Raw genomic sequence first — 72089 nt, 5'->3', positions numbered from 1 at the left:
AGGGACGTGTTGGTGTTTCAGGACCGAAGGTTCCACTGCTCCTCTTCATCCTCTTCATCAGGGTCAAATTTATAAGCACACTCGATTGTACATTTAACTCTGCGTTCTAATTTTCTCTCCATAATATCTATGTAGGGATTTCCTGGTATTATTGGTATGCAAGGATTTGTTGGACCATATGGACAAAAGGTGTTTGATTTTGAATTCATGATTACCCGATTATCAGAGTATCTAGGTTACTCCTGATTATCAGAGTATCTAGGTTACTCTTGATTACCAGAGTATCTAGGTTACTCTTGATTACCAGAGTATCTAGGTTACTCTTGATTATCAGAGTATCTAGGTTACTCTTGATTACCCGAGTATTTAGGTTACTCTTGATTACCAGAGTATCTAGGTTACTCTTGATTATCAGAGTATCTAGGGTTTCACTACAGCCTCTAATGCTGCCTTGAATGTTTCACTACTGCTATTGAAAATATTTTGTTTTATTTGAAGGGAAAACAAGGTGTTCTGGGACCCACTGGCCCAGCAGGGAAAAAAGGTGCACAGGTAATCAAAGTATAGCAGTGAACAGGTATTTGTGCAGTATTGCATTGTAGTATTGGTATTATAGTATTGCATTGTAGGATTGTATTGGTATAGTACTGTATTGTAGTATTGTATCATAGTATTGTATCAGTGTAGTATTGTATTATTGTATTGCTGTAGTATTATATTATAGTGTTGTTGTAGTATTTTATTGTAGTATTGTATTGGTGTAGTATTGCAGTATTGTATTGCTGTAGTATTGTAGTGTTATACAGTGGTACCTCGAGATACGAGTTTAATCCGTTCCAGACCCGTGCTCGTATCTCGAACTGCTCGGTTCTCGAAGCAATTTAACAATGTAAAGTATTGTAATTGGTTCCGGTCCTTAAAAAAGTCACAAATCTAGCGTAAATGTGGAAAAAAAGACATGTTCTTTATTAATAAAGGCACACGCAACATGTATAATTAAACAATAAAATAAATGTAGGAGAAATTGTTTTTACAGTACTACAAAAAACGTTTGTAGTATTGAAATACTGTAGCCTACTGTATACACCGTACGTACTGTTACTCGTTGCAAAGCACTCGTGCGAATGGCTTTGATGACCGGGTACAGGAGTCGACCTTACCAACACCTCAAGAATAAAAAAAACGCTACTGGCTGCTAGAACGCGCTAAATGACGTCATCTCCGCACATACAGGTATGTTTGTGTTTTTGAACCTAAGGTTGTGGGGGAGGGAGAGAAAGAAAAGCGTTTGAGTGTGTCTTTGAGCTGATTAATGATTTCTTTTTTTCCATATAGTACTGTACTGCCACCTAGTGGTTCATGCTCGTATCTCGAGCGTGCACTCGGGTGTCGAACAGAAATTTTGCTCGTCTCGGTGCTCGTATCTTGGATTGCTCGTATATAGAGCAGCTTGTATCTCGAGGTACCACTGTATTGTAGTATTGTATTGGTGTAGTATTGGCGTAGTATTGTATTGGTGTGTGTGGGTGTTCATCTTGTCTTAGGGTGATGCGGGTCTCCCAGGACCTCCAGGCCAGCAGGGGGATCCTGGTCTTCATGTAAGTCACAGGGCAAACTCAGTATGTTTCTATATCAGCATGTTTCTATATCTGTATGTTTCTATATCTGAATGTTTCTATATCTGAATTTTTCTATATCAACATGTTCCTAGATCTTCTACAGTGATAGAACGTATTTTTTTGTTTTTCACAGGGTCTTTCTGGAAGGAAGGTGGGGCTTCCAGTCATAGGTCTCTCTATAGCATTTCTCTTCTACCTTTTGTCAGATAATCTGCTGAGTCAATAGTTTACTGACTACATGACTTGTCAAAACCAGACAAAACAACAACAAGAAGAAAAAGAACAACAAAAAGAAAATAAAACAATAGTAACTAATAATTATACAATACTACTACTACTGCTACTACTTCTATTACTGCAGTCTACAAGTGTCTGTGTGTTCCACATGTATCTGGCATCACACAGACACTGTCACAAAGCATCTTTCTCAGAGATCAGTGTGTAGATCACTGTTAAGCAGAGGCGGACGAAGTACTCAATTTCATTACTTGAGTCAAAGTACAGATACCACTGGTCAAATGCTACTCCGATACAAGTGAAAGTTGCATGTTCAAAATCTTACTTAAGTGAAAGTACTGAAGTACTTGCTTTTAAAAATACTTAAGTATTAAAGTACACCTTCCGTCACATTTGTAAAAAAGTTATAGTTTAAAAGTATTATACATCCTACCAAATCCTCTTTGGGCATAATATTCATACAGTCTTTGATAATAATCCATAAGGCATATTCCAATGATGTACATCATTCAGGTAGCGGTAGCAGAAAAGTTTAACCTACACTTTAGTTTAAGGAACAAAAACATTTTCTAAAACCACAATACACTGATTAGCCTAGCCTAACCTGTTTAAGCAAATTATGTTACCATATTAAAAGTCAATAATAAAATGACGGTTTTCTCTCTTTGCTAGTTAGGTATTCAGTCATCCAATACAACATTATGCTACAGTCAATATAAACAAAGACAAAGTAAAATTAGCAGTGTGGCATCTTGGTAGTCTAACCTTGCTACAACCTTTTGCAGTATGGCTAAAGCCCACCAACTCCATGCCACCCAACATGCTAACAAACTCTTTTCAAACTAGAAATCACAGCCACATTAGAATTATTGACATTAATTCTACACTGACATTAGAATGGAAACATTATTTGACAAGATTCGATTAACCCACACGGTTTCCCTTATTGATGTTTCCGTAGTTTGAATTACTTGCCAATATAATGTTAACATTATTTATAGTGATCCTAGCAGACCTAGCAGTGGAGTGAGCAGGCAAAGTCATTTCACTAGCCTTACTGCAAAGCTCCTCTGACTACATAGTCACTTAACAAAACATTTAGGCTGCATACCGTAATATACTTCCTCAGGTGGGACGGTGAATTTTGGTATGCAGTGATAGTTTGTTTTTGGCAAACAAAGCATGCATTTAAAACGATAGGAATGATTCATCCATTCAGAAATCTGGAACATTTTGTCGAGATACGGCCATGGGTGCAAAAGAGCATGCCAGGGTTGCCAGCTCTCCCGCATTGAGCGTGAGACACACGCATTTGACCGTTTTCACATGCTCTCACGCCACAGTTCCGATATCTCACGCCGAAAAAAAATCTAGTTTATTTACCTCTGATCTATATCCAGGCCCGTTGACAGTCTTGCTGGGGCCCGGGACAAGAAAGATTCATGTACCCCCCCCCCCCAGCGCGAGGGTTCGCGCGAAAATGACGTAATCGCAGTGGCTCCGCCCGTGCGCGAGGGCCTCGCGCGCTGTCGGTTCGCGAGGTCGTGCACCTCTCGAATTTTGTAACTTCGCTTCAGCGCAATGAACAAAGTCATGTTTGTAGGGTTCATATACCTTTATAAGGTGGAATTAAAGCACGTGTACGTCACTTTAAAGGTCCATTTCAATATTTTCCAGCACGTTAAACTTAATTAAGTTAAATATTTATACATATACTCGAAATGATTCGAAATAATTCGCTTTTTATCCCAATATTTAATGGTTGTTTATTTTCAAAACGCCCAATCTTAACGTCTTCACGAGAACTGTTCAGTCAGACAGCTATTTGTTGTGAAACGAAGTAGTTACAATTTCAAGCATTTTCAAGTACTTTAGCCTAAATTTCAGCATTATTCAAACCTGGAACACAATGCAACTTTAAAATTCGTCAGGTAAATGTTTTTCCTTTCTTTTCTGCGCTCCAGATTTCTGTATTTACTTTAACTATCCACCACTGTATTTCCCGCTGTTGGGCGGATACCGGCCGGCTACAGTCAGTGCTGGATCAAACCATTTTCCAGTGGGAGGCGGGGGTGTATGCACTTAATGGAAAATATGCATATAGGTAAAAAACATATATATTTGAGCCATTGAGCTTATTATGAGTACATAATTTTACATTAATGAAAGATTTCAAGATTATTTAAAAATTATAGACTTTAAATAAAAAATAAATTGCTGGGCTCTTTGATGGGCCCCCCTGGCCCTAGGGCCCGGGACAACAGACCCGGTTGTCCCCCCCTGTCGACGGGGCTGTCTATATCTATCAACCACCGGCGATCGCGATATAATACTTAATTTGTGTCCATTTTTCACCGCCCCGGTAACGTTCGCCACCCCCTGATCAACAATTTACACTCGCCACCAAGTCCAGGTTCAAATCTCCCTCCAAGCGATCTTGAAAAGTTGGCAACCCTGGCATGCTCCATCACCGCTGTCTCCGCTCATGTTGCTGTTATTTAGGAAAAGAACGACTAGCGACACCGAACTTGATTTTACACCTCACAGACACATCCTTGATTGCTGAAAGGCTGTCACCTGTGAAAATACTATCGGGGGAGGGGAGGAGAGTTGTGTGTGGAAGTAACGAGTAACGAGAGCTGGACAGAAATGTAGTGGAGTGATAAGTACTGTATTTGTTATTCAACTGTAGTGAAGTGAAAGTCATAAGTATTAAAAAAAATCAACTTAAGTAAAGTACAAATACTCAAGAACTGTACTTAAGTACAGTACTTAAGTAAATGTACTTCGTTACTGCCCACCTCTGCTGTTAAGGTTAGGGGTTAGGGTTAGGGTGTTGGAGACATTTACAGATTGAGAATACAAAGTTGTGATGCAAAAGGGTAGAGGTCACAAGGCTGAAAATCAAACACAGATCAGACAGAATCATTCCTACAGGATGAAGGCATTGATGCTGGACTGGCCTGCCCGTTCCCCAGACCTGAATTCATTCTGGGACATCTTGTCTCGTACCATCCACCAGCGCCACAATGCACCACTGAGTGTCCTGGAGTTCACTGATCCACTGTTTCATCAGGAACATGCCCAGGTGTTCCTCATTAGGCGTTGTAGGAAGGTCATAGTTATATGGAGTCCACATACTACTGAGTCTCATTTTACTTGAGGAATTTCCAATGAAGTTGAATCAGCCTGTAATTTGATATTCGACTTTGATTTTGAGTATGATTCCAAATTCAGACCTGCATGGGATAATTTTGATTTACATTGATCATTTTTATGTTGTTTTGTTCTTAATGCATTCTACTATGTAATGTATGAAGATTTTCAACTGAAATATTTAATTAATTGAGATCTAAGATGTGTTATTTTAGTGCTCCCTTTATTTTTGCATGTCTTTGGGTTTGTGGTGCAGTTGTGTAACTGTAAAGATCACCCTTACATACGCAGAGCAAGGTTAGGGCAGGATGATTATCACTCTTGCATTCAGACGTAAATGTATTTTATTCAATTGTATTATTTATTCAATTTTATTATTTATTAATTCATATGTTAAACATCCCCATTCATATATGTTCAACCCTCAGAAAGGTTTTGACCCAGATCCTGGAATACTGATTGGTTCTCCCAATTTCATCACAATAAATAGGGGATGAAGGGAGTCCAGGGGCGTCCAGGGTCCAAGGGTGTCCAGGGACCAAGTGGTGCTCAGGTACACAGGCCATGTTCAATTAATAATATATTATTATGGGGTAATAATGTTTCAATTGTAATCTGTTTTACTGTGAAGGTTTGTTTAGTTCAGACCCATTGGACTAATCCAGCCTTATCATGTCATTTGCTCTCAAGGGGAAGCCTGGTTTTCCTGGCTTAAAGAAACCAGAGCTGTACATTTCACCACTGACCCATACAGGAAGTTCACAAAATGTTGGTACAAACTCGAGCAAATTCTGTCTGTTTAGCTGATGCTTTGGGGGAAGAAAAAAGCTATAACTTAGGAAAGTACTGTGAAGGCTTGTAAGGTCATACTTTTTTACCTTCAGATAACCAAATTAAAATCTCGGAGGACTCACAGAACTCACAACTCTGCCAATGATGACCAGCTTCTCAGCCCTCAGGGCACCAGACACAGCCCAGCCACCAGCTGCCGAGAGCTCAGTCTTGTGCACCCTCACCTCCAAGATGGTCAGTGGCACTCACTGGTTTTAGCATCTGGTTTTAGGTATCTGGAGAACTGTGCAGTGGAATTGAATGTAACACCTACTTTACAAACACATGCCTTGCAGTTACTCTAGACATTTTATGAAATATTTCTACCTGTTACAGGTTCACCTTCATACCTGTTACAGACACACCTTCATACCTGTTACAGGTACACCTTCATACTGTCAGGGCTGGCTCGGCTGCCGCTCATCCTACCACCACGAGGGGCACCTAAGTCAGTCCTAGACTCAATGGGCGTAATCAGCAGTGATCCGTTTCAGCCGTTGCTATGGCTTCTTAAGGAAGCTTGTGGAAACGGATCACTGCTGAATCGTTTTGGCTCGCCTTCACGTTGTCAGCCCTTTCTCTGCTCTCTCTTGTTGCGTTCCGTATGAAAGGTGTCTCGCCACCTTATGCTTTCTCTCCCTCTCTCTTGTCTCTATTACTTTTCTATGACTTATTCGAGTATCTATCCTGCGCCACTCTCTGGCCTCTCTGAAGTTTTCCCCCAGCTATTTCTCTTCCTATCCGTTTCACGTATATTTTGGGAAGGGTTTTTTGTTTGTTGTGGGAATTGCCTGCAGCCAGTTACTTCCCCTGGCATCCTTAGTTTTGTTTTCACGCGTTGAGTTTCTTCTGTGTTATTTCTGTTTCTTTTGTTATTTTTTCTCCTGAGTATTGCCTTTTTCGTGTCGAGCATTACACGTAATTTTCTGTTTATCCTCCTTTGTTTTGCGGTCGAGTTTATTTTGAATGCGTTGAGGTTCTTCCGTGCCTTTTGTGTTTCATTTTGTTGCTCTGTGTGTGTGTGTGTGTGTGTGTGTGTGTGGATGCACGCTCACATTTTTTACTACTTGCATTTGTCCGCACTTGGGACTATTACTCTCTTGGTTTTAACGGTGGTGTGTACTAGTTGGTACACCCATCGTTACACATACCTGTTACAGGTACACCTTCATACCTGTTACAGACACACCTTCATACCTGTTACAGACACACCTTCATACATGTTACAGACACACCTTCATATCTGTTAGAGGTACACCTTAATATCTGTTAGAGGTACACCTTTATACCTGTTACAGGTACACCTTCCTACCTGTTACAGGTACACCTATTCCATTTTTTTCTCAGACACCAGCAGCAATACAACAACAGCTATCTCTTTATTTCTCTCTCTCTCTCTCATATATATATATATATATATATATATATATATATATATATATATATATATATATATATATATATATATAAGTGGTGGGACTTTAACGTGTTAATTTCGATTAATTAATTACAGGAAAATTAACGAACTAAAAAAATTTACGCATTTTAACGCATGAGACACTTTTGCACCGTGGAATGTTTCTCAGTGCACGCAGGGGCGCAGATGGCACTGGGGACGGGGGGGGGGGGGGACATGTCCCCTCCAGATTTATATTGACCCCATCCGAAATCGAGCATCTACAATATATATATGTATTGTACAGCTTGGTCCCCCTCACTTCAGAATTTCCATCTGCGCCCCTGAGTGCACGAGTTCCAGACATACAGATTATATGGACGCACAATAAGATCATGATGGAGATGACTGAAGAAGCTACGCTGGTGGATGGGAAATTTAAATATAAGAAACAAGAAGCTCTGCAAATTGCGTCAGTTGTTGCAAGTTACGAACTGCCGTCCAGAAAGAAAATGTGGAAGAAAATCCAGCAGCTGTATGATGAGGAAAGGGAAGTAAAACATGTTACTGTGAAGAGCGCCACAAATGAGGCTCTGATCACTGGACCTCTGTTAGCAACAATGATGAATGAAAGATCCAGTCATTTGCTTTGAGCATGCAGAAGACCACTTCTAGGCACTATGGAGATGCCTGTGGCAGAGGCCTGGGAAATTAAAGAAAGTCTACCATCTAAAATGATATTAATAAAACATCTGATTTACTTCAGTTCTTCTTATTCTTCCAATATCCTGAGCAAAACTCATTTTTGGTCAGAATTTCCAGTGTTCTGAAAACTGCTCTGTTTTCTGCACTCATCTATTGGTCTGTGTAGTAGACTTGTGGAAAAATAAACAAGATGTTGAGGTTTATGATTATGTTCATTCCTCAAACTTAAATGAATATTTCTCATGTAAAATATTGAAATGCGATTAATTTCGATTAATTAATTACAAAGCGTAATTTAAACTTGGTTTGAACTGCAGCAGATCATCTTGGCCATGTCTACATGCCTAAATGCATTGAGTTGCTACCATGTGATTGGCTGATTCGACATTTGCATTAATGAGCAGTTGGACAGGTGTACCTAATAAAGTGGCCATATTAATAGTATTATTAAAAATAATTGAAGTAATAATTATACACATGAAGTAACACATTAACAATAATTAACTAATGTTAAGTAAACATGTAATAGTTGCGGCTCCTGTTTTGGCTCTTTGTTGCTCGCACCTTTTTAGAGCTTTAGTATTTTAGGGTGCAACCATCAAAGGGCCAAAACAGGAGTTTTGTTACATGTTTACTTAACGTTAGTTCATTATTGTTAATGTGTTACTTCGTATTGTTTAGGGCTGTCCACGACCAAGGATTTTTTTGGTCGACCAATGGTCGTCATTTACTCCGACTAATCGACCAATCGACCCCCTCCCCCCCAAAAAAAAAAAAATCCCATTTTGACCGGGATACACATTTGTGAAGTTTTATCTTTAATGCCGGGCTGCCGCATCTATGCGTATTTACCGCTAACGCCAGGAGTAACCTTGTGTGACTAACAATGTTTCCTGGTTCATCTAAACACTAGGTCTATAGCCTACACAAAAATTGGTTATCTGCTCAGTTCTTCTCCCAGTCGAAGAGTTCGCGGCATTGTCGTGTACAAGAGCGACCCTTTTTTCCGGGGGGATTCTAAACTCTGCCATTACTTCGCTGAGTCGCTCTCCTATGTTAGCAGCTGTGTGGCTCACTCCCAACTCTAGCTCCCAGCACGAATGAATGCATTCGGCAGTTATCAGAAATAAAATGCGCTGTGACCGTCATGTAACTTTCCATCTGGTTAGTCCATATATCCGTTGTGAAGCTGAGTGCTTTACAGTTTTCGATCTTGCCCTGAAGTGTTTGTTTTGTATTGCTGTATTTGCTCTTAACCGTGTGCATCACTGTTTTACGTCTATCCAGGCTATATCCGGGCTCGAGGCATTCAATTAGATTTTTAAATCCCTCACCACTGCCGATAATCACAGGTCGCATGTCCAGCGCTGTCCTTGTCAAACAAATCACCAACGGTAAATTCGTGTCACGTCTTCCTTTGTCACGCCGTTGAAATTAAAAGTCCCAGAAGTCCTTTGACGAGACGCAGCTTTTTTCCCTTCAACCAATCGACCAATGGAATTTGGTCGACTACTAATTTTTTTGGTCGACCAACGATTAATCGATTATTTGCCGTCAGCCCTAGTATTGTTCATGTTAACTAATGCATTACTTCACATTATTTAGTCAACACTTAATGTAAAGTGTTATATGGCCGGTATTATACCTGTTTCCTGTTCTGTGACTTCAGGAAAACATCTGCATATCTCTCAGCTTGGTGGGTTGTGTCCTTCATGATCACTTTTTTGTAGAATAAATTGTTCAGATTTGGGAAGGTGGTTCCCATAATTCTGTGCACAACTCTACAGGCCAGGCATGGTGTACCACACTGTGGTCTTAACTCTCAGAGTTAGTTAGAGCAGCGTTTCTCAACCGGGGTGCCATCTGTCTTCATCGGAGGTGCCGTCAAAATATTCTGATGTGAAATAAAAAACTATAGTTTTAAAAATTGAAGTTATTATACGCTTTAAAAATCATTAAAATGTATTTCATATGACCAGATCTCTCAAGTTTGGTGGGCGTGAGCTTTTTTTCCGGCGGGGGGGATTGGAATCTGTCGCGATGGTTAGTGTAGCGGCTGTGTGTGTGTGTGTGTGTGTGTGTGTGTGTGTGGTTGGGGAGCGGGCTGGCTAAAGTCTACCAAGAAACAGCGCGATCTATATTCTGATTGGTTCAACCTGTTATAATATACAACCGATGGATTGGCTGAATATGCTGCGGTGTGCGGCGATTAAATTATTTAAAAAATAAATTAATAATAATAATCAAGAGTGAGAAATTCCATGTGTGGCGTGAGAGCGTGTGAAATCGCTAAATATGCGTGAGTATCACGCTCAAAGCGTGCATATGACCTGTATATGACCAAGGTCAGCACATGATTACGCAGGTTTCCCACTGACTGTAAGTCACATTTATCTGCTCTCTGTCTGTTATGTTGGCCGGGAGATGGTTGCAGAGAGTATGTTTTCAGGGTTGCCAACGCTCACGCATTGAGCATGAGACACACGCATTTGACCGTTTTCACACGCTCTCACGGCACACTTCCGATATCTCACATCCGAAAAAAAAATCTTGTTTATTTATCTGATCCACATCTATGATTCAATGAGTTACTAGTTCGCTTTGGCGCCAACCACCCGCGATCGATAGATTAAGATATAATACTTAATTTGTGTCCATTTTACGTTCACACCCCCCCCCCCCCCCCCCCCCGTCAACAACTTACGTCTCCACCCCCCCACCCCCCAAAGCCTGTGTTTTTAACGCATTGTAAACTGGGGTGCCTTAAAATTTTGCATGCATATAAAGGGTGCCACAACTGAAAAAAGGTTGAGAAACACTGAGTTAGAGAGGGGGGTTTGAGTTAGAGAGAGGAGTTTGGCTTAAGCTTTCTGAAGAAGAACAGCCTCTGATGATCTTTCTTCATCAGGTGGGAGGTGTTAAGGGTCCATGTCAGGTCCTTTATGATGTGGAGTCCCAGGAATATGATGTCACTAACCATCTCTTACCTCTTCACCATTTATTTGGAGGAGAGGGGTTGTTTTCTTGGTTCTCCTAAAACCCACAACAGTCTCCTTTGTTTTACATTTGAAACAAAGTGAAAATTAGAGAGGGCAAGCAGGCGTACAGGGAGAAGCTGGATAATAAGCTTGACCAGACCAATATGTTGGACGTGTGGGCTGGAATGAGAAAATTCACAGGCTTCAAGGTGAAAGAGGAACATACTGAAGGAAGTTTGAGCAGAACCAATGAGCTAAACACTTTTTTCAACAAGTTTAGCACAGGTCTGCCAAACACATCCTGTCTTGTATCCACACACACAGATCACACAGCTGTCTCCCTCTGACACCTCCACCCAAGTGTTAACAATCAAAGATCAGTAGGCTACACCCCAGACTCCATCATGGATCTCTACACATCACAATCAACATCCACCAGAGCAACACCATTAACATCATCTGTGGTGTACTACTCTAACCCTAACCTTAACCCTGGGAACTACTCTAGTGCCCCTAGAGATTGCTGCTGAGAGAAGAATGCTACAACTGATAAACCTAATGGACAGTACAACACACCCTTTACATAATCTGCTGGACAGAGAGGGGAGTGTTTTTAGTAAGAGAGAGTAAGAGAGTTGTAATAAAGATCATTACAGGAACTCATTGAATTATCTATCTATCTATCTATCTATCTATATATCTATCTATCTATCTATCTATCTAGTCAGATATTACTAAGTATGGATTTTGTGATGACTTTCTCTGCTTCACTCTCACAGGGTTCTACTACGTGGATCCCAACCAAGGTTGCTTCTTTGATGCTCTGAGTGTGTTCTGTAACTTCACAGCTGGGGGTCTAACCTGTGTGTCACCTGTGCAGTCACAGGTAAGATAAACCTCACCTTGGTTCTTGGTACATGAACATATTAGTAATCCAGAGGGGTACTCTTCCTAAATGCTGTCTTACCATGACACCCTAATAATGTGTGAAAATTATAATTTACTTAATACTTATATAGAACCCAATATTGTGATAAACTGAGACATAATACAATTATGTACTTAAATAGTAAAAAATGTAATAAAACCCAATAAATTGCTTAATAATTGTGATGATGCAAGAGACGAAGCATGCCGAGTTGAGAGCAAATTAAACTTAAATGTTATATTGAACAAATAGTGCTTTTTGTTCAGACAGCAGACACCCAGAATACTAAACACGGGGTCGAAACAAGAACTGACAAAGACAACAAACACCTAACGAAACACTTAACAAACAATTGCGTGAGGGAGATGGAGGTGTCTGAGATGAAGATGTTGAGATTCTCATTTGGAGTGACGAGGAAGGATAGGATCAGAAATGAGTTTATTAGAGGATCAGCACATGTAGCATGTTTTGGAGATAGTTAGAGAAGTGAGATTGAGATGGTTTGGACATGTACAGAGGAGGGAGGAAAGGTATATTGGTAGGAGGTCTTGAGGATGGAACTTCCAGGCAAGAGGAGGAGAGGTAGACCTAAGAGGAGGTTTATGGATGCAGTGGTAGAAGATATGAGAGTGGCTGGTGTGTCAGTGGAGGACACCCAGGACAGGGCCAGATGGAGGAGTTTGGTCCGCTGTGGCGACCCTTAAACGGGAATTGCCGAAAGAAGAAGAAGAATATGTAACGTGTGAGGGAGGAGAGTTGAGGACATCTGGTGGCCAGAGGGGGAACTTCACTAGACAGGTGACATGCTGGCTAGATACTTGACTATGCAACTAATTATCATTTAAAAAATTTTAGTATGTCACATTTATTTGCAAAATAAGTCCTGTTTCTATAACACCAAAACATCAATGTGCAAGAACTTGTAATACTGTTATACTTCTATACTGTATACCTATACTGTTATACTGCTATGCTGTATACTTATACTGTTATACTGCTATACTGTATACTTATACTGCTATACTGTATACTTATACTGTTATACTGCTAGCCTACATATAAATGAAATATGTGCCTCTAATGTGTGCAGGAGTATTCACAAAGCTCAAATCAAATAAAATGTACTCAGCATTTTAACTGATAGAGGATTCTAACTCTAACCCTAACTCTAACGATGTGAAAAGCTGCTCATGTGTTTAATTTTGTTAGATTGTAGGAAAATGGTCTGTGGTGAGTGAAACTTCGATGAAATGGTTTAGTGAACTTCAGAGTGGCTTCAAGGTAAGAGAATTAAAGCTACTACCTAACTCTAAACCCAAACCCTACCCTAACCCCTAACTCTAAACCCAAACCCTACCCTAACCCCTAACTCTAACTCCTAACTCTAACTCCTAACCCTTTACCCAGTCCATCCTACATTTATATCTTTAACATTTGGCAGATGTGTCTATCCAGAGAAACTTACATATTTGTTAGTTTGTAATATCTACTAAATGTTGTTTTTCATTTCTCCAGTTTGAATACACAGATCTTGATGTTGTTCAACTGCGATTTCTGCGGTTACACAGCAGCTCTGCCTTGCAAAGTCTCAGCATTGCCTGTCCTGCCAACTTCAGCAGTTTAACCAGTATATCCAGTTTAACCAGTATATCCAGCGGGGGTCTGCACTTTCTGGGAGATTCAGCTAATGAGATTAGCTGGGCCAGTGTTGATGCATTGAGGCATGGCTGTGAGGTAAGATGTGAACAGAGTGTTGATCCATGAATGTGTCTCTTCACTGCTCACATGTCTGTTCCCTCGGGACACTGGGTTGTCTCTAGCAACACAAATTGGATCATTGTAACTACATTTGCATTAACAGAAAGTCTCATTCCTTAGAATTGTTTTTTTTGCTTCTGCCAATTACATTGTCCTGCAATGCATCATTAAAAATGTTAAACATTTCAACTTTACATGACCTGTTTATGCCACTACTGGCTTGGAATGCAAGATAGAAAGATATGTCTAAAATACATGTGTTCCAGTGCACAAACCTTTCAGTGTGAAAGGGATAACCCTAGAGATAAGCCTTACCCTAAAACTAGTGATAACCCTAACACTAGTGATAATGCTAATGCTCAGGTTATTTCCCAATTTTATAGATTTTTTACACACATTTTACACAGAGTTGACAGTACAAGCAGTGTGTGGTTCTAACAGTTATCTGACAAAGCTTAAAATGTAAAATGATAATAATAATAATGTGTAATCATGATAATAATAATTTGTAATGGTTATTATAATAATTTGTAATGTGATAATAATAATGTTTAATGATGATAATAATTTGTAATGGTGATAATAATAATTTTAATAATGATAATAACAATGTGTAATGATGATAATAATAATTTGTAATGATAATGATAATTTGTAATTATGATAATAATAATGTGGTGTTACTACATCCTCTGCTTCTCACCCATTGAGCAGGTGCAGGTGAGAGTGAAGGTGACCACGCGGGACATGGATCTGCTGCCCATTAGAGATTTACGTATAGCGGGAGGGGAAGATGAACTGGAGGTCAGAGCTGTACTGGGACCTGTGTGCTTTTTCTAACACTGCCCAGAGCCCCTAATGGGAGCATCACTTCAGGGAAAATCTAAACAGTGTGGCCCTCATTGCCTCCTAGGAACAGAGTAGCTTCTCCTGACGAATAATTATTGTCTTATTGATTAATTATTTTGGGGGGTATTCCACAAAGCAGGATTTCTCAGATTAACAGAAAAAGTGGAAAGTTGAAGATTTTCCCTTATGAATGTGAATCAACAGTTGTATAGCCTTGAATTAACCCTAACCCTAGGCTAATGTAAGTGAATAAACAGAAATTCTGCTTCGTGAATTACACCTATGTTCTTTATGTATGTTGTTGTAAAGTTTATAGCAGTACACAAAGCATGCATTTACGTGGTCAGCATGTTGGTGGGTGTCTTTAGATATATTTAGATTTGGCATTTGTGTATTAATTCAATACAATATTATTATTATTATCAGTTTGTGGTTTAATATTAAACTAAGTTTTTGTTTATCAATGTCTTGTTATTTGAAAGGCATGGTAAATCACAGCTCATAGTGTGAACAAAGTAAAAGGGTCTATCAGAAAAAGCATTAGAAAAATACCCCAGATATTAAATCAGGGTATCTGCACATTTTAAAATCTCAAATTCAATGACTTTTAAGACCTTTTTAGTACCTCTCACAAGAAAAAATAATACCAGGGTTACCAACTTTTCAAGATCGCTTGGAATGAGATTTGAACCCGGAGGGGGTGGCGAGTGTAAATTGTTGACAGGGGGGGTGACGGCCGTTAAGTTGTCGGGGGTGGGGGTGTACAACCTCGCGCGTCATTGTCGGCACGCGGAACCTCGCACCGGTCGCAACGCATCATGTATAAACCAAGCTTGACGAGGCTCAGGGATTACGGCACATGCAGCGCCGTGCGCAGTGCCCTAGTGCCTGTACATTTAAATTGTAATGGTCCAATGAAGGTAATTTAAAAACCAGGACATTTCCTCACTTTAAAAAAACCCGGGACAGGACGTGAAATACGTCCCGGGAAATACGGACGTTTGGTCGCCCTACACAGTAGACAAATCATTTTTGGCACTTACAGTTAAACTACAGTTAGCAGCGAAGGACTCGATATGCATATTACTATTACGAGTGCTATCATATCGCTTGTGTTTTTCAGATTCCATATGAGAATCCAGCGCTTTACAGCCCATTGTACCAAGTTTTAATGTTTTTCGGCAAGTTCACATCACGCCTCATACGAATCACTGGAAGGTTTCAGCCAGCCACAATATTTTTCATCCTCCAGCCACTTCACTGAATGGACATTTACCCATGTCTGTATCGGAGCCTTGAATTGTTGTTCCCGCCGCAGCCCTCAAATAAGGGTGTACTCACACTAGGCACGGTTTGCTGGTTCCGTGCTGGGGCCCGGTTATCCCCCCTCCCCCTCTGGTCTGCACTCACACTGCCTTCATCAAGCCGGCCCGAGCACGCTTACGTCATCACAACGCCACTTTATTTGGAAAAAAAGCGCGCTCGCACAACACTATGGAGTTCCCAATTCTCTTTTTATTGTATTTTTGGAGTCGTTTTGGGAGTGCAGAAACACGGTGCAAGCACAGATTTATCGATCATTTAACACAGCGATTGTCTGTTAATCATGCTGCACGTGTTAGAAGATTTTTAGAAGACCACAACAATCACTTTGCCGCTATGACTGTTTAACGTGAGCGTCGCATCACTGACGTCATGTTTGAGTTCCAGCGAAATGAACTAATCAGACGAGGCACCAAGCGGGCCCGGGCACGGATAGCGCTCACACTAGAAGCGAACCGTGCCCGAGTCCAAGCGAATCGTGCCCTGGCCCACCTCTTCAAGCGGGCCCGGGCACGGTTAACTGGGCACGGTTGGAACGATCACACTAGTCAAACGAACCGTGCTTTGGCAGGGAACCGTGCCCGGGCCCGGATCACAGACCCTAGTGTGAGTACACCCTAAGAAAAGCAGCTTGCTAGGCAGTCTGATGTTTCCACCTGTTAGGTGACGTACTACTGCCATTAGGCGGAGTATACGGCCGTTGCGGAAATTATCCAATCCAATCCATTTTATTTATATAGCACTTTAAAACAACAAATGTATACCAAAGTGCTGTACACATACTGAAAGAATAAGAAACATAAAACAGCACAAATATAAAATTTAAATTTTGTGTTTAAATAAAAACACCAAATTTAGGAAGAAAACACACAACACAACCCAAAGCTATAGAAACAAATAAAGCACTAAGAAAATCAAATTAAATCAAAAGCCAATGAAAAAAGATGTGTTTTTAAATGAGATTTAAAAACGGCGAGTGACTCAATCTGCCTAATGTGCAAAGGAAGGTCATTCCACAATTTTGGACCCGCAGCTGAAAAGGAGCGATCACCTCTGCACTTTCTCAGTGTCCTCGGAACAGTAAGGAGGCACTGATCTGTTGACCTAAGCGAGCGTGCTGGGCTATAGTGTTGTAATAGGTCGGACAGATACTGGGGGGCGAGACCATGAAGAGATTTAAAAACAAATAAAAGAATTTTAAACTGAATTCGAAAAAGGACCGGAAGCCAATGCAATGATTTTAAAATTGGGGTGATGTGCTCTCGTTTTTTTGTATTTGTTAACAGCCGTGCAGCAGCATTTTGCACAAGCTGGAGTCTGGCAATGGACTTCTGGTCAAGACCAAAGTAAAGCGCATTACAGTAGTCCAAGCGATTAGTAATAAAAGCATGAATTAAAATCTCAAAATGGTGACGAGGGAGGACTGATTTAATTTTGGCCAACTGTCTAATTTGAAAAAAGCTTGCTTTAACAACAGTACTAATCTGCGAGTCAAACCTCAGATTACTGTCGAACTTCACACCAAGGTTTGTCACAGTAGGTTTAACATATTGTGTCAAGGCACCTAGATCACAGTCATTAACTCCAGTGTCATTTGGGCCAAACACTATTACCTCAGTCTTCTTTTCATTAAAATGTAAAAAATTATTAGTCATCCACGCCCTAATTTCCTCAACACATTGTAAAAGTACTTCCAAAGAGTGGGTATCCTGTCGCTTTAGTGGCATATAAATTTGTGAATCATCTGCATAAAAATGAAAAGAGACACCATGCCTTCTTAATATAGAGCCAAGAGGGAGCAGATACAATGAGAAAAGAAGAGGCCCAAGAATAGAACCCTGGGCCACTCCACATGTGAGAGGGGCTATGGAAGACTCAGTGGCCCCCAGACGAACACAAAAGCTTCTACGTGTCAGGTAGGACTTAAACCACTCTAGGGCAAGGCCCTGGATACCCACACAGTTATAAAGACGAGATAATAGAATTTTATGGTCCACTGTATCGAAAGCTGCGGTTAAATCCAGCAAAATAACTATGACCCCTTGACCCTTATCAATGGCTAAAAGGACATCATTAAAAACTCTCAGTAGTGCCGTTTCCGTGCTATGCAGAGATTTAAAACCAGACTGGAATTGTTCAAGAATTTTGTGCTCATCTAAGAACACGGTTAGCTGCTGATGAACAACCTTTTCTAAAATCTTAGAAATGAACGGAAGTTTAGAAATAGGCCTGAAATTAGAGAGGACAGAGGTGTCCAGTCCAGACTTCTTGATAAGTGGTTGTACCACAGCATGTTTAAAACTATCAGGTACAACACCATTTGCCAAGCTGCTGTTTATAATATTAAGGACATCAGGGGCTAAAATTGGAAAAAGTTCTTTAAACAAACGAGGTGGAAGTGGGTCATTAGGTGAGCCAGAGGGCTTCATGTGACCAATAATTTGTTCCAATAACTTTAAACTGACAGGCTCAAAGTTATCAAGAACAGCAGAGAATGTGGCAGCTACAGGTAGGTCAGACAAAGGTGGACCAATAAGGGCCCTAATGCTCTCGATCTTACCAACAAAGACATGCAGGAACCTCTCACACAATTCAACAGAAGCTTCCGGACAGGCTGCATATGGGGCATTAAGAACCTTATTCAGTGTTTCAAACAATACACGAGGTTTGTTTTTATTTGCCAGAATAATATCAGAGAAATACTTAGATTTTGCAGCTTTCACTGTCTTCTGATAAAGACGCCATTTGCCTTTTAATATCTGAAGGGAAACTACAAGTTTGTCATTTTTCCACTTTCGCTCAGCTTTTCTACACTCCCGTCTAGCAGCACGAGTGCCATCATTCAGCCATGGTTCAGTACTTGGTTTGGAGTGTCTTATTTTAACAGGAGCCACGGTATCCAATATAGACTGACACTTAAAATTAAAGCTAGTCATCAGAGCCTCTACATCAGTAGCACCACAAGGAGTATCTGATGTAAAGGTAGAGAAGACAGCGGAGAAATTTGCAACAGTGGACGAATTTATAACGCGACATTGTTGCACAGTAACACACTGTTTATCCATATGACAAGGCAATAAAACGTCAAAAATAACAGGCATGTGGTCTGAAAACGTAGCAGTACAAATCTCTAGATTGGAAACAGAAAACCCATATGTTAAAACCAAGTCAAGTGTGTGCCCCCGTTCCTGAGTGGGACCAGTTACACACTGCACAAGGTTAAAAGAGTCAATGAGGGTTAAGAAGTCTTTAGACATAGGCTTATCCGGGCAGCAAACATGGATATTAAAATCACCAAGAATTAAAAGGTAATCATACTTCGGCAGTATCTCCGTCAAAAAGTCGCTCAGTTGTCCAATAAAGTCTTTGTTATATTTCGGCGGTCTGTAGATAACAGCGCATAGCATTTGACAAGTGGTGCCAAGCTCAAACATGTTCAGTTCAAAGCTGGAATAAAGCGGCACTGGAGTAAGCTGTTTACAATTAAACTTATTTTTGTAAATCGTTGCTATGCCACCCCCGCGACCAGTTGTACGAGGAGAGTTAAAAAACACACACTCTGGTGGTACCAGTTCACACATGACACTGGACTCACCTACGGACATCCAGGTTTCTGTAATGCAAAGAAAGTCCAGCTCATGCGTCGTGAAGAAATCCTTTAGAATAAACGTCTTGTTAGCTAGCGATCTAGCATTTACCAGGGCTACTCTGCCACTGGTGATCACCGGGGCTTTATCCGTCACTATAGCGCGGCCAAGGGGCTGCAGATTGTGCAGGTTAACTCTTCGCCTAACAAGTCGACAGTATGGGGAACGAGTCTGTAGCACTTCAGCCGAACCAGCCACCGAAATAAGGCTGGAATTCATGGGATCCCAGGTGCGCCACGAGACGGAGCGGCGCTCCAACGGTGAGATCGCCTCAGTCCAGTCCGTCATGCCCATCAAGCCCGCAGAGGAACGGTACAAACCGGCCTTGAGTTTCACCAGCTTTCCGCTACGTCTCCCACGACAGCGTCTCCGGCGTACAGGTAGAACCGGCATGCGGCACAGGTAAGCCGGTATAGCAGAGAGAGGCGGAGGGTCATGTTTCTGATCACCAGAGTTAAACTCACAGTAGTTAACCGTGTAACGCAGGTTTAGTAAAGTTTGACGATCGTACCTATATAGCGAGTTAGCTATTTGTACAACCATAGACATACAAAACATACAAGCAATCACAACACGGAACGATAGATAGCCGGCCTCACACACTGGCGCCATCTTGCTTCAATCTAAAGATTTTTGAAAAAGATTTCAAAGAACAACACTGAAACAGAATTATCATTATTGTGGGATATACATCGGTAAAATAAAACAGAAAAACTGAGCAACACACTTATTTAATGCCTCCCCTCTTAACATTACAGACATTTTAAGACATTTTTAGACCTTGAATATGTAAAACTAAATTTAAGTCATTTTAAGGATCCGCGGGTACCCTGTAAATTGTGATTGCATGAATGATGATTTGAAGGTAGTTTAATCATTTGTAATGTAGAAAATGCCCAAATAACAGTAAATAAATGACACTCTGTTCGAAATAGCCTACTACATACTACTGGCGTACTGATTGGGCCCCAAATCAGTATGCAGTATACAGTCTATACTGAGTGCAGTATGCAGTATACAATATGTAGTATACAGTATATAGTAGGCTATTTCTCTCTGAGGTCTTTGTCAGTTCTTGTGGATCCTCGTCCCTCTGCCCATGTGCATGTTTCCTGTTGTTTTCACTGATAAAAACGTGTTAGCTTGCTCTCCTGATTTCACCTCGCAAACGCTACAACAAGAAGTACAGCAAAACATATTGAGCTTTTTCAGTGTCGCCTGAAAACTGCATCTGGCATATCAGAAAACATCTCAGATGTGATTGGGAGGCACGTCTTTCTGCCCTGTTTCCTGTAGCGTTGCGGTCTCTGGCATGTAAGCAGCACGAAGTGGCTTCTGTGCCCCCAGAAATGGCCCCTTGTGGCAGCTGCTACATCATTGGAGCACTTAGTGTGTCCAGTGCTGCTTGACTGTGGCCTCTGCTGACGAGCATATAAAGACTCTGTAGGTGACTGTGTGTAGCGACCACTCGCTTAAATCATCCCGACGAGCCCCGAATCGCCAATTTCTGAGAAATTTATCTCCAAGCCCTAACAACATTAAGACTTAATGTGGATTTTTGTTGAAAAATGATACAGCAGAATCTGTCTACATTTGCACCGGGGATAAACAAAGGCTACCCACTCTTGGGTGGTAGTAGAATTTTTTTGGCATTATGGGAAAATTCAGACAAATAGGAAACCACAGTCTCAGAATTAAACAAGCATTTAAACATCATTACAAATACAAGGACTAGATTTATTTAAAAAACATGTATAGTCATGGAGTAACCCCCTGCTCTGAACATTTGCAGCATTGCAATACCCCATTATTGCTGGTAGTCAAGCCCTACAATATAATAATGCATAATAATAATACATTTTATTTATATTGCCCTTTACATCACAGGATCTCAAAGGGCTACAGGTAAAAAAAAGGGAGAAACAAATATGTCATTAGTAATAAAAATAAGTAGTTTTAAAAGTTTGAGTTTATATACATATATATATATATATATATATATATATATATATATATATATATATATATATATATATATATACACACATATATATGTCACACTACGGTCCCCGAACCCTTCCTTTGGGGCGTGTGTTAACGTTGTCTGCGTCTATTCGTCTGCGTCAGTGTATCTCCGTGGGTGCGGGTGCGTCTTGTCATTATCCGTCTCACCTGTGGCTCGTCTCGTCATCACGTGGGGTTGATGTGGTCTGTCTCAGTGTCTTGTGATCGTCGTTGTCTAAGTTTACACGTTGTGTGTGCGTGTTTGCATGTTAGCTGTGCGCATACTGCGCTATTATTGTCTAAAATAAAAGTGACGTCTGTCGCCACAAGAGGGATCCATGTCTCGTCCTTCGCTGCGCTCCCAGCATCACAATATACATGTATATATTTTTTAAAAAGGGGTGAACCACATGTTCTGCTAAAAAGAAATGTCTTTAGGCCCCTTTTAAAAGAGTCAATGGATTGTGGTGCCCTCAGGGAGTCGGGGAGGGCATTCCATAAGCGTGGGGCAACAGCAGAGAAAGCCCTATCTCCCATGGTCCTCAGTCTGGTTCTGGGTAGATGGAGGAGGTTTAGATGAATGGAGCGGGAGGACCGGGTTGACTTTTGTGGGATGAGAAGTTCTTTGAGATAAGGGGGAGCATGTCCATGGACGCATTGAAAGGTGAGGAGGGAAACCTTATATTCAATCCTGGTGCACTGTAAAAAAAAAAAAAAAAAAGTCGTAAAAAACGGTAACATGTCCAGCAGCAAAAGTTGCCAAACAGTTACCATAAAATTACAGTAAAATACCACACATAATTCAACAATGAATTACTGTAAAATTACAGATTTTCCCAGTATTTATTCTTTGTAATTTCACAGCCAAATTTGAGTAAAATTACAAATTTTCGTTGTAAGAAAACACAGCTAGAATGTTAAAATAACAGCATAATTAGGTTACTTCATGGTATTATTTAAACAATCTACAAATGAACTTGTCAAAGTACAGAGGTAATCTGTGAATATATGTTCATATCCTATAAACTTACAGTGGATAACTGTTAAATGTTGGTTGATCAACCTACAAACTCTTACAATGTACTGTTTATCAATGAGATTTCAACATTAAAATAATTGGATTCTGCTTTTTAAATACACAAAAATAATGTAAAATTATATATTTTTAACCCTATATAAAAGTAGTTTCAAAAGTTATCTGTTTAACATCCAATGGTCCAATAAATATACTACTCTTTCCTATTAATTTACGGTGCTATTGTATGTATTAAGATGTATTAACATCTTAAGTTTCTGTTAAAACTACCAATATTACAATACATTCCTGTAAACATAAATATTTTTATGGTTATTTTATGGTTATTTTGGCTTACATGAACATTTTACAGTTACCTTTTATTTCAGCAGATAAAAGAATGGTGTACTTACATAAATTAACAAACAACTGTAACGGTGGGTGTAGGAGGCAGGCACCACGACGTTTTTAGTGAACAATTAACATTTAATGAATAGAGACGCGTAAGCTCCTGGTGGAGCGCGAGCAGTACACAATAACACACTCACGCAGACACGAAGCTTTAGACAAAGACGAGCACAAGACACTGCGCGAACGTACATTAAATAGGTGATTAATACGTACCCTTGTGATCTCGAGACAAGGCACAGGTGATACTATGAACACGCTCACAGACAACCCACACCCACGGAAATCCATACATGGACATAACGACACGCATACGACATAGCGGCACACCCACAGGGAAGGGTCCGGGACTGTCACCGTAACAGAACCCCCCGCCATGGGCTCGCTACTCCCGGAGCATCCCGCGCAGCTGGAAAGCCCCGAACCTACACCGACGGGCAGGTCCTGAGCCGCCGGGAACACGAGCCTCCGAGAGCTGTCTCCCCCGATGGTGGGAACTGCCACGAACAGCCCTAGTACACCCTCCCTGGGAAGACAGGGGAGAATACATTAAACAACGGCACAGCAACAAACACACACGGGAACATTAAACACGAAAGGCACAAGAGGGAAACGAGACAAACACACAGGAACAGGCAGCCATGGCAGTGTTTGGGCTGCCTGCCAAAGCGCTAGTGGTGGCGCTATCCCTCCAGGGAAAGCAGGCTGGGCGGGCGCGGCAGGCAGAACAGGCGGTGGAGTCCCTCCGGTCCTCGGCGCCGCGCCTCCAGCGCGCGTTGCACCCCTCGGTGTGCCCCTGGTCCTTGCGCCCGGGGGCTTCTCCCGAGGAGCGTCGACCCTCTCCTTGGGCGGCGCCGGACCCGAGACTCCGCGCCGCATGCCGGCGCGCTTCCGCAGCTTCTCCTTAGGCGCACAGAACCCCTACCCTGGACCACTGACCGCGCCGGCTCCCTCTCGCGCTACCGGGGTCACCGACGCTTCAGCTCTCGAAGTGTCCATCGGCTCTTCCTTCTCCTCCAAGACACTCCGGTCCAGGGACATGGGCTCTTCTGAGGCAGGGTAGCGTGCCCAGCTCATGCTGCTTCCCTCCGACGGGGCACGAGAGACTTCCACGCCTAGCGGACACCCCTTCTCCCTTTGCACGGTGTCCGCCGAGCCCACCGAGGCGCTGTCCTCTCCCTCGCTCCCGCTGTTGTAGGAGTGTGTAGTGGTGGGTGTAGGAGGCAGGCACCACGACATTTGTAGTAAACAATTAACATTTAATGAATAGAGACGTGTAAGCTCCTGGTGGAGCGCGAGCAGTACACAATGACACACTCACGCAGACACGAAGCTTTAGACAAAGACGAGCACAAGACACTGCGCGAACGCACATTAAATAGGTGATTAATACGTACCCTCGTGATCTCGAGACAAGGCACAGGTGATACTACGAACACGCTCACAGACAAGCCACACCCACGGAAATCCATACATGGACATAACGACACGCAGACGACATAGCGGCACGCCCACAGGGAAGGGTCCGGGACTGTCACCGTAACAACATTTAAAACAATGTAAAAACATTAACCAAAACAATAAAAGCAATAATAAAAGCTCAGCCATAATACATAATTTCAATCTCTTTATTTTGAGATTATTTTTTATCATGACAACTGAATTGACTCTAAAAAAATATAAAAAACACAAAAAGATGGTTACTATGGATTTTTACAATGTTCTCAAAGTTGAAAATATTTATATTAAATGGGATTCTAAAATATAAACAATAATGTGAACTAACAGTACTAGCTATCCTATATCATTCTCAGTTTATTGTGTAGTATGGACTGTAGCAGCATGTGTAAATTAAAAGATTTAGATTAGGATTGCTTGGGAAAAATGTTTCTTTGTTTAATTTACACACTCAGTAGAAAATCAACTTGAAAAATGTTTCTACACTGAATATGCTTCTACATCGAGAACTTTGAATTGGCTAATACAAAGCACAAGGGCCAATCACAGAATCTAATACTGCAATAATCGTTACAGATCATAAAAGGGCTTACACACAGTTGTTTAAGGCATTTTCAACAGTAACAGTAATATGGTAAGGGTGCTGTATGAAACGATCACATCAAATATCTCATAGAACAACATCACTTCATTATCACTGTGCACTTGTTGTGTTCAGTCCCAGTTCACTCACTGTTAGCTGTCACAACATAACAGATCATCAATAACTTTATCCAAAAAGATGTCGTATTAGGCCACATCCCGAAGGAAGAAAATTCCAAAACTTCAAGGTTTGAACATTATTGCAGTTTCTCTCAATGATCTTGTTAGGCATCATTAAACCATGAAAAAAATTAACTGCAAGAAACCCTTGATTCAAGAATTCTAAATATAATTTAAAATAAATAAGGAGATGAAATAAGAGAAACAGCTATACCTATGCGGCTAGTTTGCTAGCGCAGACATCACGCAGAGCACAAAGCATGTAACGGCCAGAAATATGTGTACTGTCTCTTTAAGGGAGCGAGTTGGGCGCGCGTATGGAATATTGTTGTTTTTTTTAGCTTTCTGCCGTAGACCGACTCAGACCACTGCTCTTTATTTTATCTTTATTTTATTTCTGTAAGTAACGCATTCAATGAGCTTTGGACAACTCACCAGTTCATGTATGAACAGTCAAGTAGTACTGGAGCCCATGTTTATTTTGGTCAACCAGCAAATAAACAGACTAAGTGGAATAGCACCAGCGCGAGTACAAGTCAGTGATTCACCTCTCCTCTGTGTGCTTCATGTTTCACTCGCCTGTTAACTGTCCAAGTTCACTTCTATCTGGGACAGAGTGGATATTTAAGGTTGAACTAACTTTGAAAAGCGTTACAAGCGTAGAATTAGACTGAATAGATCTGTTTTTATGGATCGGTCACATTGTCACCGATACCCGATCTAGAATTTTTTCAGATATTAATATCGGATTCGGTGCATCCCTAATATTGACACATGTGCACATGTTTTACTTCCAAGCTCCGCGCCCCCCCTGCAATAGCTCCGCGCCCCACCTAGGGGGTGCGCCCCCCACTTTGGGAACCACTGCTGTAGGCTATATAGTAATTCTGGGACATTGTGTGCACGTTTTAATCCACTTAGAATGCATAACATTGTAACGTAAAATGCAAAACAATTCTGAAATCACAATAACCCCAAATATCAGACAGTTTTGTTTGACATCCAGGAAGATATGAGGCATGTTGGTCAGAATTGGGCCTGATTTTGGCAGCTGTGTATGGTTTGGACTCGTACCTAGAATTTTATCAAGTTAAGTAGTGAAATAGTATTACTCATACTGGTGCCTTGATCTTGTGTGCACATAATAGTCTTGAAAGAGGAGTTAGCAAAGAACATAGTAGAGGTGAAACAAGTGTAGATAGGGTGATGTGTCTGAAGATAGAAGTAGAAGGTCTGATGTTGAATGTTGCCAGTGGTTATGCTCCACAGGTTGGATGTGAGGAAGAGGAAAAAGAGAAGTTTTGGAAGGATCTAGATGAAGTGATAGAAAGTATTTCCAGTAAGGAGAGAGTGGTGATTGGAACAGACCTAAATGGACATGGTGAAGGAAACAGAGGAGATGAGGAAGCAATGGGTAGGTTTGGTGTCAAGGAAAGGAACCAGGAAGGACAGATGGTGGTGGATTCTGCCAAGAGGATGGAAATGGCTGTAGTCAACACTTATTTCCAAAAAGGAACATAGGGTAACCTATGAGAATGGAGGGAGGAGTACACAAGTAGACTACATTCTGTGTAGAAGACAAAACCCGACAGAGATTGGGCACTGTAAGATTGTGACAGGAGAGAGCGTGGCCAAACAGCATCGTATAGTGGTGTGTAGAATGACTGTTGTTGTGAAGAAGAGGAAAAATGTCAAACCAGAGAAGAAGACCAAATGGTGGAAACTGAAGAAGGAAGGAATGTGGTAAAGAGTTAATAGAGGAGCTGTTAAAGGCGCTGGATTAGACTTGTTAAGGATAGGAATGGTAATGTTTTAACAAGCGAGGAGAGTGTGATGAGAAGATGGAAGGAGTACTTCGAGGAGCTAATGAATGAAGAGAATGAAATGGAACGAAGAGTAGAGTTTGGAAAGTTTTGGAGGGGATGAAGAAGGGAAGGCAGATGGACCTGATGACATACCAGTGGAGGTACGGAAATCTCTAGGAGAGATAGCAGTGAGGTCTTTGACTCATCTATTCAATGGTATGGTTGAGAGTGAGAAAATGCCGGAATGGAGAGGTGTGCTGGTACCCATTTTTAAGAACAAGGGTGATGTACAGAGTTGTAACAACTACAAGGGAATTAAGTTGATGAGCCACACAATGAAGATCTGGGAGAGAGTTGTAGAAGCTAGACTTAGAGAGGGAACTATTTGTGAGCAGCAGGGTGTCATGCCAAGAAAGCACCACAGATGCCAACTTTGAGGATGGACCGGTAGGGTCAGAAAGAACTCCAGAGTGCTGTCTGCTTGTAGAGCTTGTCAAAGCAAGCTATGAACAAAAGGGAAAGATCTGACTTATTTTTATGTTCCCTCATTCCGTACATGGAAAAAACACTACCACACTGGCAAAGGATGCTGGTTTGCAATATTTTTAAGGAGGCTACCGGTCTAATGAATTTACATTTCAACACTTTAATAATAATTCAGATGATACAGTGATATTCAAGAGAAAAATGTTCATTTGTCTCGTAGAGAAATTTCTTTTAGATCCGGGGTTCCATATAGGATATAAGAGCATGGCCGAGACTGCAGATTGACGACATGATTTCAGTGGTGTATAGAATTTCTCTAGAAATAGAATTGTTGACGTTGTTGAGGCCGTATACTCCAACGCTAGGAATCTAGCACTAGGACCCTGGAGCGGTTATTTTCTGCATGGTCCTAGCGCTAGATTCGGCAAAGTTCACATCGCGCCAGAACAACTGAACAACACACACTCATAATAATTTAATGCCTCCCCTCATAAAATTCCAGACATTTTAAGACATTTTTAGGCCTTGAATATGGAAAACTAAATTTAAGACATTTTAAGACTTTTTAAGGACCCACGGGTACCCTGTGGATATCCCAATATCGATGTAAAACACGATAAATTAAGATTAAAATACAGAAATGTAATGTCTCTGAACAGCAGCATGTTAATTTGTTTTGTTTTTTACTGTCTAATGAATCCAGAATAATTCCAAATATTTTGCAGGTTTATTCAACAATAGATGAAATCTAAAATTAGATAACACGTGTACAAGTAACAATAGTGCATTTTGTGCAGTGCAAGGCTGTGTTCTCTCAACATTAAGTAATAATAAATAATAATAAAACAAATGAATAAATACATAAGTAAATAATAGAAAAATAAGGTTAAAAAATAGATTAAATAAAACACAAACAAAAGCTCTTTTCTGATAATAGCACAAACTTATTATAGCTAGAGCTCAGCATCACAGAAGCAACATAGCCAACATAAAAGCACAAAAACTTGTAGTTTTTTCTAAAAGTTAGTGTTACGACCCGCCCCTGTCTAGGTAGGGGCGAACGAACAAAGAAAGACACGGAGTGGTGGAGGTGAATTGCGAGAGCTAGACACAAGGGTTTCAATTGCCACGTTTTACTTAGTGCTGATTAACAATAGACAAACAAATAAACTTCTTATAAGTGGACGAAGGACTGTGCCAAAGGAAAGAAACAAAAATAAGACCTCTAACCTACCTAACCAAACTTAATCTCAAAAACATACATACACGGCACGTGCCCCTAAATTAGTGTGTTTAACAAAGGGTTCCCCTACGTGAATGTAGTGTAAGGGCCCAACTAAACTGTCCACTTATAAGAAAGTACGAACCAACAACATCACATACAAACACCAACCAAACAAACAATAACGTGTCTCAGTCTATTTGCCGTCAACATGCCCATCTCTATACTCGTCACGTGCTACTAAAATCTCGTCTCTTGGCGCGTCCATAAAAATCTCCTTACTCACGACAGTTGGTCATAGTCTACGCGTCGTGCTACAATTAAAAGGATTTCACAACTCTCAACGCACTTGGTCAAGATCGATCAAGGAAACTCTCTTAACACGCGCTACGATTTCTCACGACTCATAACGCGCTAGATGGAAACCTGGCAAGTAAACACTCTTAGCGCGAGATACAATAAAATGTTCCCACGGCTCATAACGCGCTGGATGGAAATCTGTCAAGTAAACACTCTTAGCGTGAGATACAATAAAATGTTCTCACGGCTCATAACGCGCTGGATGGAAATCTGTCAAGTAAACACTCTTAGCGCGAGCTACAATAAAACGTTCTCACAGCTCATAACGCACATGGTCAAAAGCTGTGTACGAGGCTCTACAAGTTTGCGAGTCTGTCTGCCAATCTAACTTACCACCACGCCCCGTTAGAGGGCCTAGACCAGGCATGTCAAACACACGGCCCGCGGGCCGGACCCGGCCCGTTGGATCATTTAATATGGCCCGGCATACATTTCTGAGTATGTCAAAAAAAGAAGCGAGTCTCTAGCTCATTTCTATCAAAAGTTGTGATTTCTAAAAAATGAATACAAATCAAATGCTCTCTCCGGTCGCTAGAGGGCAGTAAATGACAGCATGCAGCACTGACACGAGTTAAAGCTTCAGTCAAAGGATGCAATTCCGCTATGAAGCGATTCTGCTATGAAGGATAAATTTGGGTCCGTGGAATTGAATACGTTTTATCCATATCTCGTGCCAGGTTACCCCAAATTAACAGCCATGGCTGCATAAGTTCTATCCATGTTTGGGACTACTTATCTTTGTCAGAGGTGGGCAGTAATGAAGTACATTTACTTAAGTACTGTACTTAAGTACAGTTCTTGAGTATTTGTACTTTACTTAAGTTGATTTTTTTTAAATACTTATGACTTTCACTTCACTACAGTTGAATAACAAATACAGTACTTATCACTCCACTACATTTCTGTCCAGCTCTCGTTACTCGTTACTTCCACACACAACTCTCCTCCCCTCCCCCGATAGTATTTTCACAGGTGACAGCCTATCAGCAATCAAGGATGTGTCTGTGAGGTGTAAAATCAAGTTCGGTGTCGCTAGTCGTTCTTTTCCTAAATAACAGCAACATTAGCGGAGACGGCGGTGATGGAGCATGCCAGGGTTGCCAACTTTTCAAGATCGCTTGGAGGGAGATTTGAACCTGGACTTGGTGGCGAGTGTAAATTGTTGATCGGGGGGTGGCGAACGTTACCGGGACGGTGAAAAATAGACACAAATTAAGTATTATATCGCGATCGCCGGTGGTTGATAGATATAGATCAGAGTAGGGCTGGGTATTGATTGAAATTCCAAGAATCGATCCGATTCCGATTCTGAAGATTAAGAATCGATTTTTTTCGATTTAATCCGATTTAATCGATTCGATCTGATTCGATCCAATTCGGGTTTTAGTGTTATTAAAAATGTATTTGAGCTGTTTCCTGACTGTGTACTGAAGCAACATGTTAAAACTAGTATTATATCTATATTAATCAGCAAATAGTTACTGGTAGTTGGTAGTTACTGATGGCTGGAAGACTGGTGAAAAGGGTCATCATAAATCTACCTTCAAGAAAGGTAATCCAGGACAATAAACAGAGGACATCTTTGAGGTGTCTATATCTGCAACAGTGGGCTCCTACTGGGACACTAACCAGTGCATTATTATTATGATTTAAATAATTAAGAATTCACCCATAAGCTGTTGCTACCAAATGCATTTTTATTTTAAAAGTGCTCACACTTAATAAACTGAAAGTATAAAATGTAAACGTGTATTTTTCTTTAAAGTGAGAATATAAGAACAGAACTCTCACGTTACGGTCCCCAACCCCTCCGTTTTGGGCGCGTTAACGTCGTCTGCGTCTAATCGTCTATGTCGGTGTATCTCCGTGGGAGCGGGTGCGTCTTGTGATAGTCCTCACCTGTGGCTCGTCTCGTAATCACGTGGGGTTGATGTGGTTTGTCTATTTAATTTGCGCTCGCGCAGCGTCCTGTGCTCGTCGTTGTTTGAGTCACACATGTTCTATGTAAACGTGTTTTATGTGCGCTGTCTGCGCTTCGGTAAATGTAATAAACGTAACGATTTGGAAAGTGCAAAGGATTCTGTCTCGTCCATCGCCTTGTGCCCAACGTTACAAGAACATTTTAAACTTTTTAAACTGTAAAAACTGGGTAAACGGTCAGTGACACGGACTAACTGTAAATAGTCACTGACACTGGATAAACTGTCCTTCTGTTTTTAGATTTCCGATTTGACTATCGTCGTTACCGGCACTGTCCGACGCCAAGTCGTTTTACAGTTAGTTAGACCGAGCACGCCTGCGTGAATTCATTGACGAGGCGGGGGTAAAAGTTCACTAAAAAATCGATCTTTGGATGTACGAATCGATAATCAGATCATCATATGCGAATAGATTCTGAATCGGAAAATCGATTTTTTCAACACAGGCCTACATACCATATATCAAGGATATCCAAAAAGATATCCTGGTGTTGCCTTTAACGAGCTAGCTAATCTAGCTAGTGTTAGCTAGGGTGACCAAACGTCCGTATTTCCCGGGACATGTCCGTATTTCACGTCCTGTCCTGGGATATTTTTTAAAACTGTGGAAATGTCCTGGTTTTTAAATTACGTTAATCGGGCCATTAATTCTACAGGCACTAGGACCCTGAGCACGGCGCTGTATGACACGGAATCCCTGAGCCTCATCAGTTGAGCCTCATCATACTCAGCTGGCGGAGAACCAACAACTTACGTTCGCCACCCAACCCCCCCCCCCCCCCCCCCCCCCCCCACCCCCTGTGTCCTGGTTTCCCCAAACAAAAATATGGTCACCCTAGTGTTAGCGCCACTAGCTAAGTTAACCAGAGCTATCTTTACTTTAGCTCAGGGTATCTGCACATTTTTAAATCTCAAATTCAATGACTTTTAAGACCTTTTTAATACCTCTCACAAGAAAAAATAATACTATTACTGGGGATGCAGGTGTGTTCCACATCGTTGACGGGGGGGGGGGGGGGGGGGGGGGGGGGGGAGAATGAGAATTGTTGACGGGGAAGGGGGGGGGTTGGCGAACGAAAATTGTTGACGTTGTTGAGGCCGTATACTCCAACGCTAGGAATCTAGCACTAGGACCCTGGAGCGGTTATTTTCTGCATTAGCGCTAGATTCGGCAAAGTTCACAACACACACTTATAATAATTTAATGCCTCCCCTCATAAAATTCCAGACATTTTAAGACATTTTTAGGCCTTGAATATGGAAAACTAAATTTAAGACATTTTAAGACTTTTTAACACTAGAGCTCCTAGAGAAGCGAAAAATTTCACAGGGCTTGGTAGGGTCCATGTAGCCCACTCCCCTGCTGTGAAGGGATTAACGCCCATTGTCTTGGTAATGCGGTGGAAGCGGCTCACCCCCAGCTCATACGCTTGCCAAAGCACAAGCTGGCTCACCCCCAAGCTCATATGACCAAAACACCAAACGTGATACTTCACGAAAAAGTTGAAGTTACAAGCAGACTGTATGTTACCGATACTACAACAAACGGCAGAAAATTTGTAGACTCGTGTTTCAAAAGTTACAATTCAATCGCACGTAGAGACGACAGTTTCTCTAATGAGTCCCGTCAAACAATAAAAATAAATAAAATTGTTTGAATCTTGCTCTTTGTATATTTCATATACTATACTATATAATATTTGTTGTAATCAAACACTTTCTGTTTCCGCGTTTGAATTCGCGTTTGAAAAGCTAAGAAATTATATGGCGCAAATTAGCTTGATGCTAATGTTATATAGGAAATCCCATATCATTGCTAGCGAAAATTAGCATGGTCGCGTTGCATCACTGCATCACTGATAAATGTTGTGATCTAAACAGCAGGCTGGAAAAGTAGAGAAAAAGACAGGAAAACAAATTCATGTGCTCTCTCTCTATCTATCTATCTATCTATATTTGTGTTAGAAGCATTTGATAGAAGCATTTGTGTTTCTGCTTGTTTGTGATCTAAACAGCAGGCTTGAATCTTGCTCTTTGTACATTTCTTATACTATCTATCTATCTATCTATCTATCTATATTTGTGTTAGAAGCATTTGATAGAAGCATTTGTGTTTCTGCTTGTTTGTGATCTAAACAGCAAGCGTGAATCTTGCTCTTTGTACATTTCTTATACTATCTATCTATCTATCTATCTATCTATCTATATTTGTGTTAAAAGCATTTGATAGAAGCATTTGTGTTTCTACTTGTTTGTGATCTAAACAGCAGGCTTGAAACTTGCTCTTTGTACATTTCTTATACTACCTCTCTCTATCTATCTATCTATCTATCTATCTATCTATCTATCTATATTTGTGTTAGAAGCATTTGATAGAAGCATTTGTGTTTCTGCTTGTTTGTGATCTGTGATCTGTTTGACTTCTGGGTGCAGAGACTTTCTGGGTGAGGCTGCTGTATGGAAGAAAAATAGTTCCATCGGATTTTGAATTCGTATTTGAAGCACTGAATTTGTTTGCCCTTGAATTTGAAGCTCTGAATTTTTTTTGCACTGAAATTATGCATCTGAATTTTGTTGCCTTTGAATTTAATGCTTATTAAAATACAATGAAAAAAAATTCGAGCGTTAAAAAATTCAAAAGATTTTTTTTCAAGTTGCTCGAATTCGATTGATCAAATTTGGCTCACAAAATACGCGTGCAAAATTTCGCGTGCTAAAATACGAGTTCAAAGATATTCAGAGTAAACATCCGGGACACAAAGGATGAGCAATCGATTCAAGACTCCAATCGAACCAAATCCAACCAATCACGCTCCACTGGTCACGGCGCTGTTTGAAGCCACAGGCGGAGAGAGAAAGTGAGTTATGTCGGCGCACGGGATCGGCTCCTCTTCGGTGAGTGTATTTACTCCTTTATTTGTCTATTGTGGTGTTTTTAAGATACAGTAAACGACGTGTTGCACATCAGAGGTTTGCGCTGGACTGATCTTTTTTTAACTCGCTCTGAACTCGCTATGTAGTCAACGTAGCTGCGTATGTGTGTGTCCGTCAGTCCACACTGTGCTTTATGATATTATATTTATCATAAAATCATTACATTCGTTTATTACTTCCTTACCAGTCGAGTAGTTTACAGCTGTTTTCAACTGTCTCCGTGGGGTAATGGTTAGTGACGAGAGCTTCGGACAAAACGGGCCTGACGAGCGATTTGTTTTTTTAAATTATTATTATATGTATAAAATCTTTCTCTCTGAGTTTACTTTTGGATAAGGAATTTATTTTTTCATTTTCTCTTCTGTTTATTACTCTAAACAGGTAGTTGGACGTGTCACAAGACAGATCAAGCAGTTAATGCCCGGTTCACACTACACGATTTTAGGCTGGTTTTTCAGTCGCCGACTGATCGGCGACAGAAACTGTGGTCAAAGGCAAATCGGCGATCACTCGTGTGAACTGCTGAAAGACGCTCGCCGAGCCGTCGCCGACTCGTCGCAGACGACCGGCAGATATCTAGCATGTTTAATATCTAGCGTGTTTAATATCTAGCATGTTTAATATCTAGCAGTCGGCGACTGAGAGTCGGCAGCAGCGTCTAGCTACAGCCAATGTGAACGCGGCGGAGAGAGAACCGCGGCACCGCTGAAGATATCTCTGAAGAATGTAAAAAACTTTCAAGAATGCTTTCAAAACAGTAACCCAGTAAACACACAAACTCCTCACCTTTCTTACAGCTTTACTACAACACTGTGTTTAAGTTATTGTGACAGCAATGGAGAAATAGTGCGATTGATTATATCTATGTTCACTGCAACGGAGAGATGAAATCTGGAAACTTGGGACTATGGAGTGTTTAAACGGTAAAAAAATAATAATAATAACGAAAATGTGGAGTACATGTACATTGTTTTTTTCTTCTATGTGGTGTTGCTGGTTCTGGCGAGAGTTTCGTTTTCTCGTGTTTTTGGACGGCAGCCAGATGAGTCGGCGATTCCCCAGTTCCCCAGTCGTGTAATTCGTGAGCCCGCGTCGCCGATCAGTCATGTAGTGTGAAAGCCACAACAACTGACAGACTCGCGATTACAGCACGACCAGTCGTGTAGTGCGAACGGCACAAAAACCTGGCGACTGAAAAGTCGTGTAGTGTGAACCGGGCATTAGACGAGGGATTAAAGAATCCCCAATGTGGACAGTGCTCACTCGACGACCTGACAGTGGCCTTGCTTTTTCCAAAAGAGGCAGAAGGGAATTTGACTAACTCATTTTTGAAAATTTCAACTCTTAATAAAATGAAAGTGAGTCAAGCATGAGTTTTAATTAGTTTTATTTTCTGTGGTGTATAATTTTTACCTTTATGTCAAACATCAGAATAACAAAATTGGGCAATCAAACAACTTTTGATTGTATCCATTTACTGCAATGTCTCCTACTCTGTAAATAATTAAAAAAATTAATGAAGCTGCAGCTCAGTTTTTTATTGTTTTTTTTATTACTCAAACTAAAACTGATGACAAAATTTGCCATTAATTTTTCATTCATATGGTCTTAACTTTGTAAAGATGTTATTTTATTCCAATTCTCAGACCAGTTGTTTCAAATAGACAGGAAATTCTCACAAAACTGGACAGCAGAAATGTAAAGATCACAGCCAGAGGACTGGGATGCAGCTCCTGGATTAACTGCATCTCTCAAAGCTGTCATCTGTTCATCTGTCAGTGGGCATTCTGTGTGTGGGACAATGATATTTGAGTGGTCATCAATGGGAAGTCCAGTGTTGTCCTACTCAATATTGGGAATCTCCATTCCCTACAAATAAGTTGTATACACTTATGTGGATAAAATAGCCACTTCCAAACTTTATACATAAACCACACTATTTGTTAAAATCATATTACATTTGCATGTACCTCTGTGCTATCTGCTGCAGGAATTGGGTGATGTGAATGACCCAGCACCCACAGTTGATTAGGGGTCATGTGGCTCTCTGTTCTTATTGGATGATTGTCCCAACCACTACAAAAAGTATCTAGGTCTTCCTGCAGGCGTGGTAGGAACACATAGTGGCAACAGAAGATGTGTGTGATGTTGGAAATGCTGAGCCCTCTCCTTCAAGGTAATGGAGAACATCATAGTAGATGCTTGTTACAGCTACCCATAGATCTCACCACAACCTTTCAATCCTGGAATATGATCAAACTGAAATACCTTGTATAAAAAAAACAAAACAACTTGCACTCAAGTTCTGAAACTTCCACTTCAAAAAAGGGCGTCGCCCCCTCAGGCGAGGTGTCCCGCCCCCTCAATTTAAATAATAAGACCCATTTATTTTACTATTGCTACCGCCCCCTTGCCCGCTTAACAATCGTCACACGCCGCCACCCCCACTGTATATGTCCTGGCGCCGGTCCAGTATATATATAAATGAATAAAAAATATTAATTATAACAAATCGCTCGTCAGTCGCGGGTATCGAACCCAGGCCCGTTTTGTCCGAAGCTCTCGTCACTAACCATTACCCCACGGAGAGTTAAAAACAGTTGTAAACTACTCGACTGGTAAGGAAATAATAAACGAATGTAATGATTTTATGATAAATATAATATCATAAAGCACAGTGTGGACTGACGGACACACACATACGCAGCTACGTTGACTACATAGCGAGTTCAGAGCGAGTTAAAAAAAGATCAGTCCAGCGCAAACCTCTGATGTGCAACACGTCGTTTACTGTATCTTACTGAATCTTAAAAACACCACAATAGACAAATAAAGGAGTAAATACACTCACCGAAGAGGAGCCGATCCCGTGCGCCGACATAACTCACTTTCTCTCTCCGCCTGTGGCTTCAAACAGCGCCGTGACCAGTGGAGCGTGATTGGTTGGATTTGGTTCGATTGGAGTCTTGAATCGATTGCTCATCCTTTGTGTCCCGGATGTTTACTCTGAATATCTTTGAACTCGTATTTTAGCACGCGAAATTTTGCACGCGTATTTTGTGAGCCAAATTTGACCAATCGAATTCGAGCAACTTGAAAAAAAATCTTTTGAATTTTTTTAACGCTCGAATTTTTTTTCATTGTATTTTAATAAGCATTAAATTCAAAGGCAACAAAATTCAGATGCATAATTTCAGTGCAAAAAAAATTCAGAGCTTCAAATTCAAGGGCAAACAAATTCAGTGCTTCAAATACGAATTCAAAATCCGATGGAACTATTTTTCTTCCATACTGCTGCCTCAGTCTTGCTCTGTGAATTAACATAATAAAGGGTGATGTTTGGCTTTGCTAATTGCTGGCAAGAAGGAGAAGAAGGAGGGGTGATGTCCTGAGAATCCTGAATTCTCAGGAGCTCTAGTGTTAATGGTAGACAAAAGCAGACTATTACAATTTCAAGACAATTGGAATTCTCTTATTCCTAAATAAATTGATTTGTATGCTCTGCCTAAATAAGTATTAATTTGACTCTACCAGCCTATACCATGAGCCATTCTTAATTTCCACTTCTGGACACTGAATGACACATAATGCACAGACAGGTATAAATATGAGGTCACAAAAGCACATATGAACATGGTTACATTTGGTAAGTGACACAACTTAATACATGTATATGCTTACTATAGCACATTACATTTTGATACTCAGATAGATATATAAATCTTAATTAGACATTACACTGGACTACAAGTGTATTGAGAGATCTCAAACAATGTAGCACATGGATATGAGAATATGTAGGTCTCTATGACCTTAACACACAAAACTTAATGAGCATGCATATCTAAACAGCAGAACACACAAGAATATGTATATGCATGCATGCTTTCACAATACAATTCAAAGCTACAAAGATAGGTGTATCTACTGAAATTATAGTAATACATGGATATGCATCAATGTGGTGTGATTATATAACCACAGAGATTCTGATAACATTACTTAATGCTTAATACATGAAAGATCAGGATTGGTTTCTTTATATCAACCACAGATCACATAATGTTCAATTCAGAGGTACTCTGTCCTGGTGCCTGAAGGCTGGGAAGCTGGATATTGGTTCCATGCATACTTGTCCTTTCCTTGGGTGAAAGATAGTCATGTTTGGTGTCTCTAGACTGCATCCGCCGAGCTGGTTCCTGTAAGCTGAATTCCAATTCCGTGTACAGTTCAGATTTGGAGTTACAAGGATTTCTAAAATATTGCACCTTTAGTTCTGGGTCTTAACACAAGAATTCAAGGTGTTATAAAATGGGGTCAAACCTTGGAGAATCAGATAGGCCTGTGATTTAAGTTTATGAGTGTAGACCTTTCCTGCTCTCTGTGCTCTGTGCCCTCCTGAGAAGGGTTGATCCTGGCCAGAGCATATTAAAGGTCTTTGTTTTACTCTCAGACGATCAGATAAGTTAAGTCTTCCTAAGCTTTTTGGAGAGGAGAGCCATTAGGAGTAGGGATTCCTTGGTGATTGTTACCGAGCGAAGGACCAGTGTTTATGTTTACATACACTTAAGGAGCTGTGGATGGGTTAGTCTCTTGCCTTCCAAGGTGAAAATAATCCACTTTGTGATTTTGCAATGTCTTTGGCTGTCTCCGTTACAATGCCAACGGGTATACACTATTCGCATTTAATCTGGCTCCTGATGAGAACTGTGGATCTCATCTGTCATTGATAAAATCTGGAAATTTTCGTCTGGAACTTAGGTTCCGTCAGCCGCTGCCCCGTACCGTGACGCTGATAGTTTACACTGCATTCGACGCTGTTATTGAAATTAATAACCGTAGGAATGTGCTAATTGATTATCAGTGATGAATACAAATCAACTAACGCTTCTCATGAGAAGCTGTCGCGGCGTGAGCAGAAGTTTTTACGGTGTTGTACCCGCTGATCAATTACCGGCCTATAAACGTAGTAATTTCCCATGTTTAATGATAGTCAACACACACCCGAGTCATATGCCTGGCGAGCATTGGCTAGCCATTTACCTGAATGAGGATCAATCTGGAGAATTTTTTGATTCATACGGTAACTCTCCAAGCTACCCGCTTTTCCCTTGCAGCATTAACAGTTTTCTTCATAAAAACTGCGATGAGGTCAAATATAACTCTGTGCAGGTTCAGAGTGATGATTCTATGTGTTGTGGGCAACACTGCGTGTTTTTCTTACTTAACAGAGCTAAAGGAAAATCGTTTACTGAAATTGTATCCATGTATAATGATGATTTGAAAAGAAATGATGCCATGGTTGTCTCTTATGTGAAAAAAATTTACCCCCGATTAAACAAAAAGACATGTACAACCGCATGCATACAAGGTGTTAACTCACGTAATATGTGTACCAATTATAAAAAAATACTCAACTGATTATGTAATAAATGAATTTTATTAGAATAAAAAGCATGATAAAACATTACAGTCATTCTTTACATGAATTAATAAGAAAGCCACGATGAACTGTCTAAAGATGGCGGTTTAAAAATCTCAGACGTTGTCGGGCGCTTAGGTGGTGGAGTGGTGATTGTAAATGCAGGTGTACCACGTCTATTTTTAGTCTTTAATATAGAAATTTTACGCTGCACTTCAACATTAGGGATGGCTGAAACAGGGAGATTTAAGATCGCCACTACTTGTAGAAACTCGCTCCATCCTAGAGGTCTCTTTTCATCCGCCACGCTATGTGAAGCGGTTAAATTCTTTATCAGGTCTAGCATATGCGACCCCTCAACGGTATTGCCCTTGAAAATAAACCGGCCATTTTCATTCCATGCAGTGAGACCCGCTGACTTTGAAAATTTATCCATAACGTATGCAGCCTTTTGTTTATTCCTCCCGGACACGTTATTAATAATCTCTGCTACCAAACCCTCACCTCCACGATCCTCGCTAACTGGGGCGGCGACGGTATGCACATAATCACTGCTCGTCTCCTGAGGTTTGATCAATGTTAGACGTAAGGTCTCTGAATCGTTTTGCTTAGCGATATTTAGATATCTTTTGAAGTGTGGAGGCATATAATTTCGCTTTTTCATACCCGTCAAGATCTGTTCTCGTTAGAATACGGCGAATAGCAACATCAATCTCATTTTCAACCGCCTGCTTGATACCTTCTTTTCCTGAGGATGCATTTTTAATTTTCTCAATCTCCTGCGAAGATACCAGATACATTTTATCCGCGGTCTCCATTATTTAACCTTGGGATGTCATTAAACTACTTATGAACGGAATGGCGACGCTTAATAGCGGCAGAAGAAAACCCCCGGTCTGGTTAACGGCAGGGCGCTTGTTGATAATTGATCCTTTTTTATTAGCAAATAGTTTAATAATCTTTTTCTTGGTTTTAAATTTTCTATACTGTTGAGATGTTAGAGGAATCTTCCCCTTCAAGAGATTGAAAGCTATTTTGCATAGGCATAAAATGAGCTCGTCGGATGCCGAGTGAAGAATATCGCGTCTCTGCTTCTGCGTCGCGTGATAAAGGGTTTTTAGCGCAGGGAGTTGCTTCCTTAATCTAGCAGACATGATTTAGATCTTAGATGTTTTTTTTCTTAGCGATATAAACGGCGGGGTTCTCCCAGGAGAACAGACCGGATCTGAGACGTAGCTCTTCTGGGGTTGGCGCTTTGAGATCAATAAATAAATACCCGTATGGTCGGCACGTGGCGTCAAGAAAACATTCCATAAAATATTTGGTGTTATTCGGGTACATCTGTCGCGCCAGTATACTAATTTGGAGTTTATCCCTCGGATTTTTAAAAAGAACCATATAATTAGTGTTTAAACTAATAGTTCTTGTCGCCTTTCCTTGATAAAACAAATTTTGCACCAGATAAAGTACACTTAAATTCCTGTGATGAATATACTTTGTAAACGCCCTCTGAATCTCAGGAGTTTTCGACGCTGTTTCCATCAGATCATCAATAATTAACCAGTTAATCTTCTCAACAGGGAATAGCGCATCATCACACAGAGATGCTGGAATACCTTCGATGAAATTAATATTTAATTTTTTCAGCAAATCATCATACAGCGGCTGCCAGCAACTGTAACACCAAACAATGTTATCAGGAACATGTGTACATGTCACAGCACAATTATCTAACATTGTTTTAATAAAAAAAGATTTCCCGCTATTGCTAGGCCCGCTTACAATGCATGAAAAAGGATGTTGTAACCTAGCATCAAAACCATCACAGTGATTCATATTTACAGATATACACAATAATGTACAGAAAAGAGAACAAAACAATAACAATTAAAAATAAAAATAAAAATATATTAAACACACCGGGGTTTCTCCCTACCAGCAGCCTTAAATAGTTAAACACGCCTACCACACACTGAGGACCACTAAAGGATGTCAAAAACCATAAGGCACAGTGGAGAAATCAGACAGAAGTACGCGCTTATCATACACGACTCTGAATCTTTTCAATAATGGTTTATTTCTTAAGTGAAAACCATTTTTATCTCGCCATATCTGGTTTCGTGATGTCATGAGCTCTTTTGATTGACTCGGATCTTTTTTTTTTTTTTTTTTATTATATTTTTAGAGCAAGAGCAAACATATCACAGCAATAATTACAGAAAAGTAAAGAATAACACTTTGTCTAAGCTCAAACATTTTCTTTTTTTTTTTTCCCCCCTTCTTCCCCCCACCCCTTCCCTCGTCCTCCCCATTTCTTCGAACCACCCCATACCATACAAACCCACGATGGTAAATAAACATATACACATATACACACATAAAAACAGAAATAAATAAAAATAAATAAATAAATGAATAAAAGGAAATAAAATAAAACAAAATAAAAAAAAAATAAGTGAATAGATAGATAAATAATAAATAAGTTCAGTCGGCCGGCAATGTTAAAAGTGAATCAACATGGGAAAGAAAAGAGTTCCACTTAGTATTGAATGAGGCAGTATTGCCTTTCAATGTGCATGACATTTTCTCAACTTTGAGAAACTGCATCACATCCTGAAGCCACAGAGCAAAAGAAGGAGGGTTTGGCGATTTCCATAAAAAAAGAATACGGCGTTTGGCCAGTAAGGAGGTAAAAGCTAAAACCTGTGCCTGACCTCGGGTAAGAGAGGATAATTGATCAGAAATGCCGAATATTGCTATCTTAGGGCAAATTTGTATATCAACCTCCAAAACCTTGGACATGAAATCAAAGTAACGGGACCAGAACCTCTGCAGGTTTGGACAATAAAAAAACATATGGCTCAAATTACAAGGAGAACCCAAACACCTATCACACCTATCACTGATTGAGCTGGGATAAAATTTGGATAGCTGAGATTTAGAACGGTGCATTCTATGCAACACCTTAAATTGAATCAATTGGAGTCTTGCACAAGGTGAACAAGACTGTGCTACCTTAGTCGCTCTACCCCACCATTGATCCGAGAGAGAGATGCCTAACTCCTCCTCCCAAGCACATTTAACTTTACAGATGCCAGGTGTGTCTAAATTCAGAAGATGCAAATACATCACAGATATAAGTGACTTCTTGGAAGGGTCTAGAGACAACAAATCATCCCAAGGCTGCCTAATAGGGGAGCTAGGGAAGAGAGACAAGGCACAATGTCTGATCTGGAAATATCGAAACAGATGCGAAGGAGGCAAGTTGAGCTCAGAGACCAATTGGGCAAAGGTGCAAAAGGTCCCGCCTCTAAAAAGGTCACTGAAAGATGTTATACCCCTCTTGTGCCAGGTAAGAAAAGCAGTGTCAGCAAGGGATGGGGGAAATAAATGATTATTTAAGATGGGCATTGACAAGGAGGGTGTTAAGAATTTAAAGTGGCGTCTAAACTGACACCAAATACGAAGAGTGGAGATTACCACAGGGTTTTTAGAAAAACTTTTAATCTTAAGTGGTAAGGGAGAGGTGAGTAGAGCAAGTGGAGAAGAAGAGACACAGGTTTGAATCTCCAGTCTACACCACAATAAATCAGGAGAATGAATCCAATTGAGTACTTTATGAACATGTGATGACCAATAATAAAGTGAGAAATTAGGGAGGGAAAGACCACCATCAGATCTGAATCTTTGCAAAGCTAATTTGCTCAGTCTTGGAGGCTTTCCGTTCCAAATAAAAGAGATAATAAGCTGATCTAAATCTTTAAAAAACCTTTTAGATAAGTATAGGGGAATAGATTGAAATAAAAAAAGAAATCTAGGCAACACATTCATCTTTATGGTGTTGATTCTACCCAACAGGGACAAGGGGAGGGATGTCGGGGAAAAACAGAGCCAGTGAATCGGGGAGATAAACTAAAACAAAGCTTCAGTCGCGAAAAAAGTAAATTAAATGTGCACCATAGGTAACAAATAACCTTGCTCTGCGGAGTTCGTGTTCTCTGCGACCTACGCCATACTGCCCGAAACCGGAAGTCACTCGGATCTTTAACATGTGTATCAACCAGATCCGTAAGAGATTTCAGGTTAACTATTTTACTGGTGTTGTAATTTAATGTGATCCCCTTAACTTTCAACACCGTCTGGCCTTGAGCCGTGCGGTACCCGTAGGTCTTTGGACCGCCGCTCACAAACTCCACAATATGATCACCGTCTGCCAGCTCGCTAGTAAGATCGCCTAGGAAATCTCCGAGCATAGGTTTACAGTCACCATCGCGAGAGACAAAAATGATAGAGTCAGTGTCTGTGTACAGCACGCGCCTCTGAAGCTTCCCCATTACATTATAGAGCTCCAACCGGGTATAGGCAGTGGTAAAAAGACCTATAAAAACATTTGAATTACCAGGATCCAAACATCTCTGATCGGCATATCGCCACTGAACCATCGCCACATCGTCTGTCACAAATGTGAAGTTGCTGACATTATACATTTCAGAGAACATGAACTGTAAAAATGCTTCAGGCTCTGAAACAAGGGTAGTGTTTAATCTGTCAGCTCTCTGGCATAGCTTACCCCAAAGAGAATTCAGAGCCAGCTTCGCTACAGATCTCTTAGCAGGGTTTTGGGTAATATTTTCAGGCTGCAACACGATGCCTTCACGCTGGCTGTACAGACGTATGTACTCGCGTTTGTCATCACTGTTCTTGACTCATGCCGGGTAGCCTGAGCTCTCCTGTTTTGTTTTTAAAAACATCTTGATGTACCCCGAAAAGAGTTCTGAAGAGCTTGCCGGGAAGTGCCACACTTCAAAAATTCTGATAACTGTATACCCCAGCTCCAGAGCTTTCAAAACTTCTATGCTCGACCACGTACCGGTTAGAGCCCGTTCAGCATCACTGTGCTGGCAATTTGACATCCCTGCGATCGCGCATTCTCTACAGAGAGGAAACAGCAACTCCCCCCCCACACGGAATGGCAGGACAGGCAACCACAGACCTCTAGGGGGAAGCACTTTGATTCTGAAAATGCCAAAGTAATTCTCCAACGGTTCAAAGTCTTTAAAAATGATCGTTGGGTGCCCCACAGGGTATGTTTTTGTCTTATTTACAAACGGATAAAGTGAGGTGAAATCGTAATACTCGATCTTCTCACCCGGCTGTGCCACATAGTGGAGGTGGAGTGCGTTCGTCCTCCCACCAAACAGCGCATCACGTGGGTTCAGCCGTTCTGGCATGTCGAATGATTTGAGAAAGCATTTCACATCATCAGATTTTCTCATTTCTAGCCACTCATGCTCCCACAATACAGTCACCTGTACCTTATGGGTGTGCTTCAGGTATTGGATTCTATCCTGTGTTCTCTCTCTCACCTCCCCGTAAGACATGTCTATGTATAAGGGGTGTTGGACGTGCGGCGCGAAACACTTTGAACATCCATGATAAAAACATCCTAAGAATTCAAAGACATTTCCTGACCCATCTCCTGCCTCATAATAACCATCTACTGCGTATCTGCCGAACCATACTTCACCACCATTGAGAGCGTGTTGTATGTGAATGTTCTGGCTACGCATTAAGAATTCTAGCCACTGAATAGCGGGTGTAGAATACGTCTTCTGTCTATTTATATACAGGTCCAAAGGAGGAATGGCCACGGTGTTCCTAGCTAAAAAGCGAGTTCTGAAAATTTTTAAACACACGCTAGCTATAGTGATGCAGCTAAACGGATCAACGTTTGAGTTTTCTAAGATTTCCCGTCTGAAGATCATGCATGCATTTCTCAAAATCTTCACGTCGTTTACACAGTACAATTCTATCTCTTTAGCAAAATTAAAGACACCATCTTTTACAGTCTCATACCAGCAGTAAAACTCATCTCTGTCTTTCCCCAGCATGTTGTCAACATCGTAGAATTCGGGGGCGGGGTAAGGCCCCACATACCCTTGATTTTCAGGAATATTAAATCTGTGGGGAAAATGCCCTTTGATTTCTGTCGCGAACCCCATCGCACGCGGCATGGCTGCCAGCCTCATAGGCAGAAAACACAGGCTGTCAATAAACCTCTGATTGAATGCATCATCGGTAAAGCACATCACCTTGCTGCCCTGCGCAACCCCCTGCTTGACGAGATAGTTGAGCAACAAATACGAGTCGTACCCTTTAGCATTATGAGCCACGAACGTGTTCCCTGAAAATTTCTTATTTCTAAACCTAGTGAAGAAATGCTTCACACAATCCTCTCCAGCAGCAGTCCAAGTATCCCCTTTAAAATCCATACAGCAGATGAAGCGACATGTTTACCCGTTTCTTGGTGGCATTCGAAATCATAAAAGATGAGCTTTTCACTAGGCTCTTTCACGGGTAATGTTTGAATGAAGCACTGGTGATCATGTGACGAATCAATTGTCTCGCCACAGAGCTTACAACGCGGCTCCGCACACTTATGTTTCATGCGACCTGATAATGGTATGTCAAACACCTTGTTACAGTTTCGGCAGTAAAACGTTCTGCTACACAAGCTACTACCCTCCACAGAATCCGTCTGTCGTTTGTGCGCGTCATAACAATAACGTGACCTACACAACCTTTGACAGTCCACGCATTGGGTTAACTTATCCTCACTACGTTTGTAGCATTCAGCGTCAAGACAAACATTACAGTGGTAAACACATTTATGACCTATTTTACGACTGTATGTAGCATAGCAGAATTTACAGAAATATTCACTACCCAACAATGCCTTGACATTCTTTACACCATAATAATGATTCTTTTGCAGATACATGAAGATTGTTCTATCATGAGGTAACTCGCTGGTTTGAAAAAAACTGTATCCTTTCTTTGACCTGTCACGATACAGAACCACAATTTTACACCCCAGATGCTGTTCAAACAACGGTATATGCAAAACTAACCATATGCTCAGCAGTTAGACCAACATCACGCTGTAAATTGTTAGCCAACGCCTCCACGTCTACAATGTTCATTTCTGGATTCAATAACTGCACTACACATAATGCAAAACACAAGTTATTCCAGTTATGGAAAACATATAACTCTTAACTTTTTACAAACAATTTCTGATTCCAGCAGATCAGCTAATTTACGCTTCCTTCCGGCTCCGCTTCTGGGGGCATGAACAATTTGAATAACGATTTGTAATGTATCATCTGATAATATTTCAACTTTACTTTGAATTGCATTTTCAAATAATGCCAGAAAATTATCCATTTCTACCCTGCCATTGACTACAGGTACACGTGACCCCACATCGATCGTATCACCACGTATTGCTACAGTAACCGTGTCACCGGCAGAAATTAAGGGGTTAGCTTCGGCCAACAGCCCCTCTAGCTGTTCCAAAACCATTACAAAAAATTCAGCAAAGCTATCAACGTTTTGTATCAGAGCCGAAAAATTTATAGCTCTACGAAGCTCGGTGTTATTAAAACGCGGTCTCTTCACCATACGAGTGTCAGAATCTGCTGAACTAGAGCCACACCCACTCTGCTGAGCGTTAGGCTTGTTGCTAATCAACTCGGCCTCCTCAATACTATCAAGCATGCGCTCAATTTGGTCAAACAAGCTGTTATCGCTGGAGAGATCAGCCGGTACCCCGTCAATATCATTTAAAATATCTGACAGCTCCTCGACACAATTGAAGGAATCTGCCTCATTATAACTGGGGCTAATAGCTACGGGTGTATCCGACAATATTTCTGTGCAGTTAGCGGGCTCATTTAGTGTCCCATGCAAAGACCGGGTTGCTGTCCAATTAGAACAGCCCTCATCAGCGTCAACATTTAAACTCTGACCCAAAGAAAAATCACAACTAGAAACAATATTATTCTCAACATCCATTGTCATCAAATTCTGATTTATTTCGTCAGACATCAAACGGTGCATTTACAACATTATTCTGTAAACTGAGTAAACTCTGGTTGATTAGATCCAACTCATCAGGCACGCTATGCGGCTCATCAAAACCCCGGTGGTTTGTAGCAGGCAGTATTACATTCGGTAATTCATTTACAACATTGATTAAATCGGTATTTACATAGTTGGATTCTTCAGACATGTTGCTAACAAGGATAAGATTAAAATAAAAAACTCAGAAAAAAACAAACACAAGAGGTAATAAGCTCGAGCCTACCGTGTGTGAATGTGATCAATGATGCGCCAAAACTCCTGAACAAGGCGTATAGTTGTGAACAAACTGCGGTGTAGCTCTCCCGATAACGCTTCAGATGGTCCGTTCCGTTCACTAAAACCCAGGTCCTCCAAAGCGAAAACCACAGCGTCCTTAGCTTGCATGTATTGAATAAAAAGTTCGGTAGGGTATTCCTCTACACTCCCCAAAAGAATCACGTAAGGTGACTCGGTTTCTTCGTCAGTATATCCATCTTCGGAGTCCGATGCTGAAAACAAAACATAAAAGAAATGAGTTTCGATTATTCCACGTAAAAGGTAAAATAAAATTCGTTTTTTGTTTTTTAAAATCTTACCGGGAGGCGTGTACCCAGCGTCGTATTCCTCGATATTATCCGGAGCCCCGTAACCCTCCTGCTCGGGATCGATATTAATATCCGAAATATTACCCTCGTCGGAGGGTTCTTCTTCAACAGGCGTATCTAATGAAGAAAATATGTAAATGTTCATTACAGTTAACAACATAAATCACTGATAATTAAATATAATTATTTTCTCTCTACTTACTAGGTACTTGCAGGGTTAAACGAATTCTGGGTGTCACTATTGCCACCGGCCTCACCACGCTAGATTCTCCAAACACTATAGCTGTAAATAAAAATACAAAATGCTCTCAGTAATCGAAAAAACTAAGTAAATTTTGTCAATGTTTTCGCGATGTGTAAATTAACTTACGACGTCTTGAAGGCGGTCCGCAGGAACACGGGTAAATGCATAGAGCTGTTTTGAAGAGAAACGCGCGTCGAGTTTAAATCATACTAAGGCACCCCCCAAAACCCCGCCTATCACCCTGCCCCCCGCATTGCATTCTGGGGCGATGCACACGCGACACCCCCCACTACCCCTTCACGAACAGTTGTAAAAGAACTTCTAAAATCTTTTTTAAAAGTAAACGTTTAAAATCTTTTTTTTTAAAGTAAACGTTTAAAAAGTAAATGCTGAATAAAATACTTACTTTCACTCGCTGCATCGCGAGCAACTTCTGATACCATACGATCATCGCCCCCTGCAACAATATATTACAACGGTGAGAAACATAGCATTTAGGAAGAGGTTGGTTATTGATAAATAAAATGTTGTTTGCAAATTTAAAAAAGATAAATCAGACCATCTACAATGAAAATAAAAGTAAATGGCTCCTCTAGAAAATAGTGAAAATCTTTCTTACCGTTAACGCTGTTAGATGCCATAGTTTTCTTGCGCTTTTTCGTTCTTGGCAACGCAGAAAAAAAGATACACTTCTCTTTGGTTTTTAGTAACGAATCCTCATTCCTCAATGAATTTATACAGAAAAGCCACGCAGGTTTTACGGGGGAAAATCCCGCGTAAAAAATCTGCTTTGTTCGCGAGAAGCCACTCCCCATGAATTAAACGCGTATCTGCATGAACTCAGTTGATTAAGATAACTGCCGATCCACAAGACTTTTCTAGGTTGTAAATATTTTAAGACAATTAAACTTTTACTTATCTAAAATATATTTATTTTCCATGGAAGACACTATCTGTGTGAGTCGATGCAGACAGGTGATTGCAACGGTAATTGCGTTAGATGGCTCAGACCATCTAAACTAATTTAGATAAAGGGGTCTCACGAAGGTCCTGATCAAACGACTCTCTACAGCCATATCAGCTATGAACCACAGGACGTTATATATTTATATAGGTCCGCTCATGTCAAAGTGACAGGTTGACCTCTAGTTGAACCCCCCTCCCCCCCATCACCCCACCATGTGACGTCATCACATCAATCAATGTCAAGACGATCAAAGTGTAAAGCAATGCTTTGATATTTTGTTTCGATAAGTTTTGATAAGCTTAATTAAAACATTATTTTGATCTTCTTTGATGTCGACTCTCCGGAGCTGTGTAACCCTAGCCATCTGCGACACACACACACAAACACGCACACACACACACACACACACACACACACAAACCCCTAGTCCACACTGAACAACGCTAAAGACAGTGGGTCTCAGGCACACACACACACACATACTGATGCGCTCGCACATGACCTTGACTAGCGCTGTAGGGAAACCGTTATCTGCACACACGCACACACACACACACAGTCACACACACACATACACACACGCGCCCTAGTCACACACACACAGACACACACACACACACACACATCCCTAGTAACACAGAGCCGCGCATGCGCACACAAATATGCTTACTTTGAGTAACTTCAAACAAAACTCTGATGAACCAATGAGGAGGCATTCTCAACAGACCAATCCGGGGTGCGTGTCTAGCGCGCAAGCATTTAAAGAGAGAGAGAGGGGGAACGTTTCAACATGCAGTCAATGGAGGTATGCGATTGTCCGTATGCTCCCTTTTCCTGAGAGAAGGAGGCATCAACGTCTCAGACACACGCTGAATTAAACCTCTATCTCTACTAGAGCTGGGCGATTAATCGATATTATCTATTAATTCGAATTTACAGTTAAGGACGATGTGTTTTTAAGAAAATCGATTTTCTGAGATTTAATTTTCACCACCGACGCTGCACTGTGGGCTCCCGTAGTTCAGTGAGTTTAGCACCTCCCACCCATCCACCCTCAAAACACACACACACAAACATGACGGCGGAACTTGTGTCCAAGAAAAGAGCAACTAGCTCCGTGATCTGGAGTTGGTTCGGTTTTGCGGCGTCAGATGTAGACCAAACAAGTCCTCGCTGTAAGGTGTTTGAAACCGATAGAGGGAGAGAGCGAAGAGTGCTATTCAGTTGCGCTGTCAATAAAGTTTCCCTCCGCGGGATATTTTGGATTAAGCAGTTTCTGCCTCGGTCACCGAACCCGCTTCAATGGATTATACTTTCGCGAGTGACCGTAGCGCGCGGCTCCGGGCACCTCGCGAGTGTGTAAAATGGAGACAAATTAAGTATTATATCGCGATCCATTATTAGTGTTGACTTGTAACTCCTGCGGTAGCCCAACTCAAAAGTAGACCAAAAAACCGCACCCCGCGACCCCATAATTTTTACCCGCGGCTGGATTTTCCAAACAAGCCCAATTTGGCGTGAAAAAGCGAACCTGGCAACTATTGTAGTATAAAGTATAAACTGTGGTAGTATAAAGAAACAGTGGAAGGAACATTTACCTGACGAATTTTAATGTTACATTGTGTTTCAGGTTTGAAAAGTGCTGGAATTTAGGCTAAAGTGAGGGGAGCCCTGTTCTTAATCAGAATGTAGACAGCGTGACTGTCAGTACAACATGCAAGAATTGTTCAATTGTATTTGTTTTCCATTTTATTAAAGGGCACCAAATTATTTATATCTATTTATTTTTTGAGGGTGTGTTTTATTTATTTATTTTAAGTTTGAGGTTGCATTGTGTCAATGCTTAAAGTATGTTGGAGAAAACCTTCTAAAAGTTACTGAATGTTCTCACTTGTTTACAATTTGTTTCTGCTTGCACTTTAACCTCAAAGGGGAAATTTAAGTGAAAAATAAATTAAAACTTTTTTTTACCATTCCTTTATCATCTGTAGTTTTTTAGTAGAGGAAAATAAATCTATTAAAATCGAAAATCGGATTTAAAAAAAATTAATCGAAGATTTTTTTGGAGGGCCATATCGCCCAGCTCTAATCTCTACTCTAAAATGTGTCGAATCTTTAAAACTCATTTCCTGAGGATCCTCGGCGTCTCAGGCTCACAATCTCTGTATGGCCTTGGCAACTTTCCCTCAATGAATTAACTCAGGTCTTCCCACACACACACAGGGTATTATAACAAAATACATCTCCCCCCACACCCCGAGTAAATGTACAAAAGAGGCTAGGAAGTTAGGTGTTTCAGTCTGTGACCAATACCCCATCTGAGCGAGTCTTCACAAGATGAACACTTCTCAAACACGAGGTAAGACTTTAGAGTTATTATGAATGTATTAAATTACTATAGTATTATTATGAAAGTAATAAAACATTGCTAAACCTTTAATGTAATATTTAAACATTTATACTATATTTCACAACTGTTGAATAATAAGTTAACATTATAATATGTATATTAAGTTAACACAATAATATGTATAGTAAGATAACATCATAAGTCGTCATAATTGCATATTGTTTGAACGTTACATTTAAAACTGTCTTCCCTGCATTATAAGACCATACTGAATGAACCTTGGTTTTTCACAGAAAACTTCCATTAGTTATCCTACACTGCCATCTAACGGACATGTAATGTAATGACTTCTGAATGAATCTCAGTTTTCACAGAAAACTTCCATTAGTTATCCTACACTGCCATCTAGCGGACATGTAATGTAATGATTTCTGATTGAACCTCAGTTTTCACAGAAAACTTCCATTAGTTATCCTACACCGCCATCTAGCGGGCATGTAATGTAATGATTTCTGAATGAATCTCAGTTTTCACAGAAAACTTCCATTAGTTATCCTACACTGCCATCTAACGGACATGTAATGTAATGATTTCTGAATGAATCTCAGTTTTCACAGAAAACTTCCATTAGTTATCCTATATAACTTATATAAAGATTTTTTTCAGATCATTTTCTACCAAATTAATATGTCTATTGTTCATAATATCTAGATGATGAATTTGAATACCAAGAGATTTCATTATATACGGATCTTGACGTCATATAGCATATATGCGATTGTACACCCTTTTCGTGGTTCTCCGGGTATTTATTATTTTATTATTATTAGTATTATTATTATTTTGAATCATTATTATTCTCATTGGACTAAATTATTCAATCTTGTGTTTTCAAAGATGATGACATCATTAATCAAGCGATGAATGACTGGGAGCCTACTCCAGCATTAGAATCCCCTCCAATAATTACTCAACAGGTTCCGAATGCCTGGGAAACGTTGTCTGAAGCGAGTTCGTTGCGTTTCGACAGTGGGGAACATGCTTCACTGCCCGGAGGACCTCCTCCTCCGTCACGTAAGTTTTTTTAATTTATTTATTTTTTAATTTTTTTATTTATTTTTTAATTTTTTTTTAAAATTATTATTATTAATTATTTATTTATTTATTTTTTTGAATGTTTTACCAGACATGAAATTAAATGATTTCAGCTACCGTTCTCATGTATAGTGTGTGGACCCAGTAACTGTGGAAAATCTTTTTTTATTAAAAAGTTGTTGGAAAAATGTAATGAAACAATGTCTAAAGCTCCCGATAATATAGTGTGGTGTTATACATGTTGGCAACCTCTGTACGACGATTTGACGAACAAAATAAATGTTCGCTTTGTTCAAGGAATACCCGAGTCTGTGCGATGACCAACTGTTTCCTATAGATAGGACTAACCTTCTCATTTTGGATGATCTCATGAACGATGCCAGCAAAAACGACGAGATTGAAAAAGCATTTACAAAATACACGCATCACAGAAACTTGAGTGTTTTGTATTTGGTGCAAAATCTTTTCTTTCAAGGTAAGACTAGTAGAACCATCAACCTGAACGCAAACTACATGATTTTATTTAAAAATCCCAGAGACAAGTCGCAGATCAGCGTACTGGCGCGCCAAATGTACCCCGGAAACTCAAAATACTTTATAGAGTGCTTTCAAGATGCCACCTCTAAACCTTACGGCTATTTATTAGTAGACTTGAAAGCTCAAATGCCAGAAGAGCTACGTCTTAGGTCAAGCGCGTTTTCCTGGGAGAACCCCGTCGTGTACGTCCCCAAGAAGAAAAAAAAAATTCAAATAACATCGGAAAAAGAAAATGTCAGCTCGACTAAAGACAAACCTCCCCGTGTTGAAAACCTTATACAAGTCACAACCCCGACGTAGGAAGGTTATATTACACGAGGCTTCGCCGGAACTCATACTTTCTATATGCGAATTGGCTTTTAATCTGCTCCGCGGGAACATTCCTCCGACCGCTAAACAGTACCGTGTTTTGAAAAGACAGAAAAAGTGGATAAAACTTTTTGTGAATAAAAGAGCTTCTGTAGCTACAAAGATAAAAGCTATTAACCAGCACGGAGGTTTCCTTCTCCCTCTGCTCAGCGTAGCCGTGCCCTTTATAAGCAACCTGCTATCGGGCAAAGGATAATGGAGACTGCGGAGAAGATGTATTTGGTTCCTCAACATCAAATAGATATGTTTAAAAATGTGGCTACGGGTAAAGAAAATATAAAACGGACCGTGGAAAATGATTTAGACGCGGTTATGCGTCACATTTTATCTAGGACGGACGTGAATCCCTACGACAAGGCTAAACTTTACTCTGCGGCTTTGCAAAGATTTTTAAACGTCGTTAAAAGAGACGAAGAAGAAACGTGGCGATTAACCCTATCCCTCCCCAAGGAACCGATCAACCAGATACCGGGTCAACCGGTAGATATACGCGTGACCGAGGACGAGATGGTAAAAGAGATTATCGAAAACGTTCCGGCAAGAGCCAGAAAAAACGGCTCCTACATTTTGGACAAAATAGCTAAATCGGGTCACACGGCATCATGGAATGATGAGGGAGAGCTTATTTTCCAAGGGAAAACGATTAAAGGTTCTCACATGCTGGACTTGATTAAAAACCTCACGGTTACCCACAAGATATCCGACGACAGACGCCCCCTAGGCTGGAATGAAATACTACACACGGTAGCTAAACTAAATGTGCCGTATTCGACCATTCCTAACGACTCCGTACGTCAAAAAGTGTCGGCCATTAAAAACTCGACGAGTTTCCTCCCCGTGAGTTCCGATTCAACGAGTTTTGATTCTACTTTCAGCTCTTCGGCGTGGGTGAAGTTTGATTAAGGACATAAAAACAATATATGGTTGTATCGTTTATTTATTCATTGTAATTACAACTTATTAATAAAAAATACAAAAAAGACAAAATGGCGTACATCTAATTTTTTACAGAGCATTTAAACTTTTCGCCGGAACACGCTCGCTGATTACAAGTAACGGAACATCTCTTATTTAGTCTAGTATACATTTTTTTGACAAAAGTTACAACCATTTTATCGTTGATTTTTACATCGTCCTTATAATTCGATATAACTTGATTAAACGATCTTCCTTTAGCCCTTTGACATAAAAAGAAAACGCAGTGAGGGCCGCAGCAAACGGAATCATAGCTCTGAACCTGTATTGAGTTATGTCTTATTTCTTTGCAGTTCTTTTTCATAAACGAATAAATAGATTTAGGAAAGAGTTCGTAGTCTGGAGGGTTACCATAAGAATCAAAAAATTCTCCGGACCTTTCATCGTTCAGACACAGGGCCAACCAGTGCTCCCCGGGCATATGACTGGGGTGCGTGTTTACGACAAACATAGCGGGAAAGCGTTTCAGCTTAACGCTAGGTAGCCGGTCGCAAGGAACCACTCCCGAAAAGACTTTCTCCAAAGTGCGACAGCTTCTCATCACCTCTGTAAGTTCTCCGGTGTCCATGCGTTTTTTTTTTATTGGTAGTCGATGAGCACGTTACGGTCTTTCTCCGTCAGCAACGGATGAAAGCGGCGGTATTTCCACGTACGCGTACTTTTCGATACTCGTTTGAGTGTAAGGCAGAGTAAAGATATCAAATTATGTTTTGGCGCATTCGGCCGACATACTATGCAGAAAGGCCATAGCTGTTCTAGAAGATGTTCATCTTTCTTTTGTTATCGGAGGAAGATCGTTTACCGCTTCTTCTTCGTTTGGTTTTTTTCTTCACTTTGACCTTACTCGCGACGACGTCGCGTTTTTTATACGATGACGTGAGGCGTCTTCCGGGAGGACACCTAGCGTTCCTGCGGGCAATGACTGCGAGTCCTGATCCCTCTTGCTTCTTGGCCACAAAGTTGCTAATCACGTCGCCTACTATCCCTTTCGCGGCGGTTTTTAAATGAGGCGTTGCTATAGAGAATCCTCTTTTGATAAGGGGAACCGCCATCCTAAAAAGCGATTTGAACATACCTCCGAGCCCCGCTCCATACATGACCGGGGACCCTTGGAAGCCCGGAAGACCATTTCCGGCTTGATGCTTATAGTAGTCCACATAGATCTGAGGATCTCCGTAACTCGTTTGATGCATTCTTTCTTTTCTTCAAATGCAGAATGAATGTTTTACAGGTCTAAAGTGAAGTTTAGCTATAACTTTCCCGTATTGAAAAGGTACTTCGATATTTTGGTCGGATTTGATTTCGACGGTTATATCGTTTATGAGAGCTTTGGTAACACGTACGTAGTGTGGCTTATCATACGATACTGTGATGAAATCATGTTTATTCCCCCCTATATGTACGCATCTCAGCAACGGCACAAAGCTGTCCCCCACTCTCTGATATTGTATAATATCGCTATCAGTGGTGGACGAAGTACACCAATTATGTACTTGAGTAAAAGTAGTTACCTTGCATTGAATATTACTCAAGTAAAAGTAAAAGTATTCACCTCAATTTTTTACTTGAGTAGAAGTACAAAAGTATCTGCCTTCAAAAATACTTAAGTATTAAAAGTAAAAACCTTTTTTTTCTTAGCGTCACATCAAAACCCCTAGGCCTACTCGATCAAAAGGTGAACAGGAAACAGTGCCTTACATTTGCCTAGCAAACACAAAATACACAAAACTAGCCTATATTATCCTCACAACATTCATCTCCAAACTTTATCCATATTAATAATTCACACTAGAAAGGTAGACAAGTGGACAAACAGTTTTATATAAAAACATAATTCACCACCAAACAGAACAATAATTTCGAACTGGCCACTTCAGTCCTAGCTTGGGGGACTTTTTCTGAGGTTCTACGTTGTCCACCACATGGCGGGACAGGGAAGCTAGAAGCTCTAGCACCTAGAACTAGAACTGTGTGCAGCCCTACCAACTGAACTCATAATATTAAACTTGGCCGAATAATTAATATAATAATAATCAGAGTTGCCAACTCTCACGCAATGAGTGTGAGACACACGCATTGACTGTCTTTACCAGAGACCGTTTTCACTCGCACTACACTTCACATACATCCGATTTCTCACACTGAAAAAAAACTAGTTTATTTACCTCTGATCTACATCTATGATTCAATGAGTTACTAGTTCGCTGTGGCGCCAACCACTGGCGATCGATCGGGACATAATACTTAATTTGTGTCCAACAATTTACACTCGCCGCCACCCCGCCAACATTTTACACACATGCCGCCGCCCCGCCCCCTAACCCTGATAATAATAATTTTAATAATAATTTTAATAATATTGCTTCGCTCATATTTACTTGCCTTCGCCTCCCTCATATGAATAAATTGCGAAGTTCGCTTCGCTTGGCCAAATTCGCGTGTATGTGTCCCCGGCTTTAACGTTTGATGTGGGAGTCTCCTGTGTTAAACTGGCGCTTAGCATCTCCACAGATTGCAATTCGGGTACTAGCACATTGCTTTGGATAAAAGCATCTGTTAAATGTAGTGTACTTCAATGTGATATAATTAACCGGGGTATATAAACCTACTAATCTAATGGTGAACTTACTTCGATGTGTTTTTTCAAGTTTGACAGCGATGTGTTCTTCGGAATGCAGAGGAGGAATACGAATAATTCTTCTTTTCGAGGAATACAAACACTTTGGCTAAATAAGGCCAGGGGTGTTGGGGGAAGACATCTGTTGCAGCCATGTCAGATCCTCAGCCATTTAGCGTACAAATCTTAATCTCTTACTGAGCGCTGATTGGTTATAGTCTGTGACATGGTACACTTTTACCTTTCGGTATTTTATTAAACGTTGATTTAAAAATGAAAAAGGAACGAGATGTTTCTGTAAATGTAACGAAGTGAAAAGTACAAATTTTCGCTTTGAAATGTAGTGAAGTAAAAGTATAAAGTCTTACCAAATAAAAGTACTTGAGTAAAGTACAGATACATGGAAATGTTACTTAAGTACAGTAACAAATTACATTTACTTAGTTACTGTCCACCACTGATCGCTATACATGAACAATGTGTAAATCCCTCCGCAAAGGTCCGTAGGGTAGGGTGCCTCCGGCATTTCCTGTGTGAGGCATTTGTGAGGCCCCAGCCCGAGAATAAGCGAAAGGTTACCTTTAACCTCTAAACAATAGTTTTTGGAGGACACTGAAAGTCGGATTTTGTTTTTCAGCGGGCGGTATTCTAACTTTAGTTCAGGGTCCAAAGTTTTCAGCTTCTTATTCATTTTCTTTACGATGAGGTATATGTCGTCAAAATACCCTTGCGGAATAAAAAACTTTGTGATCACACCGTCTACCCTTCTAACTACAAAGGTAGGTTCCTCGCCATTCTTCTCGTGCAGATTGAACCACGCGTTAGGATATTGCACCTCTGTGAGAGCTACCTCCCACTCACCAGACAACTCTATAGGTTTTAAGAAATGCGTCCTGTAGCACGAAATTCTGTTATCGGGGTATATGTCTTTCGAAGCGTTGCTCGGGAGAGTAACGAAGAATCCGCTTTCCTCCATGATTACGGCGTTATAATTTTATGTAAAAGTACAACGCCTCCTTTTATCCTTTCACGATGTCGCGGACTTCCTCGGCAGGAATCCACGAGTTAAACTTGTCCGGCCATCCGACCCACTTGACCAGACAAATCTTCTTTCGGTTCCTAGTCTTTTCAGATATAATCTTTTCTATTTTAAAAGCTTTATCTTTACCGAGTACAATCTTTTGCAGCTCCTGCTCGTAAAGGGTTCCTTGTAAATTCTCTCCATCGTAATCTTGCAGTTTGTATACGGGAGGATCTCTCCCTATTCGTTCAGACACTGTAAAATATTCATCCGTAAAGTTCTGTACGTAACCTTTCTCAAACTGATGTTTTAATCGCGAAATTCTAACGGTATCGCCGACTTTAAACTTGAAACTCAATTTTTTTCTTTGCTCTCTCGGTGCAAACAATCCATACAAGGTTTTAAAAACTTTGAAAGAGTTTTCCTCGTTCACTTCTGCGGGTTTCATTTTGATGCTGCTATGATAGCTGCGATTGTAGGCGTGAACCAGGTCTTGCACCACGTCTACGTATTTTCTCGTATTGACTGCCATAAAGTATCTCCACATTCTGGTTTTTAACATCCTATTGAACCGTTCACACACGCAGGCTTTTTGCCCGGTCCCGGTAGCAAAGTGAACGATGTTATTGTTTTTCATTAATGTCTGGAATCTGTTGTTAAAGAATTCTTTTCCCTCATCTGTCTGAAGTTTTTTAGGAACCCTACCCTCCTTGAGAATCGATTCGAAGGCCTTGGTAACCTCGACGCCGGTCTTTTTTTTTAGGATGCACACCCACGCATATTTGGATAGTATATCTATACATGTTATCATGAACTTTGCGCCGTCGTTATGCTCCGATAAGGCAGACATGTCTACCAGATCGGCTTGCCATTGCTCGTCAATGTGTTTCACGATTACTCTGTTTCTTTTAAATTTCCCAGAGACCGGTTTATGTAGCGTGTACGCATCCTGCGCCGCTAACCAGGTTTTGATTTTTTTGGCATCTGCCTTTTTACCGGTCTTCTCCTCAACGCTCCTTTGCAGACCCTCTACCCCTCCGTAAGATCCTGGGTTTGAGGGGGTATAGTAAATCTTTTTCAGCAAACGTTCTGTCATGTTGACTCGATTACAATGATTCAACAAATACATTGTTTCGTGGTTTTATTATCAAACTTTTGGAGTATGAGATTACATTTGAGAATACATAGTTTTATAAAAAATTTAAAAAAAGAATTTGGCTTATGAGATTACATTTGAGAATACATATTTATAAAAAAAATAAAATAAAAAATAGATTTATAAAAAGAATTTGGCAAATGAGGTTACATTTGAGAATACATTGCTTCATAGTTTTATAAACAGACTTTTGGCAAATGAGATTACATTTATATTATGATCAATTAATATTGATAGAGTAAGTTCAAAGGCTTCTTTTACATCAACCTTTTCATCTTTACTTAGTTTCAAAACACACACGTCGGTTACAAATGTGAAAATGCATAATAGGTGAGCGTCTCTACATACAAGGGGTTTTTCAAACATGTAAGAAAGAATGCTTATTTCTTTAGTAATGTGGCCCATGCTTCAAGGCATTACCATAATGGACTGAACAAAGCTCCTGCTTGAATTACAGCCAGAATAGCTTCCACTGTAATTTGAGTGTTAACATCTCCATGCCTCAGGCCTGGGCTTAGAACTCACTGCTAAATGAATCATTTGTGGTCATTTAATTTCATTTAATATGAGTAAATCAAAAACACTTAAGAAATGTGTATATGGAAGGAACAATAATGCCGTTCTTTTTTGTCCATTATGTGTAGTCACCAAATATTTGTATTGCCATTAAATCAGCTCACGAGTAAAAAAAAGAAAAAAAAAAAAAAAAAAAAAAAAAAAAAAAAAAAAAAAAAAAAAAAAAAGAAAGAATGCTTGATATATACGTGTGTGCCGGATAACTAGTATTACCGGCTTCGGAGATCAGAGAACTCCATAGGTCGCTACATTCCCGTACTAAGCACATTAGTTTTTTTAAAGTAGATAGTCTCTCGCTCTCATCTGCGAGTCCGTAAGCTGTAACGTTGACGGTGTTGCTGAACAAAGAGATCATGTCCCTTATTAATTGATTGTTCTCGGATGTAGAACCGTCACGCCTGCTCACAAGGTTTCCCATAGTTTAGAACATTTCCATCAGTTTAAAAAAAATTTTAAAAGCAGATAATCTCTCGCTCTCATCGGCGAGTCTGTAAGCTGTGACGTTGACGGTGTTGCTGAACAAAGAGACCATGTCCCTTATTAATTGATTGTTCTCGGATGTAGAACCGTCACGCCTGTTCACAAGGTTTTCTCAATTTTCAGAATGCTGAGGCTTCTTTTCAAGCGACTCGTCAAGGGCCATGGTTTCTTGCAGCGTCCAGACGTCCTTAAGGCGCTCCTGCAGGTCTTCGTTCTCGCACAGATCCTGACTTTGCTCTTCAATCTCTCTCAGAGCGTCTTTGATGTTACTTTCGTCTTTTAGCTCCATCATCATCGCCTCAGCAGCGGCGGAGATCTTGCTGTGAGGAGGAGGATTTGTGATACCGCACATATTCAGCGCTACGGTCACCGTTTGCGGGAACCACGGCTTGAACACTTTCTTAAGCAGTTTGGGTAGGTGGAGATAGAAATAGCTCGGTTCAGGGTCACTCAGGCATTGGTGCTGAACTTGACTCGGGTGATCGATAGCGCATCCGTAGCAGTTTTCCTTAATATCCTTAGCGATAATCCCATCCAGCAGGGCTCCGAGCACGGTTCGAATGATCTTTAGCACCTTCGTGCTGAGAACGCCGTCTATCTCGTCGGCCGTTTTTTCGACTGAGGGTGTTTCGGGAGGCACGTTCTCTTTATCTTCAGGATCTGAAAGAGGGGGTTCTTCGCCGTCATTAGAGCTCGACGAGGAAGAGGTCTCGAGATCCTCCTCTAGGTTCGCCATGTCGATGATGACCAGTTTGTCTTGCTCGGGTACGGTCAGCTCATTTATATCGGATGATGAGGAGTGGGAGGAGTCTTCTTCGTAGGGTTCCTCGATGACTTGCGACAGAGGCACGACTTTTTCTTCTTTGCACTCCTCAAACATGCTGTACAGATTCATCTTAATAGTTTCAATGCCCATGTTTTTCATCATATTCTTGAACAGATTATCGACCATGGCGAAATACTTTAGCATGTGGTACCAGTTGAGACGCCCGTACTTCACATCGCCATTTTTCCCGACGTCATCTCCGGGAGCACCGCGTTTACGCGAGCAAGTCACCGCCAAACAGAGGTCTACTACTCCCTCGGGGAGCATACACGCTCGGATGTTGAAAACGTGGTACGGGCTTCTGTAACCTTTCCATTCGTGCTCCTTAACACTAGAAGCGCCGCGCCTCATTTACATACTTATACCTAGAAGCGCGGAGGGCCGGTCATCTGACCGATTTCACCACCTCCTACTAGCGCCGTGTTGTTTTCACCTACTTAAAGCACGCCTCGGGCGGTCAAAAGACCGCTGAGTCTTTACACAGGGGAGCTGGTACTGACACATAATTAATGCTAGATGGCGTTTTGCACAAAAGGAAGAATGAGCCGCCCAAACAAAATATTCGTAATGGTGACATTTGCACGTAACGTCAATATGTTAACAAATTAATGTGACTAAACCTTTTAGAATCAGTGCCTTGTGACCTTGTTCTCAGTAGCTTTCCCATTGTCAGTTTTGTTTAGTTTCATATTGCATTTCCTGGTTTGTGCGAAAACGTAAATGCAAAATATAGTTTCAGTTTTGTTTCTTGGTTAGTGTAATAGTTTGCTTGGTTAGTGTAATAGTTTGCTTATTTGTCTGTGTGTTATTCTGTTGGCATATATGTCACTATGTTATCATGTTCGTTCGCCACACCACTAACCCACTGGCCCGCACCCCCACTGTGAAGCGTTCACGTCTTTTGTCTTGCTAATGAAACAGACTGCGCTGCAGCCTTCCACCCCCACATCCACAAAAAGCTTGTTCGATACTCAGAGTAGCAAAGTGAAGCCCGTAGACCGAGCTAAAGCAAGTTTGTTTGTATACTCAATGTTACGCCATTTCAAGTTTTAATGTCTAAAAGTTGTGTATGTTAGTGAATTGTAGGCTATGGTGAACATAACAAATCTACAAATAAATGTCTATAATGTTTTGTGTTAGACAAAGAACAAAAAGCATAAATAGGCAAAATAATTACAAAAATATCATTATAAAAGGTAGGTTATGTACCTTTGCGTAACAAAACGCAAAATTATTAAAATGATATGGATGGCTTCACGAATATAGTTGCCTCTGTCCTCTCTAATGTTCACTTTTTTATCTTGCCGTATTGTGTTGCCGTTTCAAATTAGGTGTTTGATCGGTGAATAGCCGATGTATGATCCCACGTCCTAACGACCGTGTTATCACCGAGCGTTATCACCATTCGGTGATTTACATGTATCGTATATTGCATAAGTTTCGTTCCCCACCTCAAATTAAGTTCCATTTATGTAGTGAATTGTGAACTTGAGAATAAACCCCCGCCGCTGTGGTTAATGTTCATGCACTGTTTGAACAATATTTATTAATTACAGCCAGGTTTTGGAGGTTGTAGAACACAGCTGCAGGCCAACAACGGGTGCATCCTGTCTCTCTTTAGCGTATATTGCATAAGTTTCGTTCACCACCTCAAATTAAGTTCCATTTATGTAGTGAATTGTGAACTTGAGAATAAACCTCCACCGCTGTGGTTAATGTTCATGCACTGTTTGAACAATATTTATTAATTACAGCCAGGTTTTGGAGGTTGTAGAACACAGCTACAGGCCAACAACGGGTGCATCCCGTCTCTCTTTAGCGTATATTGCATAAGTTTCGTTCCCCACCTCAAATTAAGTTACATTTATGTAGTGAATTGTGAACTTGAGAATAAACCTCCACCGCTGTGGTTAATGTTCATGCACTGTTTGAACAATATTTATTAATTACAGCCAGGTATTGGAGGTTGTAGAACACAGCTACAGGCCAACAACGGGTGCATCCCGTCTCTCTTTAGCGTATATTGCATAAGTTTCGTTCCCCACCTCAAATTAAGTTACATTTATGTAGTGAATTGTGAACTTGAGAATAAACCTCCGCCGCTGTGGTTAATGTTCATGCACTGTTTGAACAATATTTATTAATTACAGCCAGGTTTTGGAGGTTGTAGAACACAGCTACAGGCCAACAACGGGTGCATCCCGTCTCTCTTTAGCGTATATTGCATAAGTTTCGTTCCCCACCTCAAATTAAGTTACATTTATGTAGTGAATTGTGAACTTGAGAATAAACCTCCACCGCTGTGGTTAATGTTCATGCACTGTTTGAACAATATTTATTAATTACAGCCAGGTTTTGGAGGTTGTAGAACACAGCTACAGGCCAACAACGGGTGCATCCCATCTCTCTTTAGCGTATATTGAATAAGTTTCGTTCCCCACCTCAAATTAAGTTACATTTATGTAGTGAATTGTGAACTTGAGAATAAACCTCCACCGCTGTGGTTAATGTTCATGCACTGTTTGAACAATATTTATTAATTACAGCCAGGTTTTGGAGGTTGTAGAACACAGCTACAGGCCAACAACGGGTGCATCCCGTCTCTCTTTAGCGTATATTGCATAAGTTTCGTTCACCACCTCAAATTAAGTTCCCTTTGTTTTGATTTGTGTGTCAGCTTCACACAACTCAACATTCAAAACACAGCTTAGGTGCAGTCTTTGCACATTTGCCACAGACCAGTCGCTTACATGTCTGGCAGATGTCATACGTTTTGTTCCCTGAACATCTGCCGACTTGGCATTGTTTTCTTTTTGAGGGCGGGCAAGGAGCTTCAGGTAAAATTCACTTTTGTGCCACTGCCCTAGCCGCTTTCGCCATTTTCTGCTGTGCACACAGCTCCTTTACCAACTCGAGAATAAACCTTCGTCTGCTCAGGTTAACGTTCATGCACTGTTTGAACAATATATGTGCATTTATTGCAGCCAGGTCTAGGAGGTTGTAGAAAACCGCGACAGGCCAACGACGGGTGCCTCCCTTCACCGAATACAGTCGTGCCATTTGATCCATAACATCAACGCCACATTTAGTCGTGTTGTAATATGAAACAGTTTCAGGCAGTTTATTTGCGCCATTATCAATTGAAACTGTCTGATGCATTGAGCTCAGGATGCATACATTTTTTTTAGGTTTTGCCTGGTAAATCGTTAGAGTTATTTTTCCAGCCCGCAACACCTTGGTGGAAAATCTTTCAGACTGTGCCTGTGTACATGGGGGCATCTCACGTCTCATTTTATTCATCGTACCAACTATAGTGGTTTTGTTCGCCAAAAGGGTGTTTGCAAGTGCCAATGAAGTGAAGAAATTGTCAGTCGTTACATTTCTTCCTTTACCCGTGAAAGGCTCCATCAAACGCAACACAATATTTTCAGACAACCGTTGACCAGCCGGCCTGCTTTCATCTTTTCCTAGATAGGGAATGGCGTTCAACATATATTTTGTTTCAACATCAGCGGCCACCCAGAACTTAATCCCAAATTTATCGGGTTTATTGGCCATGTACTGAGTGAAACGACAGCGAGCTTTAGTTGGGAACAGTTGCTCATCAACAGTTATGTTCTCACCGGGCGTGTAAGAAGCAATACTGTTTTTCACAAATTTATCAAATATCTCCGAGATCATAGCAAATTTATCAGTCGCAAGGCGGGCAGCCCTTGTGCTCTTGTCATCAAAGCGCAGATGAATGTCTGTCTAGACATTGTCTCTTTGAAAATGGGATTTCCTAAGTCAGCAGACCAGTATTCATCAAGTTTCATGCTTTTACCGGCTGTTATACCTCTCAAATAAACGAGACCCACAAATGCTTTCAATTCGTCAGCTGTTAGTTTGAACTGAGCATTATTTCGTTCAGCCTCTGCCTCTGTGTATTTCAGAATTGCGCCCCACATTTCTGTGTCAATCAAACACAGTAAGCTGGTCAGTGGACTTTTAATTTTGTCCTTGGCATAACACGTAGGCCCTGGGGTTTCTCTCACAATATTGCACTCTTGTGCTCTACCCCGAGGTTTGCCAGCAGTTTCAAACCACACCGTACCGTCTTTGGCCTGAAATGAGTCACCACCACACTCAGTTTCAGAGTCCGATTCTGAATCAGATTCAAGATTCAGACCCATTTCACTTTCGCCCTCTCCATCCGACACCTCACATTGTTCGCCCTCCGATTCCATCTCATCAATATTGCACAGCATGTCCAGCACTTGCTTTAGGGTGTACATGATTCTCTGTGCCATTTTTATAATGCACTATGCAACCTTTCAAACGCCCAAACCGAGGAGTCACGCAAACTGTGTTGCTGTTCGATCACACAAACCGAGCTTTCAAGCAAACTGTGTTGCTGTTCGATCACCCAAACCGAGCTTTCAAGCAAACTGTGTTGCTGTTCGATCACCCAAACCGAGCTTTCAAGCAAACTGTGTTGCTGTTCAAACGCCCAAACCGAGGAGTCACGCAAACTATGTTGCTGTTCAAACGCCAAAACCGAGCTTTCAAGCAAACTGTGTTGCTGTTCGATCGCCCAAACCGAGCTTTCAAGCAAACTGTGTTGCTGTTCGATCGCCCAAGCAGAGTTTTCACTCAAACTGTGTAGCCGCGTCCCGACGAATTTATAGCTCACGTTGCCTCATGAATGCTATTGTGAATAAAGTGTTCATAACAGCACCGCCCATGCCATCATCTCAGTTTCGCTCGCAAAGGTATGCATTTACATACGTAACTTGCATTCTGCTTAATTCTTTTGTAATGCCAGTGTGTCAAAAGCAGCCATACATAATGTATGTATCTAACAGCTAGCCCTGGCGAAGAGGGATTATACCCGAGAGATCATTTCTTTGAGATATTGACTTGATAAGTAGGCTAATTACCATTCGCAGAATTCCTGCAAACTACTAAAGCATTTATTAGGCAAAGCAAGACGCTCTCACGGTTTGAAAACCATTGATGTAAACTTATATATAGTATATATTAAATAATATTAATAAATAAAGTATATATTTTAAGACTTTGGAAAGTGAAACACTTTCACTTTCGTTCAACGGACAAATTCCGTTTTGTCTTTACACAATAATCAGTTTGAACTTTGAATAATTTAGTTTTGAAAACTATTGATCTTTATTTAGTTATACTAAATATTAAATGACATACGAATCTTTGCGACACCCGCTGGCAGAAAAGAGAATCACAGTCTTGAAGTGTAGGCGACGACGACAATATTACAGAGATACGAGCGAAATCGATTGAAACTAGCAGGGTTTCTTTTAACAATGTAAAAATACTAGTTTATTAAAAGGACAATTCTGGGAAAAGTCATGAAAGGAGGGTTCTGAAATTGGATCCAGTGCAAAGATATTATTATTTTTTGTGCTGCTGCGGTCAAGTGACCGGTGCTCGGCGCTTCTAGGTATAATTAGGTCGACCAGAGGCGGCGCTTCTAGTAGACGTCACAGCGGTCAAATGACCGGAGCTTTGGCGCTTCTAGTGTTAATAGTATGAAGCGGCACTTCTCCTCTCTCCACAAGGTATTCAAACTCTGTGCGCCATCTTCGGAACTCCTTCCAGTCGTACAGATCGTATTCCACTTTCTCTGTAGCTTTCTCAAATACACAGGGAACCGTTCCTGGGATCGTGAAGAAGGTAACCGTGCAGGTGTTCTCGTCAAAAAATAGGTCAACCTGTCACTTTGACATGAGCGGACCTATATAAATATAGGACGTTTTAGGCTGTAAATATTTTAAGGTAATTAAACTTTATTTCTCTAAAATATTTTCCATGGAAGACACTATCTGTGTGAAGTCGGTGCAGACAGGTGATTGCAATGGTAATTGCGTTAGATGGCTCAGACCATCTAAACTAATTTGGATAAAGGGGTCTCACGATGGTCCTGATCAAACGACTCTCTACAGCCATATGTTTCTGATAAAAATCAACTAATTTAAATTAGAGACACTCAGGTTGGGGCTGGGACACACAACATGTACTTCAAAAGACCATATGATTTTGGATAGCACACACACACCTAGGCACATGCTCTCACACACACACACACACATAGGCACGTGCCCTCACACACACACACACACACACACACGCCCTCACACACCTAGGCACGCGCCCTCACACACACACACACCTGGACACACACACACACACGCATCAAAGACAGGATCACAGTATCACTATCTGGTTACAGACGCAGGATGATCCCTAATACATTAGATTGGTGGGAGTCAATTGTTTAGGGGGGCTATCCTCTTACCTATCACGCACAAACATAGTTTAAATCACAATGGAGACGGTGATCTCCCCATTCACACCACCCTCCTTGCCACGCTGCCCCACTCAGACGCTCCGGCATCCCACACAGGCCCTCACACACACATAGACACGTGCCCTCACACACACATAGACACGTGCCCTCACACACACACACACACACACACATTACTTCAAAGAGGAGCATTTAGGGACTCCTGATAAAAAAAAAATTACTATTAGATCTCATGCCCACAATGTACAGAGCACGATAAGGGGGAGGGGTCATAAAATTTATTGGGGTCATAAAGTTTTATTGGGGGGCAATAAACCTGTCAAGACGGCTTTGATAAGCAAGTTACATGTACCCAATCCTACTTTATATATCACGTTTATGCCCCTAGCCTAGAGATAACATTTATATTTAAGTGGTTGTTCAAGTTGTGTTTTTATTCCAGTGTGTAACTATAGGCACACACATTTTTAAGTTTAAAAGCCTGTTCCATTACAATGTACGTCTACCAGTATATCAGTTCATCTGTCTCTTAGTGTGTTACAGGTTATTTCCTTGGTTATGTTCAAGTATAGACCCAGTGTTTAGAAATGTTTCTTTTAAAAGCACCCAAACAAACTGCCATTTTCTATTGCCATTGACTGCACAAGAACTAAAATGAGAACAGACATCAATAGAGATGGAACAATCAACAGAAATCTCCTACAGCCATTACTACTGTTACATACTTTAGATATGCCAATGTAAAAATCTAATGTCTGAACTGACATTAGGAAGTCACTCTTCATTCTGTAGGCATCATAAAAACGAGCATTTTCAATTGCAGAAATTATTTTCTTTTTCGTCAAATCAATTACCATCACGTTCTATGGCAAATTAATATGTCCGAACCTATATATTTTGTTCTGTGTACATTTTTCTCCTGAACATCAATCGATCCTCTGAATTACAAGGACGCCTAACAATCAAAATATGAGTATTGATACATGTAAGCTAATACTATGAAAACCACATTCATTTCTGACATTGAAAATCATGTTTAAACCAGCAGTGTCAAAAGACATAAGATTTTGATTAAAATGAAAGAGAAAAAAACTTTTTAGTTCTTACAGACATAAACCTTTATATAATCAACCGAATGTTTAATTGCAGATAATTGCTGTAATTATACATGAATCTGTATATAATTTAAGAAAGCAGAAAAATACCGTATAAATAATACTGTATTATTTCCGTAAAAAAAGAGAAAAGCATGTAACTTGTAATTTGTCAGGAACAGCACATGATACCCGTGTGATGCGGTTCACCTGTCGCTCATCGCCCCTCCCCTTTGCTACTATTTAAGCTTCCTCCTCTCTCTTCCGGGTTGCGAAGTATTGTTGCCATGCCACATACCAAGCGTTTTCTCAGTGTTACTGCTCTCCCGTGTACCGACCTCTGCTCTCCTCCTAGACCTCGTCCCCTGCCTAGTCCCTTTGTACCTCCTGGCTTCTGTCTCATCGGTGTGACCCTGGACTGTCCTGACTACGATCATATCACTCCTGCACTACACCCCCTGAACAGAGTTACTCGCCTGTTTGATCACTCCGTAATTGCTGTTTCAATAAAAGCGGCTATTATCCGCACTTGGATCCTTGTCTGCCTGATCAGTACGTTACATAATACTTCGCCTTATACAACGGATCCAGCGGACGTACCTGCACTCCTGGCTCAGCAAGGACATACCATCGCCGTACTCCAAGGAGAGGTTCGACAGCTTATCGTGGCTATGAACGTCCAGGCCATCCAGTCAGTTCAATATCAGGCTGCTGTAGCCGCCGCTCCGCCCGTCTTTCCTCCCTGTATTCCTGTAGCAGTACCGGAGCGGTATGACGGCTCTCCGGAACGTTGTCAGAACTTTTTAATGCAATGCTCCTTGTACTTCGAGCATCACCCTGCCCAGTTCCCTACCGAGAAGCACAGGATAGACTTCGTATTGACGCATCTCACTGGAGAGGCCGGTGCCTGGGGAACCGCCCTGTGGAACAGCAAAGACCAGTCTCTCGACTCTGAGGAGCAGTTCTCTGCGTTGTTCAAGTCGGTGTTCGACCACCCGGCAGCAGGTAGAGACGTGGGCACCCTGTTGTGCGAAATTCGTCAAGAGCAACGTAGCGCAGCGGATTACGCTCGAGAGTTCCGTACCCTGGCTGCCGGTAGCGGGTGGAGCGAACCAGCCCTCAAAACCGTGTTCCGTAAAGGATTAAGACAGGACTTACAAGTAGAGCTCGCCTGTCGCAGTGAAGAGCAGTCGCTGTCGGACTTCATTCAAACAGCTGTGAACGTCGACAAGCTGTTACTCGCCCACCGTCAGACGTCTTGTGGGAATCCACCCTCCTTCGCGTCGTATCGACAAGTCCTGCCATTGCCTAACACACCAGGAGAGGATTCGGAGCCTATGCAATTAGGCAGGACCCCGCTGTCCTCGCACGAAAGGTCTCGGCGTCTTCAGGAGAACCTCTGCCTGTACTGCGGTGAGAGCGGCCACTTCCGTGTTCGTTGCCCAGTTCGCCCAGCTCGCGCTGGAGAGGAGAGCCCCACCAGCAGACACATAAGCAACCCCGTTTTCTGCTTAGATCGTCACAATCAACTGAATGTGCCTGTGCAAGTCATCTGGGGTGGCATGTCCACTCACCTGTCAGCACTCGTAGACTCCGGGGCTGCAGGTAATATCCTAGATGTTGACATGGCCCGCCGATTACGTATTCCCACTACGTCAGTCAGTCCTCCCTTACGAGTTAACGCGCTGAATGGCCAACCTATAGGTGAGGGATTGATTACCCAGTGTACGGTGCCTATCACACTCCAGATAGGTCTGTTTCATACCGAGACTGTTCAGTTCCTGCTCCTGCCGTCGCCCCGTGATCCTGTTGTTCTCGGCTTTCCCTGGCTGTCTCTACATAACCCGGATATCTCCTGGAAAACTAGAGAAATCGCGAAATGGGGTTCTCACTGCTTCAAGCATTGCATATACTTACCTCTCCGGTCTTCGTCCATAGAAAGCCCCGATTCCCCTCTCGAAACTGCCGTTCCTGCTCAGTACCGGAATTACGCAGACGTCTTCTGTAAAGAAAGCGCAAGTCACCTGCCACCACACAGACCGGGGGACTGTGCTATTGATCTGCTGCCCGGCTCCCCACTCCCGCGCAAAACGAAACCATACGCTTTGTCCCGTCCTGAAGATTCGGCAATGGAAAAGTATATAGACGAGGCCCTTCAGAAGGGGTTTATCCGTCCCTCTACATCACCCGTAGCTGCAGGGTTCTTCTTTGTAGAGAAGAAGGATGGAGGGCTGCGTCCCTGTATAGACTATCGCTCCTTAAACGCTGTCACCTCCAAGTTCGTGTACCCCCTTCCGTTCATCTCTGCATCGCAAGAACGCCTCAGGGAGGCGCGTGTGTTCACCAAGTTGAACTTGCGGAGTGCATATAACCTGATTCGCATTCGTGAGGGGGACGAATGGAAAACTGCGTTTGTGACTGCCCGAGGCCACTACGAGTATCTTGTCATGCCGTATGGGCTTGCCAATAGCCCGTCTGTCTTCCAGGCTTTCATGGATGACATATTCCGTGACTTGATAGGGAAGTTTGTCATAGTTTACATAGACGACATCCTAATATATTCCACCTCCGTCGCGGACCATGTCCGACATGTCACTGCAGTGCTAGCCCGTCTACGGCAGCATCGCCTCTACGCCAAAGCGGAGAAATGCGAGTTTCATCGGACTTCCGTGACCTTCCTCGGTTGCACTTTATCCCCTGGGCAGATCTCCATGAACCTGGACAAGGTGTCGGCTGTCACGCAATGGCCTGTGCCTCGGACGAGAAAGGAACTACAGCGTTTCATCGGGTTTGCCAACTTCTATCGCCGCTTCATCAGGGGTTTTGGTTCGCTGGCCACTCCGCTCACCAACCTCCTTCGGGGTGGGCGGCATCTGCGGCTGGACTGGACACCCGAGGCTGATCGGGCATTTTCGTTGCTTAAGGGGGCGTTCACCTCGGCGCCTATTCTGCATCTCCCTGATCCCCAAGTCCCTTTTGTGGTGGAGGTCGATGCCTCGGCGGTGGGTGTGGGAGCTATTCTCTCCCAACGCCAAGGAAACCCCCCTAAGTTGGTCCCTTGTGCCTTCTACTCCAAGAAACTACAACCGGCCGAACAAAACTACGACGTTGGTAACCGAGAACTTCTAGCGATAAAACTCGCTTTAGAGCAGTGGAGACACTGGTTAGAGGGGGCTGAACATCCGTTTGTCATCTACACAGACCATAAAAATCTGGAATACCTGAAGGAAGCCAAACGACTGAATCCCCGACAAGCCAGATGGGCATTGTTCTTCTCCCGGTTTCGATTCTCCGTTTCCTACCGGCCTGGTTCAAAGAACACTAAAGCAGATGCCCTGTCACGTATACATGAAAAGGATCCCACAGACAAAATACCGGAGTATGTACTGCCTCGCACCTGTTTCCTGGCTGCTGTTCGTTGGAACCTGCAAGGCGAATTGGAAAACGCTCTACACAGTGATCCCAGCCCTGACGACTGCCCAGAAGGAAAGCAGTATGTTCCTGTGTCGCTGAGAGGGCGCTTCCTACAGCTTGCACACGATACCGCAGGTACTGGTCACCCCGGAATCACACGCACTACACATCTCCTGTCACGGCGGTATTGGTGGGCGTCCCTGAAAGACGACGTGCGGGACTATATATTGGCGTGTAGCGTATGCGCTAAGAGT

General features: G+C 41.3%; 2 protein-coding genes across 2 annotated transcripts in view; one reads left to right on the top strand and one right to left on the bottom strand.

Annotated features, from left to right (window-relative positions):
* LOC143485852 (uncharacterized) overlaps positions 1-14836 on the top strand; it is a 22685-nt gene extending 7849 nt beyond the window's left edge. Inside the window, exons 18-29 of the mRNA XM_076985480.1 lie at positions 1-29; positions 136-189; positions 499-552; positions 1545-1598; positions 1753-1770; positions 5503-5565; positions 5703-5780; positions 5897-6038; positions 11702-11808; positions 13060-13131; positions 13366-13584; positions 14323-14836. The exon at positions 1-29 is cut by the window's left edge and continues 25 nt beyond it. Coding sequence (XP_076841595.1) covers positions 1-29; positions 136-189; positions 499-552; positions 1545-1598; positions 1753-1770; positions 5503-5565; positions 5703-5780; positions 5897-6038; positions 11702-11808; positions 13060-13131; positions 13366-13584; positions 14323-14448 — 1016 coding nt within the window. The 3' untranslated portion in view covers positions 14449-14836. The remainder of the gene's footprint in view (positions 30-135; positions 190-498; positions 553-1544; positions 1599-1752; positions 1771-5502; positions 5566-5702; positions 5781-5896; positions 6039-11701; positions 11809-13059; positions 13132-13365; positions 13585-14322) is intronic.
* An 8874-nt stretch (positions 14837-23710) lies between these two features.
* Positions 23711-56590, bottom strand: LOC143485821 (uncharacterized). The gene is made up of 6 exons (XM_076985422.1): positions 48443-56590; positions 48163-48207; positions 47995-48075; positions 47784-47909; positions 47432-47696; positions 23711-24385 (listed from the first exon to the last, which is right to left on the bottom strand). The coding sequence occupies exons 1-6, from the start codon at positions 48477-48479 to the stop codon at positions 24241-24243; spliced, it is 699 nt and encodes a 232-aa protein (XP_076841537.1). The 5' UTR covers positions 48480-56590; the 3' UTR covers positions 23711-24240.
* Between the last annotated feature and the right edge of the window lie 15499 nt (positions 56591-72089).

This window comes from Brachyhypopomus gauderio, unplaced genomic scaffold (genome assembly GCF_052324685.1).
Source record: "Brachyhypopomus gauderio isolate BG-103 unplaced genomic scaffold, BGAUD_0.2 sc40, whole genome shotgun sequence".
NCBI classification, from domain to species: Eukaryota; Metazoa; Chordata; class Actinopteri; order Gymnotiformes; family Hypopomidae; genus Brachyhypopomus; species Brachyhypopomus gauderio.
This window is presented reverse-complemented; position numbering and strand designations above follow the sequence as displayed.

Bases quoted from the DNA above. Each gene is read 5' to 3' on its own strand.
- LOC143485821 (XM_076985422.1), bottom strand. From the start codon at position 48,479: ATGGTATCAGAAGTTGCTCGCGATGCAGCGAGTGAAA. The intron at 48,076-48,162 runs GTAAGTTAATTT...TTTTATTTACAG, and splicing joins CGGACCGCCTTCAAGACGTC to CTATAGTGTTTGGAGAATCT. The intron at 47,910-47,994 runs GTAAGTAGAGAG...TTTCTTCATTAG, and splicing joins TTTAACCCTGCAAGTACCTA to ATACGCCTGTTGAAGAAGAA.